This window comes from Giraffa tippelskirchi, chromosome 6 (genome assembly GCF_054371585.1).
Source record: "Giraffa tippelskirchi isolate mGirTip1 chromosome 6, T2T-mGirTip1v1.2.pri, whole genome shotgun sequence".
NCBI classification, from domain to species: domain Eukaryota; kingdom Metazoa; phylum Chordata; class Mammalia; order Artiodactyla; family Giraffidae; genus Giraffa; species Giraffa tippelskirchi.
Window position 1 is genome coordinate 89702413 of NC_137280.1, and position 51623 is coordinate 89754035.

General features: G+C 42.2%; 2 protein-coding genes and 1 long non-coding RNA gene across 4 annotated transcripts; 1 reads left to right on the forward strand and 2 right to left on the reverse strand.

The window, feature by feature from the left end:
- Positions 1–4690: 4690 nt before the first annotated feature.
- On the reverse strand, positions 4691–26937 carry LOC145511403 (uncharacterized). 2 transcript variants are annotated; one of them, XM_081504590.1, is made up of 5 exons: positions 26796–26937; positions 7825–7951; positions 7563–7623; positions 5796–7202; positions 4691–5625 (listed from the first exon to the last, which is right to left on the reverse strand). In XM_081504590.1, exons 1-5 carry the CDS (start codon positions 26796–26798, stop codon positions 5448–5450), a joined length of 1776 nt encoding a protein of 591 aa, XP_081360716.1. In that variant the 5' UTR covers positions 26799–26937; the 3' UTR covers positions 4691–5447. The 2 variants fall into 2 exon arrangements, with proteins under 2 accessions (XP_081360716.1, XP_081360717.1); XM_081504591.1 differs by lacking the exon at positions 4691–5625 and having other exon boundaries at positions 5636–7202.
- A 103-nt stretch (positions 26938–27040) lies between these two features.
- Positions 27041–36148, forward strand: LOC145511405 (uncharacterized). Its single transcript, XR_014057834.1, has 2 exons — positions 27041–27166; positions 35629–36148. It is a non-coding gene; the product is annotated as an uncharacterized LOC145511405 (long non-coding RNA).
- A 429-nt stretch (positions 36149–36577) lies between these two features.
- LOC145510839 (uncharacterized) lies at positions 36578–41214 on the reverse strand. The gene is given in 5 exon segments (XM_081503026.1): positions 36578–38829; positions 39456–40298; positions 40469–40571; positions 40635–40894; positions 41168–41214. Coding segments are annotated over 5 exon segments (1377 nt in total). The 3' UTR covers positions 36578–38705.
- Positions 41215–51623: the final 10409 nt, after the last annotated feature.

Here is a 51623-nt window from a genome sequence, read left to right on the forward strand (position 1 = left end):
AAGAGAGTCTGAGGTCCTCCACCGGGGAAGTAGTTCGCACAGACTGCGAAGCCACTGATGATACTATGACACTCGATTTCAACCACACTGAAAAATAGCCTCACCATGTGTAATAAAGCTTTTGGCTCCATTTTTATCTTTGTTGACAGCGTCGAGGCGTCCATCCATCCCTTTCCCCCTTCCATACATGTGGTGTTTTAGCTAAAGAATCCCATGGCCTCCCAAGCACTTGACTGGTGGGAAATTTGAACCCTGCAGCCCTGGCCTGGGAAAATGGACTCTTCTGCCACCAACCAGAAGTTGTGCGATGTGTTCAACAATACTCTCAAGTATACGTTTTACGTGAGAAGGAAGTTTTAGTTTCGTAGTATGTGCCTAGAGATTTTGAAATGTAAACGGCTATGATATCCCAAATGCAATTCAGTTACTATTGTCACCAATATAACAAGACACAATAAAAAGTTTTGGAAATGTACCATACACTTGAAAACTTTTGATATTCTTAATATACTGGTTCAAAACTTCTAATGAATTTATCTGAATAGTTTCATGAGGTAAAATACACATACATTTCCTGCAAGACCCTGATGTTGGGAAAGATTGAGAGCAAAAGGATAAGAGGGTGACAGAGGATGTGATGGTTGGATGGCATCACCGACGCAGTGGATGTGAGTTTGAGCCAACTCTGGGACATAGTGAAGGGCAGGAAAGCCAGGCGTGCTGCAATCCATGGGGTCACAAAGAATCAGACACCACTGAGGGACTAAATAACAATAACCACTAAAGGGATGTTGCCTACAAATATAACATATACATAAGGGCTCATCTTTGGGAACCCTGCCTTCACTTGTAAGGAGCATTAAACTAAAATACCTTTGTTCAGCTACAGAAAACATCCTGATCAGGACAAGTTAATCACTAAAGGGATGTTGCCTATAAAGCTTAAATTATACATAAATGGCTCATCCCTGGGAACCCTGGCTTGTGTAATGAGCGTTAGGCTAAAATATCTATTTTGCTCGTAGAAAACATCCTGATCAGGGTCACCTGTGAATGGCTGCAGGAAGGAAGAAATTAACATATCCCCTTCAGAGTCTGATCGGAACCAGGAAATGTTTGACTTCAACCCTTTTAATATAAAAGCAGGTTGAATTCTAAGTGAGAGAAGATAGTTCTTTGGGACACTAATCCGCCATCTTCTCAGTCATCTGGCTTTCTGAATAAAGTTGCTATTCCTTGCTCCAACAACTTGTCTCTTGATTTCTTGGCCTGTCATGCAGGGAGCAGTTTAAGCTTGGATTTGACGACAATGACTTTTCTCTGCTTCTTGGGAGCACTTCCAGCATCACTAGTGGCACTTCCTATGGATCCTGTGGTGTTAAGCAAGGTTAACAGTATTGCACTAAGCACGATGAAAAAGACTCAAGAATCACCAGAGAACACTTTATACTGCCACACGAAATTTACTGGAGAGACAAACTGCTCAAGTGATGATTAGCATCACATGATATTTGATGGAAACTCGCACCTCTTGAGCTCACCACAAGAATAGGAAGTGGCTACAAAGTTATTACAGTAAGACTTCCCTGGTGGTCCCTTGGTTAAGTGTCTGCCTGCCAATGCAGGAGTCATGAATTCGATCCTTGGTCCCACAGCTACTGAAGCCCGTGTTCTACAGCCTGTGCTCCGCTGCAAGAGAAGCCACCACAAAGAGAAACCTGTGCACTGCACTGAAGAGTAGCCTCCGCTCACCACAACTGGAGAAAGTTGGCAGGCACCAATGAAGACCCAGCACAGCCAAAAAAAATTTATTACAATACTAGAGTATATACTATAGTTAATTTTATGCAGTTATGATTTGATACTACATGTTTACACTTCTCTCAACTATGAGTGTGCCATGTATGGTCCATGTGTATATGAGATTTGATAAGTTTTAACTTTTTATAATAGATATATGTATATTCCATGATAGCAAATGACAAAATAGACTAGTATCTACATTTAATATATTCACAATATAGGTAGCTTTTCCTTAATTTTTTCAGTATTTCTGGGCTATGAGGTTTATCTGCAAGTTTCTTTCAAATTGTTGTAAATATCTAAAGTTTTTTCCAGTATATTCTTTGGAAAAAATCTGCATACAAGTGGACATGTGCAGTTCAAACCCATGTTGTTTGAGGGTGAATTATACTTTCTATAAGTCTACTGAGATGATTATGCCATTTTTGATTTCTACTGTATTAATACATTTTATTGCATAAGTTGAATTTGAGGTATTAACCTACCCTAGCATCCCTGAAGGGCTTCTTAGGTGGCTCAGTGGTAGAGAATCTGCCTGCCAATGCAGGAGACACAGGAAACACAGGTTTGATCCCTGGGTTGGGAAAGCCCCCTGGAGGAGGACATGGCAACCCACTCTAGTATTCTTGTCTGAAGAATTTCATGGACAGAAGAGCCTGGTGGGCAGCAGCATCCCCGAGGTAAATCCAACTTAATCGTGCTGTGGTTAAAGATGCTGGACTGTATTTTTTAGTATTGTTGATTTTTGCATGGTATCCATTTTCAAATGGAAAATTGGTTTCTTGATTTTTTTGGCAATATCTTTGTCTGGTTTTAGAATCAGAGTAATACTGGTCCTATAGAATGAGTCTGAAGTGTTGTGTTGATTCTACTTGGGGAGGGGTTTCTGAAAATCATTAAAACTTTGAATGTTTTATAGAGGAAAACAACAGAATGGGAAAGACTAGAGATCTCTTCAAGAAAATTAGAGATACCAAGGGAACTTTTCATGCAAAGATGGGCTCGATAAAGGACAGAAATGGTATGGACCTAACAGAAGCAGAAGATATTAAGAGGTGGCAGGAATACACAGAAGAACTGTACAAAAAAGATCTTCACGACCCAGATAATCACGATGGTGTGATCACTCACCTAGAGCTGGACATCCTGGAATGTGAAGTCAAGTGGGCCTTAGAAAGCATCACTACGAACAAAGCTAGTGGAGGTGATGGAATTCTAGTTGAGCTATTTCAAATTCTGAAAGATGATGCTGTGAAAGTGCTGCACTCAATATACCAGCAAATCTGGAAAACTCAGCAGTGGCCACAGGACTGGAAAAGGTCAGTTTTCACTCCAATCCCAAAGAAAGGCAATGCCAAAGAATCCTCAAACTACCGCACAATTGCACTCATCTCACACACTAGTAAAGTAATGCTCAAAATTCTCCAAGCCAGGCTTCAGCAATATGTGAACCGTGAACTTCCAGATGTTCAAGCTGGTTTTAGAAAAGGCAGAGGAACCAGAGATCAAATTGCCAACATCCGCTGGATCATCGAAAAAGCAAGAGAGTTCCAGAAAAACATCTATTTCTGTTTTATTGACTATGCCAAAGCCTTTGACTGTGTAGATCACAATAAACTGTGGAAAATGCTTTTTTTATTTTTATTTTAAATTAGTTTATTTTTTAACTTTACAACATTGTATTTGTTTTGCCATACATTGACATGAATCCACCATAGGTGTACATGTTTTCCCCTTCCAGAACCCCCCTCCCACCTCCCTCCCCATCCCATCCCTCTGGGTCATCCCGGTGCACCAGCCCCGAGTGCCCTGTATCATGCATCGAACAGGAAAATTCTTAAAGAGATGGTAATACCAGACCATCTGACCTGTCTCTTGAGAAACCTGTATGCAGGTCAGGAAGCAACAGTTAGAACTGGACATGGAACAGCAGACTGGTTCCAAGTAGGAAAAGGAGTACGTCAAGGCTGTATATTGTTACCCTGCTTATTTAACTTATATGCAGAGTACATTATGAGACACACTAGGCTGGAAGAAACACAAGCTGGAATCAAGATCGCCGGGAGAAATATCAGTATCCTCAGATATGCAGATGACACCACCCTTATGGCAGAAAGTGAAGAAGAACTAATGAGCCTCTTGATGAAAGTGAAAGAGGAGAGTGAAAAAGTTGGCTTAAAGCTCAACATTCAGAAAACTAAGATCATGGCATCTGGTCCCATCGCTTCATGGGAAATAGATGGGCAAACAGTGGAAAGAGTGTCAGACTTTATTTTTTTGGGCTCTAAAATCACTGCAGATGGTGATTGCAGCCATGAAATTAAAAGACGCTTACTCCTTGGAAGGAAAGTTATGACCAACCTAGATAGCATATTAAAAAGCAGAGACATTACTTTGCCAACAAAGGTTTGTCTAGTCAAGTCTATGGTTTTTCCAGTGGTCATGCATGGATGTGAGAATTGGACGGTGAAGAAAGCTGAGTGCTGAAGAACTGATGCTTTTGAACTGTGGTGTTGGAGAAGACTCTTGAGAGTCCCTTGGACTGCAAGAAGATCCAACCAGTCCATCCTAAAGGAGATCAGTCCTGGGTGTTCATTGGAAGGACTCATGTTGAAGCTGAAACTCCAATACTTTGGCCACCTCATGCGAAGAGTTGACTCATTGGAAAAGACCCTAATGCTGGGAAGGATTGGGGGCAGGAGGAGAAGGGGACGGCAGAGGATGAGATGGCTGGATGGCATCACCGACTCGATGGACATGGGTTTGGGTAGACTCTGGGAGTTGGTGATGGACAGGGAGGCCTGGCGTGCTGCGATTCATGGGGTCACAAAGAGTCGGACATGACTGAGCGACTGAACTGAATTGACTGATTCACATAGAAACTATATTCGTTTACACAAACATTTATTGAACAGTTTATTAGTATAGAAAATGTTAAAAGGCTCTTATACTCTTCACCCCAACAAAAGAGCTTGGTAAGAAAGATAAATATATATACTGGACTAGAGATATCCAAGAACTGCCAGAAGGCTGTTAGGAAAATCCAAATACCAAACTGTCATTTCTCAGTGGCCCCTTAACACAGAGCAAATTCAACATTATAAAACAATTTTAACCTAATTGCATTATTAGAAATTTACTTTGATTCACCTATGATCCAACTGGCTTCAAAAAGCAAAGAGAAAATATAAGTGATTTAAAGAAAAACCTCTACTTGTTAATTTTATGCACCACTGTGGAAACATGACTTGCAGAGTCATCTCCCTTCATATTCATTTCTGAGAGTAATTACTAGAAATCCACTGTCCAATAGTGCACTTTAAGAAAGAGGATTGATAAACATAATGTATTTCCAACTTTAATAACAACTTTTTCTGTTTTCTGAGAGATCATACATAGACTAATTTTCATCAAGCTTTCTCATATTACTTACATTTATATTTTTTTGCAATGTGAGTTTTCACATGTAAAGATGTGGGCTCATTGAAATCTTTCCGAAACTGTTTAACTCAGGAGTTTTTGTCCAGTGGGTCCTTTCATTCTTTTGGAATTGGAATGACTGAAAGTTTTCTGACATTTTTTTACATTATATAGTATCTCTCCAGTGTGCACTCTCTTCAAACAGTTTGTGACAAATGAAGGCTTTACCATACTCCCTCCACTCTGATCTTTTTCAAGTCATCAAAAATAAATAAAAACCTCTGGTAACATCTGAAGGCTTTTCCATATCCCTTACAGTCACAAGGTTTCTCTTCAGTATGAATTCTTTCATGCATTTCTAAGGAGGTATAATTTTTGCAGGACTTCCCACATTGTTTCAAGGTTTCTCTTCTATGGGGATCCTTTCATGTGTTTGAAAACTTTGAAAATATCTTAAGGTTTTCCCACCTTGTTTACACTGATACGCCTTCTCTCCAGTGTGGCTTCTTTAACATTTTCAAAGTGAAGTTGGTTGACAAAGTGAAGTTGGTTGACTTCTCTATATTCCTTATTCATAAAATTTCTTCTCAGTGTGAATTCGTTTGTGCTTTTGGAAGGAAGGGTAACGTTTGAAAGCTCTACCACACTGTGAACATTCATAGGGTTTCTCTCCACTGTGAGTTCTTCCATGTGACTGTAAGGAACTGTAATGACTGAAGGCTTTACCACATTGTTTACATTCATAGGGTTTCTCTCCAGTGTGCAGCCGCATGTGTGTTTTTAAGGCTTGCTGCTGGGAGAGGGTTTTCCCACATTCCTTGCATTCATAGGGCTTCTCTCCAGTGTGAGTTCTTCCATGTGACTGTAAGGAACTGTAATGACTGAAGGCTTTACCACATTGTTTACATTCATAGGGTTTCTCTCCAGTGTGCAGCCGCATGTGTGTTTTTAAGGTTTGCTGCTGGGAGAGGGTTTTCCCACATTCCTTGCATTCATAGGGCTTCTCTCCAGTATGAGTTCTTCTGTGTGACTGTAAGGAATTGTAGTAACTGAAAGCTTTACCACATTGTTCACATTCATAGGGTTTCTCTCCAGTGTGAATCCTTTGATGTATTCGAAAGGAACTAGGAGAAATGAAGGCTCTCCCACATTCCTGACATTTATAAGGTCCATCACCAGTGTGAGTGATCATGTGTGCACGAAGGCTTGAGAGACCTCTGAAGGTTCTCCCACACTCCTTACATTCATAAGGCTTTTCCCCAGTATGAATTCTTTCATGTTTCCGAAAAGAACTAGGACAACTGAAGGCTTTACCACACTGCTTACATTCATAGGGTTTCTCACCTGTGTGAGTCCTTTGATGTATTCTAAAACTATGATAATATCTAAGAAATCTTCCACATTGCTTACACTGATAAGGTTTCTTTTCACTGTGGGTTGTTTCATGTGATCGCAATGAAGAGGAACAATTAAAAGCTTTCCCACATTCCTTACATGTATATGAAGCATTTCCAGTGTGTGTTACCATGTGTCTTCGAAACCCTGTGCTCCACATGAAGGCCTCCCCACATTCCTTACATTCATAGGGTTTTTCTCCTGTGTGGATTCTTTCATGTGCTTGAAAGGATGCACGGGAAAGGAACGCTTTCCCACATTCCTCACATTTATATTTTTTCTCTCGATTGTGATTTTTCTCATGGGTCTCCAAAAATTGGAGATAGTCAAAGGCTTTACCACATTCCTTACATCTATATGGCTCTTCTTCATATTTCTGATACTCAGGTGGTTTACGTTCAGTGTGATAACTCATATGTCTCTTAAGGGATGAATGATGTGTAAACACTTTCCCACATACACTGCATTCATGTGGTTTCATTCTATTAGTTTTCTTGTTCAGATTGAGGTTTGGAATAATGCTGAAGTTTTCTCCATACTGACTACCCTCTTTACTTTCACAGAGTCTTTCTACTACATGACTTCTGTGGAAAAAAACAAAGAAGGAGTACATTATTAATGAGTTATTTATTAACAGTTTTATATTTAGTAGGACATTTGACGTATGTTTTTATCACTTATAGCAATAGTGTAGGTTTTATGATTTCAAGTTTAATATAAGAAATGCTCTTGCAATCATCAAAACAGTGACAATTCATATAGAGAATTTATTTAAAGTGTTTAACTATTTTGCAAATACTGAACATCTATGTCACATAAGTAATTCTGGTGAAAATTTTCCAAGAATAACTAAATTTGGAGCACTAGTTATTTCCTCCTTTTAAAATTGCATAACATAACAGAATACTCACGAGCTACTGTATTATATTGTGGGTATGACTTACCTTAATTTTCTCTCCTGCTTTTTGTACTGATCTTCAATGTCATGATCTTCCCATGTTTCTCCTAAATTGCAGATCAAGGAAAATGATTCCAAAATATTATTAGTTATAGAAAAATGACTAGATTCTATATCCATTGTTGGCTGTGACCTTGCCTAGTTTTATTTAGCAAAATCCTGCATTTCCACATTTAATATCTTGAACAATCAGCAAGAAACACTTGTTGTTACTAATTAACAAAGTAAAGGCAAGTTGTCATCCTCACCTATTGAGACCAGGTTCCTCAAGGTTTCCCGCATCACATCTCTATAGAGCTTCTTCTGTGAAGGATCCAGGAAAGCCCACTCTTCCAGGGTGAAGTTCACAGCCACATCCTCAAAGGTCACTGAGTCCTAAAGCATCCCAAATGTGTATATAGGAGGATGTGTGAGACTAACAGCCCTGGACATCTATACACCATTTATATGAAGACTCATGTTATGTATGAGTCTGTCACCTCCAAACATTTATTCTCTGACTTGATTATGAGAAACTTACTCTCTGTCCACACTTACTTCCTCATAAGTTTAACAGCATCATGAAAACATGCAAATTATTTACACAGTTTATTGTGATCTCATCAGATATTATTTCTGTCTCATCACAGGGCCCAAGCATGTTGGGAAATGACAGAAATACTACACACATGAAACAAGTATTATCATTTTAAGATCATGGATTCCTTGTGAGGGAAACTTTTCCCTCTCCCTTATTACCCACTATTTACAGCACTCCATGAGGCAGAGGGTGAAATTTGCATAAGATTTTACTAAGTAAAAACATAGTGAAGAACTAGAAGCTTTTACTTCTATCCCTATCACCAAACATTGAGTGTGCAGGACAAGTAGAAATCCAGCTTTTAATAAGATCTAACTGTCTATTTAGTCCTTAAGTTCCAGGTTTTTAGAAGTAGTACAGTGATGTAGCTGGTGGAATGAAAATATCCTGACTACCAGGATATATTGCTTTTAACTTGTGTAATATTTACCACAGGCTCAGTGGAAACAGTGAGAGACTTTATTTTTGGGGGCTCCAAAATCACTGCAGATGGTGACTGCAGTCATGAAATTAAAAGACGCTTACTCCTTGGAAGGAAGGTTATGACCAACCTAGACAGCATATTAAAAAGCAGAGACGTTACTCTGCCAACAAAGGTCCGTCTAGTCAAAGCTATGGTTTTTCCAGTGGTCATGTATGGATGTGGGAATTGGACTATAAAGAAAGCTGAGTGTTGAAGAATTGATGCTTTTGAACTGTGGTGTTGGAGAAGACTCTTGAGAGCCCCTTGGACTGCAAGGAGATCCAACCAATCCATCCTAAAGGAGATTTGTCCTGGGTGTTCATTGGAAGGTCTGATGTTGAAGCTGAAACTCCAATACTTTGGCCACCTGATGCGAAGAGCTGACTCATTTGAAAAGACCCCGATGCTGGGAAAGATTGAGGGCAGGAGGAGAAGGGGATGCCAGAGGATGAGATGGTTGGATGGTATCACCAATTCAATGGACATGAGTTTGGGTGGGCTCTGTGAGTTGGTGTTGGACAGGGAGGCCTGGCGTGCTGCAGCTCAGGGGGTCGCAAAGAGTCGGACATGACTGAGCGACTGAACTGAACAGCTCTCCCTTTCTCTCTCTGATTTTATGGACTCGAAAGTTATTTGGTGTTTAGAGCTCAGATACCAGGAAGAAGATGTCACAACTTAGACCACAAATTCCCTATACTCATGCATCTTGGGGCTGCTCAGAGGCACACAAAGTCACACAAAGTGGGATAATATGCCAGAAGTACTCTTTATGGCAGAACCAGAACACTGTGCCTTGTGCTTTGCTGACCTTGAGTAATAGGTTAAGAGCTGCAGACTGCAAGTGTGTTCATTGAAAATCACAATGGATTCATGGTAATTTGACCTTAAAATATAATGAAGGATTCAGCAGTGCTTTTCTCCAAACAACCCTAAAATCTGTTTTCAAACTGCAGGAAGAAGTGGTTTCAAAACCAGCCATTCTAGAGGCTGTTCTCCTGAGTTCTCTAATTCCCAAACACTCCTATCTGGTCTACAGAAGTATGATGGCTTGACCACTGACATATGAATTCCTTCGCTGATGACAGCACACAGTGCCAACAGTGTATGAAAGAGTTTACTTCCCATAATTGAGGTCTCCAGTGAAAGTAAGGCCTACTTCTCCAGCAGTCAGGAAATGCCTTAAGAGAAAGGAGCCTGGACTTTTTTTAAAAATTAGGGGGTGGGTTTGGGTTCACACACAAGAACAGGATCTTATGAGGGCTTAATGTCTTGTTACTGCCAATAGAAAGGAGCACCAAGGCACTCTTATCACTATGTAGAGGTGTGGGTCAAAGAGAAATGAGGGGAAGGGCCCTGCATACATTCCCTTCTCTCTGAGGAATCCAGATATTTTCTCTGGTGCACGTAAAGCAGAATCTTCCTGACACCAGTATGGATTTTAAACACTGGTGAGTCTGAAAGGACCTCAGGTTTTTTCTGCAGATTTTTTTCTAGCATTTGCCAGCCCCGTGCCTTGACTGATTTGAATACTCTTTCTCCCTGTGCCATTTCCCCTCCCACTTCCACTTCCTGCCTTCCACTGCCCTTGTATGAACAGAGTTTTGTAATTCTAGCTGTTGTATTTTGTGGACCTGTTATTTTTGTTTTTCTGTGAAGCACAAATATTAGATGTGGGAGGCATAGGAGACTCCACTGCTCCTGGTCACTCCCTTTATAGCCAGCCATCACTGTCTTGTTTCTTATAACTCAGGTTAGATTTTGGTCTCTTGCTCCACTGCAAAAAAAAAAACAAAAAAATACAGAAGAGATGGGACAGGAGGAAGGACCTCACAGCCAGATCTGCTGGGTTTGAGGAATGATTTTCTTTCTTCCCCATGAAGAGGAAAAATCTTTTTCCACTGGTACATTTAAAGCTCCCCCAACTATAGGGAGGTACCAATTTTGGACAAGTGCCACTGCAACACGGAATGCTCAGAGAACCTGAACTTTTAAACTCTGGAGGTCTAAACCTGACTGTTGGCCACTGCTGGGTCTGTCTGGTGTTTCAAAAGAATACTGGGTGCTACAAATAGGAACTGAAGGGGTAAACTTATTAAACCCATTAAACCTATGGTAAAAAAAAAAAGAGAAATGGGTGGGGGGAATGAGACTTTAAAGTTAAGAGCAGTCAACCATCAAAAACTGGAGTCAGAGAACTCTGGTTTTGGGTCTGGTATTTAAGGAAACTTGGGGGACTTTCGTGGTGGTCCAGTGGTTAGGAATTCACCTTGCAGTGCAGGGGACGCAGTTTGGATCACTGGTCAGTGTCTAAGATCCCACATGTCTTGAGGCAACTAAGCTTGTGTGCCACAACTACTGAGCCCAGGCGCCATAACCAGAGAGTCCAAGCACTGCAACAAAAGATACTGCACGACACAACAAAGATTCTGTGTGCCGTGACTAAGATCTGAGGTAACCTAAATAAATAAATAAACATTTTAAAGAACTTGGATGCCATTCCCAACTTTATAGAAAAAACTTGAAAACATTTGAAATCAATAACTCTTCTCAGATCCATCAGAGCATTGAAGTCACAGGAAAACCACTGTTTTCAAAATTGAGAAAGAGAACATAAAGATACAAGGCCTGGGGACTTCCTTGGTGGTCCAGTGGTTGGGAATCCACTTTGCAATGCACGGGTTCAAGAGCTGGATCCCTGGTCGGAAACTAGGATCCTACATGCTTCAGGGCAGCTAAGCCACGTACAGCAGCTGGAGGGCCCACTTGCCACAACTACTGAAGCCTGCCCACTATGTAGCCTGAGTGCCACAAGTAGCCTGTGTGCCACACCTGGAGAATTTGTGTGCTGAAGCAATGGATCCCAACTAAGACCCAATGGAGCCAAAACCAAACAAATATTTTAAAAGTCATTGATGGCAAACCACAAATGCAGGAAGTTCAGAAAACACTTTATAAAGAGTCCAGCTGCCAGTATAGGAGACACCAGTTCAATCCGTGATCTGGGAAGATCCCACATGCCTTGTAAAAGTTATGCCCGTGTACCACAACTATTGAACCTGTGCTCCAGAGCCCAAGAACTGCAACTACTGAGCCCACAAGCCACAACTACTAAAGTCTGGGCGCTCTGGAGTCTGTGCTCCGTGACAAGAGAAACCCCTGCTTGCTACAACTAGAGAAAGCCTGCACAGCAACAAAGACCCAGCACAGCCAAAAATAAACAAAAATAAAATTATAAAAAAAGGAAATGCTAAAAAAAAAAAAAGAAAATGCACACCCAAGTATTTCATATTGAAACTGAAGAAAGACTATATTGAAAAGATGTAGAAGAAACACCTTAGTTTACACAGATTTTTAAAAATTTACTTTAAGTATAGTTGATTTACAATGTTGTTAATTTCTGCTGTATAGCAAAGTGAATTGGTTATACATATACATTCCTTTGCATATTCCTTTCCATTATGGTTGATTGGAAAGTGAAAGTTGCTCAGTCGTGTCCGACTCTTTGCAACCCTATGGACTACACAGTGCATGGAATTCTCTAGGCCAGACTACTGGAGTGGGTAGTCTTCCCCTTCTCCAGGGGATCTTCCCATCCCAGGGACCAAACCCAGGTCTCCCACATTGCAGGCGGATTCTTTACCAGCTGAGCCACAATGACTGATTACAGGATACTGAATACAGTTCGTTGTGGTAGAGTAGGATCTTGCTGTTTGCCCATTCTATATATAATAGCTTGGATCTGCTAATCCCTAACTCCCCATTCATCCGTCTCCATTCTCTTCCCCTTGGCAATCACAAGTCTGTTCTCTGTATCCATGAGACTGTTTCTGTTTCATAGATAAGTTCACTTGTGTCATATTTTAGATTCCACATAAGTGGTATCATATGATATTTGCCTTTTTCTTTCTGACTTGCTGCTGCTGCTAAGTCGCTTCAGTCGTGTCTGACTCTGTGCGACCCCACAGACGGCAGCCCACCAGGCTCCGCCGTCCCTGGGATTTTCCAGGCAAGAACACTGGAGTGGGTTGCCATTTCCTTCTCCAATGCATGAAAGTGAAAAGTGAAAGTGAAATCGCTCAGTCGTGTCTGACTCGTAGCGACCCCATAGACTGCAGCCTACCAGGCTCCTCCGTCCATGGGATTTTCCAGGCAAGAGTACTGGAGTGGGGTGCCATTGCCTTCTCCGCTTTCTGACTTACTCAGTATGATAACCTCTAGGTCCATCCATGTTGCTGCAAATGGCATTATTTATTCTTTCTTTATGACTGAATATGCAAATGGCATTATTTATTCTTTCTTTATGACTGAATAGGATTGCATTATGTGTGTGTATACATTTGTGTATATACATATACACAAATGTGTATACATACACAATGTCCATTCACCTGTATATGGACATTTAAGTTGTTTCTATGTCTTGGCTACTGTGAATAGTATTGCTATGAACACAAGGGTGCATGTACCTTTTCTATTTATAGTTTTGTTTGGTTATGTGCTCAGGATTTGGATTGGTTGCTCATACAGCAACTCTATTGCTAGTTTTTTTGAGGAACCTCCATACTGTTTTTCATAGAGGCCACACCAATTTACATTCCTAGCAACAGCACAGGAGGGTTCCCAGTTCTCCACATCCTCTCTAGCACTTTTTATTTGTAGTCTCTTTAATGATGGTCATTCTGACTGGTATAAGGTGGTACCTAATTGCAGTTTTGATTTGCACAGAGAAAAAAGATTTGAATTAAATCAGATGTGTTTTCAGAAACCATGCAAGGAAGAAGAGAGTGGACTGAAATGCTATACAGACATACTTCATTTTATTGTGTTTCACTGTAGTTTGTGGAAACCCTACATTGCCAGATGATGGTTAACATTTTTTATCAATAAAGTTTTTAAATTGAGCTATATAAATTGCTTTTTAACCATAATGCTACTGCATACTTAATAAGCTATGATATAGTACAAACATAACTTTTATATGCACTGGAAAACCAAATAATAAGTGTGACTTACTTTATTGCAGTGGTCCTGAACAGAACCCCCAATTTGAGGTATCCTTGTATTTCAAGTTTTGAAAGAAAAAAATACTCCTCTAGTTTCCAAATCCCAAAAGTAATCCTTTGAAACTATTTAATAAAATGGTAAACAGCCAGTCAAGACAATGAAGAAGGAAAACAGAAATTACTAACATCAGAAATAAAAGAAAGGAGAAATAAGCATGAAAAAGGATTTGACACCAACCAACATCCATTTAGGAGAAGGCAATGGCACCCCACTCCAGTACTCTTGCCTGGAAAATCCCATGGACGGAGGAGCCCAGTAGGCTGCAGACCATGGGGTTGCTAACAGTCAGAAATGACTGAGCAACTTCACTTTCACTTTTTACTTTCATGCATTGGAGAAGGAAATGGTAACCCACTCTAGTATTCTTGCCTGTAGATCCCAGGGATGGGGGAGCCTGGTGGGCTGCCATCTATGGGGTCATACAGAGTTGCATACGACTTAAGCGATTTAGCAGCAGCAGCAACATCCATTTATGATAACAAACAATGCTCACTATTTGCTGAGCAAGTTTAACAAATGTTCCACAGTCAAATAAGAAATAAAAAACAATATAGTGCAAACTGTGGATGCAGAGGGGTTATGTATACTTTCTGATACATTTCTCTATACTTTCTGATCAATTTTCCTATAAACTTAAAACTGCCCTAAAAAACCTGAAGTGTACTAGAAAAAAAAAGATGAAGACAAACTCATTACCCCTGATGACTGACCCGTGACTGAAACAGGATACCTTTCATCCAACTGATTTGCATTTATTCAATAAGGCAGCATGGTGCTCCATGAGCCTAAGACCAGTAAGAGAGGTGAAACTTCCACTGAATGCCCTGTTGGACAGAACTGCACAGCATATTCTGAGAAGCGCCATGGTTACTATCAACATCTCTAGAACTCTAATGGGGATGAGCATTGTCCTGGTGAGACGGTGAATAGTGGACCTAGTACAAGTACAGAAAAGTTACCTTGTGGCTTCCCTGGTGGTCCAGTGGTTAAGAATTTGCCGAGCAATGTGTGGGACATGAGCTCAATTCCTGGTCATGGAACTAAGATCCCACATGCCTACTGAGCCCACACATTGCAAAGAAAGATCCCACCTGATGCAATGAAGATCCCACGTGCTGCAACTAACACGCGATACAGCCCAAAATAAATATATATATTTTTAAAAAGTATTACCTTGATTTATATTTTTGGGTTATCTGTTGAGTTCAGAGGTCTTAAAGTTCTTTTACTACAAAGGGAGCAACTCTTAGAAAATCGTCCAAGAATCTGTGAATACAAGCAGATAAGGCCAGTTTTGGGCCAGTATCAAGACAACTGCCTGATGTTTGGGTAGCTGTGTGACCCTGGGGTTTGGATTTTTTATCAGGGATATCACACATAAGGGATGAAGAGCAGCAACTGCCTTCTGAACTTGTCCTGCAGGAATGCATATTGCCTTCCTTACAGTCTTGAGAACTGTGCCTTCAATTAACCCCAGGTAAGACTCCATCTGGGAGAATGGGGACCTTTCCCAACACCGAAGCAACTTTTAAGGGAATGAATAGAAGAAGCCTCCTTCTGCAGGAGACTCAGGCGAGGACAGATGTGACACCATCATGTCACATGGAGGTGCTGGTAGGCATGCTGACCCGATGGGGTGTTGTTTCCAAGGTCACAGGCATAATGAACAGCTCAGCAGAGGATCATATGCTCAGTGCTTGCTGCTGCTGCTGCTGCTGCTGCTGCTAAGTTGCTTCAGTCGTGTCTGACTCTGTGCGACCCCATGGGCTGCAGCCCACCAGGCTCCTCTGTCCATGGGATTCTCCAGGCAAGAGTACTGGAGTGGGGTGCCATTTCCTTCTCCAATGCATGAAAGTGAAGTCGCTCAGTCGTGTCTGACTCTTCACGACCCTATGGACTGTAGCCTACCAGGCTCCTCCATCCATGGGATTCTCCAGGCAAGAGTACTGGAGTGGGGTGCCATTGCCTTCTCCTGCTCAGTGCTTATGTTCTTGAAAAACGCAAGTCTGTGTGCCTGATGCACAGTGAGGCCAAACAATACTAAAACACTGGAGTTTAGAACAGAGAAAAGTTTATTACAGAGCTATGCAAAGAGATGGGTGGCTCAAGAACCCCAAAGTTACTGAAAGCTCTCAGCAAAGACCTTTTGTAAGAAAGGTGAGGGAGAAGCCTGATTAGTTGTTGCAAACTTCTTGGTGTCAGATCCTTTGTTCCTGAAGTTAGGTCACGATCAGGCAATGTTCTTGTAAATCTCTAACAAATGAATGTTATTCTCTCTTCTGACAAGAAAGGGCAAGGTCCCAAGGCAAAGCTTTCACCCTCTGGGGTCCTGGTCCTGGCTAAGAGGAGGTAGATCTCAGTTGGTAGGCTTGGGGCAAGGTTCCCAGATGGCCCAAATGTCACCACTGAGGGAGCCAGGCACCGAACCCAATAGCCTTCAGGCTGCCCAAACAGGGGGAAGACCAGGTCCCACAGACTGTGACCCAGGCAGACTGCCACTGCTACTATTAGGTCACAGAGGCAAGGAGGTGGGAGAGGTTCACTGCTGCCTCAAGGCCTGGGCCGAGTCTAGCTTTAGTGAGTGGCTTTAGTGAGGGCTCTGGAGCCCCACCAAATAGATTCAAGGGATTAGATATGATAGACAGAGTGCCTGAAGAACTATGGACGGAGGTTCATAACACTGTACAAGAGGTGGTGATCAAAACCATTGCCAAAAAAAGAAATGCAAGAAGGCAAAATGGTTGTTGGAGGAGGCCTTACAAATAACTGAGAAAAAGAGAGAAGCAAAAGGCAAAGGAGAAAAAGAAAGATATATCCATCTGAAGGTAGATTCCCAAAGGATAGCAAAGAGAGATAAGAAAGCCTTCCTAAGTGAACAATGCAAAGAAACAGAGGAAAACAATAATGGGAAAGACTAGAGATCTCTTCAAGAAAATTAAGAGAACAAGGGAACATTTCATGCAAAGATGGGCACAATAAAGGACAGAAACGGTACAGACCTAACAGAAGCAGAAGATATTAGGAAGAGGTGGAAAGAATACACAGAAGAACTATACAAAAAAGATCTTAATGACTCGGATGACCACAATGGTGTGATCACTCACCTAGAGCCAGACATCTTGGAGTGTGAAGCCAAGTGGGCTTTAGAAAGCATCACTACGAACAAAGCTAGTGGAGGTGATGGAATTCCAGGTGAACTATTTCGAATCCTAAAAGGTGATGCTGTGTGGCACTTAATATGCCAGCAAATTTGGCAAACTCAGCAGTGGCCACAGGACTGGAAAAGGTCAGTTTTCATTCCAACCCCAAAGGGCAATGTCAAAGAATGTTCAAACTACTGCACAATTGCACTCATTTCACATGCTAGCAAAATAATACTCAAAATTCTCCTAGTTAGGCTTTAACAGTATGTGAACCAAGAACTTTCAGATGTTCAAGCTGGATTTAGAAAAGGCAGATGAACCAGCAATCAAATTGCCAACATCCATTGTATTATAGAAAAAGAATTCCAGAAAAACATCTGGTTCATTGACTATGCTAAAGCCTTAGTCTGTGTGGATCACAACAATCTGTGGAAAATTCTTAAGGAGATGCAAACACCAGACCACGTTACCTGCCTCCTGAGAAACCTATATGCAGGTCAAGAAGCAACAGTTAGAGCCAGACATGGAAAAATGGACTGGTTCAAAACTGGAAAAGGAATACGTCAAGGCTGTCTATTGTCACCCTGCTTATTTAACTTACATGCAGAGTACATCATGCCAGGGGAGATGAAGCACAAGCTGGAACCAAGATTGTCAGGAGAAATATCAATAACCTCAGATATGCAGATGACACCACCCTTATGGTAGAAAGCGAAGAGGAACTAAAGAGGCTCTTGATGAAGGTGAAAGAGAAGAGTGAAAAAACAGGCTTAAAACTCAACATTCAAAAGACTACAATCACAGAATCCGGTCCCATCACTTCATGGCAAATAGATGGGTGAACAATCAAAACAGTGACAGACTATTTTCTTGGGCTCCAAAATCAATGCAGATGGTGACTTCAGCCATGAAATTAAGACTCTTGCTCCTTGGAAGAAAAGCTGTGACAAATCTAAACAGTGTATTAAAACGCAGAGACATTACTTTGCCAACAGAGGTCCGTCTAGTCAAAGGTATGGTTTTTCCAATAGTCATGTATGGATGTGAGAGTTGGACCACAAAGACGGCTGAGCACTGAAGAACTGATGCTTTTGAACTGTGGTGTTGGAGAAGCCTCTTGAGAGTCCCCTGGACTGCAAGGAGATCCAACCAGTCCATCCTAAAGGAGATCAGTCCTGAATATTCACTGAAGGACTGATGCTGAAGCTGAAGCTCCAACACTTTGGCCACCTGATGCGAAGAACTGACTCATTAGAAAAGGCCCTGATGCTGGGAAAGATTGAAGGCAGGAGGAGAAGTGGATGACAGAGGATGAGATGGTTGGATGGTATCACTGACTCAATGGATAAGAGTTTGAGCAAGCTCCAGGAGCTGGTGATGGACAGGGAAGCCTGGCACGCTGCAGTCCATGGGGTCGCAAACAGCTGGACACGACTGAGTGACTGAACAACAACTGGAGCCCCACAGGACACAGCCTCCAGCCTGTTCCCTGGGCCACAGCTCACCTACTGGCCCAAGGCCCAGTGAGCTGAAGGGCTTCCAGAAGGCCAGGATCTGCCTCTTACCTCACTCTCCATCTGATGACCACACCACAGACCGATGGCTGAATTCCTTCCCTTTAAGTTAGTTGCTGAGTCACGTTCAACTCTTTGTGAATCCATGGACTGCAGCCCGCCAGGCTCCTCTGTCCATAGAATTCTTCAGGCAAAAATACTGGGTGAATAGCCATTCCCTTCTCCAGGGGATCTTCCTCAACCAGGGATCCAACCCACGTCTCCTGCATTGCAGGTAGATTCTTTACCATCTGAGTCACTAGGGAAGCCTGAATTCCTTCCCTAGTGGTCCCTTATTGACAGTTTGTTACTTGTGGGCAGGGCCCACTGCAGTACTGACCAATAACTGAGCAGGACCACTAATGGTTGCTCATCCACAATTGGTTGCTTGTGGACGGGGCCCACTGAGGCACCAATCAAATGCTGAGCAGAACTGTGGCTTAGTAAGAGGATGAGGAGTAATGACAAGCACAGCAATGGCTGTGTGCTAAGGGCTGTACTCACTGCATCCTATTACACTTGTGAAAGTCTCAGTTTTCAAGAGAGCCTAGTACATGGCGATAATTGTACTTCTAAGGCAGTTCTTTGCACCAGAAGCCTACAGACAGCTTAAGGCCATCATGGGTCACTCTAGGAGGCATAAGAGGAGGCCATTGTAGCCTCTATACTGAGGGAGACTCCAAGGGAACTAACAAGAGTGCCTGTTGTATGGTCATTTTAAACACAGTCCAGAGCCTTCTGTAGTAGTGGTGCTCTCAAAGTGAAAGTTGAAAGTTTAGTCGCTCCGTCATACCCGACTCTTTACGACCCCATGGATTGTAGACTACCTCCATCCATGGGATTTTCCAGGCAAGAGTACTGGAGTGGGTTGCCATTTCCTTCTCCAGAGGATCTTCTCGACCCAGGGATCGAACCTGGGTCTCCCACATTGTAGGCAGACACTTTACCATCTGAGCCACCAGGGAAGTGTCCCATGTTGTATGGTCAATGTTGTATGGTCATTTAAACATAGTCCAGAACCTTCTGTAGTAGGGGTGCTCTCAAGGTGGGGGCCAATTTCCAAGTAATAGTAAAAATGGGCTCAAGTAAAATTCCTAAATAAGGAATATGTTGTCTCCCCAACACCAAAAGAACCTAGTAGGCCTTGTGGGTGCTGAGAATGACTGCAAATATTTCTTCACATTGTAAAGGAGGGAGCAGTTGATTACTGAAAAACATACAGAAACTTAACTAAGGGCCTCACATTGTGTGGGTCAATGGCCCATGTACATTTTTTGCGAGATTCTTTTTTCCATATTTGTGTATTCTGAATGAAAGTGAAATGAATGTGCTCAGAGGAAGATGTCCTTTAGTGTGATGTCATACCTGTGTTCCTGAAGCAAAGTGCATGCAGTTCAAATCTTCCTGCAGAGACTGTGGGATGGCAAAACTGCTGAGGTTCTCTGAGGGTAACCAGATAAAGATGTCCCTTCAGAGGGGAAGGCCTCCGCAGCTGAGAGAATGTTGAAATAGATACTCAACAGAACAGACTTATCAAGTCTGTGAGAGCAAGATGTTTACTGAGTGGACGAAGTAAGTAATTTCCACAATGATAGGGGCTAGGAATGGGGCTAATTTGATGTAACCACAGCTCTAGGTTGCTGTAATCCACTATGAGGTATCATTCATTCTTCCCAGGTTTAAGGACAGATCAAATAAGGCTATTAAAGGAGAAAACTAGGGGCTATCACTTCTCCCTTAATAGGTTTCTTTATAATGTTTTTCAATATAATTCAATGTCGTGGTCCGTGTGTGGGTTGGAAAAGAATTTCCAGACATGAGGCAGAATGAGAAGAAAAAGTTTACTGGAGTAGGAGACGCTGTTAGAACAGCAGGCCAGCTCAAGGGAGAACCAATGTTGAACAGGGGTCCTTAGTATACTTTTATACCCAGGGTACAAGGAGTGGGATAGGGTCTTGCAGGTCATTTGCTGATTGGATGAGGTACGTATTCTGGGTGGGGTAAGAGTAAGGCAAATACTTTCTCCCTGTGAGGTAGGAGGGAAAACAGGTTATATTGCTCAGGAGGACCTGAAATCCGTTAATAGTTACAACATGGAGGAGGGAAGGACAAATAAGCAACTGGCTTTTCTGTTTCTTCATTCCAAGACCCTCCTTGGTTTTATCTGCTCTTCCGTCCTTGGGTTACCACATTCAAGGCCCTGTTTAAAACTTTAAATCAGGCCATATTAATGAATTTAACCGTTGGGTAATGTCTGTGGAATCTCATTTTGTCTTGCCAATTTGGAAGTAGAAGACAATTTAATTTTACTTACTGAATCATGGGTTCAGAGCCTCCCTGCTCACTATGGGATATTTTGGGACAATGAGTGATACAACCATGAGAAATTTAGGCAAGAAGAGAGTTCTGCTGCTGAAGGCAAAGTATACCTATTTGCTCATTTTATACTCTACTCAGTCATTCCCCTGAGATGATGAGGTAAACTGCTCAAATTTAGTGGGATCCCCAAGAATACCTGCAATTTGAAACCTAGTTTAATTACATGAAGCTTCATGAATTAGAATGCAGTATACAGGAGATGTTAATATTAATTCAAACTTGTATTACAGAGGACCAAAAGTCAGGCAGGCCTCTTTTTGCTATGTAAATTCTTCTAGCATATTTTGGATTTACAATTGAATGAAACTGTAGTCCTTTCTTTCAGTACCTTTTTTCTCTGGTTCTCTCTCTCTAGTCTTTCTTTGTTTTGTATTTTAGGTCACTGAATATACTCTGGGGGAGAGAGAGTCCTTTCTACCCTAGCACTGATAAGTTTTTTCCTCTAGAGAGCCTCACACCAGTGCCATCAGGGTCAGAGGCCTCCTTCATGACAACTGGTTACGTTATAGAAATTAAGTACCTCAGGCTTAAACTGGTTTAAATTAACCCCTTTTCTGTGCCACAGTGAGGCTATAGGTGTTGCCCACTTAACTCAGAGGGTCAGCATCTTTGTTGCAGTAGAAGCAGGCGCAGCAACAGCAGAGGTACTTAACGGTCCTGGTGAGCGCTCTGGTACTAGGAATGGACCCAGCCTGCCACCTACTGGCTGCCTTTACCGTCTCTTCTCTTTCTCTCCGAAATAATCTTTTCAGAGTGATCATCTGAAGGGTTCACCTCATTCACAGGGTATAATCAGCTAAGTAACCCCCGAAGATCCCTCCCCTCCAAGGTCTGGGTGAACCCAGCCTCAGTCACACCTGCACTAAAACACAGACAGGTTCCATCCAAGCCACGGACTAAGGATCACTAAGGACAGTCCCATCTTCAATCTCCTACTCCCACACAGTCAACTTCTGTATACAGAACCCAGGTATGGTGGGTCAATAATGCCACACAGGGCAGCACAGGGCACAAGCAACCGGCAGCTCACAGAGCAGGAGCCCCCAGGCTTTCTTATCAGCCTGTCCAGGTAAGAAGTACCGGGGAAATGGGAGCGGTGAGGCTTATCTTTCAGTACTAGTCAAACATTAAGTATGTGGAACCTAACTACCCATTATAAGAACAAAACCCAGGTAAGAAAAACATGCATCTGCACTGGCTTGTTTCCATATAAAGAAACATCAACAGGATGATCAAGAAGTAATCAGAACTGGATATTTGAGTATGGGTGGAGTAAGAGCACAAGAGTGGAGGAGGACATGCAGGGAGTTTCCCATTTTAGAAATATTTTTAACCTTCACATGCATTATTTAAAATCAGGAGAGAAACTGGTATACATCTTATTTTCCTATGCCTAATCATTATTTTAAAATAATTTTTGCTTTTTAAAATTAATTTTAACTTTTCTACATAGGAAACCACTCCAAGATTTAATCCTTTAAATGCTAACAGATATAAAACTGCACACCATAAAAGATTTACAAATCCCCTTCTAACTAAAAGGACAAGAACATTATAGTTTGTCCCTCCACTGTATTTCATGCTAGGGGTATTTTGAGGAATGAATGGAATAAGATAAAATATTAGGGGTTTGGAATTAAACCCAGAAATAGACTTAAAAGATGTATATAAGCTTTAAAGTGTTTTGTTCATTGTGGTCTTATCAGACCGGGACCAGGTGGACCGGAGTCGACGAAAAGAAAGAGAGAAAGAAGGATGCGGGGGACCCAGGTCTCTAGTGGAGCAAGGGTGTTTTATTAGCAGAAATGCAGGCTTATATATCTTTGGTGAAATGATTACACAGGATGAAGTGTCGTTAATTGCAACAAAAATGGATGGTCTAATACATACAAGGTCGCTGATGCTGAAAGAAATCACGGAAGGGGGTAACTGAAAGGAATCCAAGTAGATATCCTTTCCCATGATCTCAGTCCTCACGGAAGGGAGTTACTGAAAGGAATCCAAGTAGATACCCTTTTTCATGATCTCAGTCTTGAGAATTGCGTGCAGTTCTACTCGTTCCGGAATAGGAACTGATAAGGAACAGAGAATCCTTGAGAAATAGCACACAAAAGAAGAAAAGTGCAACATACTGGATTCCTTAAAGTTAAACGTCCCCTGACATTTCATATCAACAAAAATATAAATTCAATGGCTTTTCCCTCACGTTCATTAAAACAAGAATTCATTTGCTTTAGGATAGCATGGCCTTTTAAATGTCTAGGGACAGGAGGGCATTATGCTAAGTGAAATAAGTCAGACAGAGAAAGATAAATACTTTATGACATCACTTATATGTGGAATCTAAGAAATACAACAAACTCGTGAATATTACAAAAAAGAAGCAGACTCACAGATACAGAAAATAAACTAGTGGTTATGGGGTTGATGGGGGCAATGCAAGTGTAGGGAAGTGGGAGTCACGAACAATTTGGTTGTAAGACAGGGTACAGGGATATATTGTACATCATGGGGAATATAGCCAGTATTTTGTAGTAACTGTAAATGGGATATAACCTTTAAAAATTGTATAATTAAAAAAATATTTTAATGGAAAAAACATTCGAGCACTAAACACACTCATCTCATATTGAGGCTCTCTTTGCCTTAATGGAACAAAATTCTAGTTGGTTCCAGAATTTTCTTGCTTTACTCACATGGTATCTCTCAATTAACTTACACATTAAAAGCCCCAAAGCTAATGGAAACTAGAATCAAAGGACTGCAACGTTTAGCTAAGAAAGAAACATATATTTGAAATGACTGATTTTGAGTTCCCAGTATTTCTGTGAAAATTTAACAATTTTTGAAAAGTGCTTGGAAATTGAATTGGCTTATTAAACTTCCTTATGGTAGAAGTGTAGAGTTTTTCATGCACTGGAACTCTACCTGGCTTTGGATCAATCCCAGAACAAAGGAGGACCACCTCTCACACACACACACATACAACTTCCCTGATGCAGTAAACCTGGAGAACTTGCTGGAGGAAACTCACTTTAAAAGGAGAAATGGTAAAGTTCCTTTTAAACTTTTTATTTTCTATTGGGGGTATAAGCTGATTAACAATTTGTGATAGCTTCAGGTCAACAGTGAAGGGACTCAGCCATACATATACACGTATCCATCAGGAGAAATTATATAGTTTTAAAAACATATTAGGAACTTCCCTGGGAGTCCAATGGTTAAGACTCCACACTTCCAGTGTAGGGGGTACAGGTTTGATCCCTAGTCCAGGAACTAAGATCCCCCATGCCATGTGGTGTGTCCAAAAAAAATTAATTTAAAAAAGGACATATTAATTTTATAAAATAATTTATTCTGCTATAAATCACCATTAAAAAAAGTGTTTTAATTTTTTATTTTTTTTAAAATTAATTCATTTTAATTGGAAGCTAATTACTTTACAATATTGTAGTGGTTTTTCCCATGAATCAGCTATAGGTGTACATGTGTTCCCCATCCAGAATCCCCTCCCACCTCCATTCCCATCCCATCTCCCAGAGTCATCCCAGTGCACCAGCCCTGAGCACCCCATCTCATGCATTGAACCTGGACCAGTGATCCGCTTCACATATGATAATATACACGTTTAAATGCTACCCTCTCAAATCATCCCACCCTCGCCTTCTCCCACAGAGTCCAAAAGACTGTTCTTTATATCTGTGTCTCTTTTGCTGTCTTGCATATAGGGTCAAAAAAACCTGTTTTAATTTGGTACGCAACACTTTTGGATTAAAAATTGTCACGAAAGTAATTAAAAAAGAGAAAATACTGGAATCAAAACAGATAAATAGCCTTCTTGCTACATTTCAGAAGAAAAACCCACTTTCAGAAAGATGACCAAATTCCCAGACTTGGGGTCCAAGATATAGTTCCTAGAGCAGGTTAGTCACTAGAGAAGGAGGGTAGGGACAGTTGAGGAGCCACACGAACGAATTCTGGGCTCTACACGCCCTCCCGTGTCCCCAAAACATGGAAGCACAGACTCTACTAGGTTCTAGTCTCACAAGTGAGGAGACTCTATGTTTGATTCAGTTTAAGATTCTGACCCAAATTCATAAACCCTTTCCGCAACACAGAAGACATGATCATAACAGCCTCTTTCAATGTGCACAAATTACGCTGAGTGTACCTACACCGTGAACGCAAAACTGAAGTTCCGAGTTTTGCGTCCAGTGTCCAACTCTTTTGTGACCCCATGGACTGTAGACTTGCCAGGCTCCTCTGTCTATGGGGTTCTCCAGGCAAGAATACTGTAGTGAGTTGCCATTTCCTTCTCCGGGGGCTGATTGAAACCGCCCACCCTGGCCAGGCACCATAGTAACCATTTGCATGAGTTGTTTTACAACAGGAGGGACTGCTAAGGAACACGGAACTAATAAGCCACCAACCACCACGAACCGGAAGAGTTCCGGAATGGTCAAAAGGAGACACCGCGTGTCCGTCCACTTCCCAGAATCCCTCTCTCTAGCATCCATCTTGGCTGAACGATGCATGCACCACCAGGAAAGACTCTGAATTAGAATGATTGGCCAAAGACCACCCGGAAACTAATCCCATCACCATAAAACCCGAGACCGCGAGCCACGTGGCAGAGCTGTTCTCGGTTAGCTTACCCTACTGCTCTCCATCTGGGTGCCCTTTCCCAATAAAATCTCTTGCTTTGTCAGCACATGTGTCTCCTCGGACAATTCATTTCCGAGTGTTAGACAAGAGCCCAGTTTCAGGCCTTGGAAGGGGTCTCCCTTCCTGTAACAGTTCAACCAGAAAACCTGAAATATTTACTCCTTTCAGAAAAAAAAAGATGTCAGTCAGTGATTATTTCTACAGTGAGAAATCGGTTTGTAAATAATCACACCTGAACACTTCGTCTGGACGTCTAAGCAGACACCACACAACCAGAGAATTTCATCTGAAATCACCTAAAAGTAAATAGTCCTGAGAAACTTACTACACATGCTCCAGGGGAGAAAAAAACAGCAGAACAAAATTTTTTAAATGAAATGTAATCCTGGATTTTTTTTTTTTTCTAAAATTCACCTCTTTTGCCTCTTGGGAAATATTTTATACTATCTTTTAAGCTGTATTGATTAAATACATTTTACTCTGATTGAAAAATGGCGTTTAAATATGTGAATAAATCTTTTAAAGGTGCCAATCTTTAAATCTTTAAAGTAGGGCCAACCCTGACAGGACACATGACCCAGGAAAGTTTTAAAAGGAACCTCCACTTATTAGATGTCTGTGCCCAGAAAAGAGACTGGGAGGAGAGGCACCAAACTGTTCAACAAAGTAGTTCCAAGTGGTTATTTTTTGCTTTCTTCCAGTGGAAAACATATGCAGACAAAAAAATGGAAAGACCCATCCAAGGCTCTGGGAGGAAAATGATAAACAGTTAAAACACTGCGCCTGTTTGAAATGTACCACGGAGGACAAATAGTTGATAATGATGCTGTGAATCTGAGAAGGAATTTGGCCTTGGGGATGTAGGGTGAACTCTGAAAATTTAGGGAACTCACTGCCAGCCCTAGGAAGAGCTAAGCTTGAGCGGACAGGGGCGTAGACTTGAGACTCTTGGTACTCAAATAACTGGAAAACTGAAGAGAAAACGGGTACCCCCTGGGAAAAAGTCAGGGACTGGGGACCCCACAGACCAGAGCTCCTCCCACGCACGAACCACGGAGACTGAGTCACGAGGGTCCCCTGACAATCCTCCCCGGGGGTCACAACACATTCTGAGGCGGACACGGGGCTGCGGGGTCGGGGCCGAAGTCGGGGCGCGCAGTGACTGGACAGGACGCCCGCGGTCCTGGCTGCTGGCCCCGCCCCCCACGCGACCGTAAGGAGGAGACTGAGGTCCGAGCAACCCCTCTCGGGTCCGCAGGCTCCGAGGTTGACAGCGGGGAGGCCCGACACAACCACAGCTGGTTCGGATCCACTTCAACCAATGCCTCCTCCCCTCTCGCTCCAACTCTGCACCCGGGTAACTCACACTCACCATTTCTAGGTTTCCCAGGTCTCCCTGAGTCCTTCCTACGACTCCCACAGCAGGTCACAAGACAGACTCGGAGGCAGTGCCGCTAGCGTCTCTGAGAGGTGGGAAACTGGATCGCTAGCCGAGCCTGAGGGAATGAAAACGTACCGAAGCGGTGCGTCGCCCCACCTACCTGCCAAAGCGGCGGCCCTGATTGGACAGTTCTCAAAGCCGCACCTCCTAGTACTTGAGTGACAGCTGGACAGAAGGGCTTGTGTCTCTGGGGAACTATCTTCCGTGGATACCCCACAACAGGGGCCCAGACCTTCGCTGAGGGCAGTGGGTGGAGCAGAAAACTGACCTAGCCCTACGCGGTTACTTGGAAACAAGTTTTTGTAAGTCTGGGGCGGCCTATCTCCTATTCGCCCTTTGTGCACACGCGAGGGCAGGGAATTTCTCATTGAGTTTCCAAAAACAGAGCATGAGGGTGACATGGCTGTTCTCTTGCTCTGTGCATCCCCTGCTCTACCAGTACACCTACTTACAGGACTGCTCCTCCCTCTATATCTTAGAGCCCAGGAACTGAGTTGCCCCAGGCTACTGATTGTTCTCCTCTTTCGATCAGAATAGCTCCACTTGCATACTTCGTCAAAGGGGTGTTGAGGGGTGTGTGCCTCTGCTGGTTTCCTTGACAACTGATGAGCCAATTTGAGGTCAATTTTTCTCCATAGCTGGTTATTCCCACCCAATTTTCTGTATAACTTTTCCTGCCTGACATCTGACCCTTTTGCTTCAGATGTGTAAGATCCCCTATCCATTAAAGCATTGATGCCTCTGTCGCTGAATCCAGACTTTCTTTGGTCTTGGCAATTATTGAGCTTGCAAACCTGCAGGGTGCAGTCCAACACCCCAACACAGGGCCACACTGTAACAAAAGGGTCTTATTGTTGCAGGGAGGAGCCAGTTCTGTCTCCATGTTAGAACTTGTTTCTTTGACATGCTTTTTTTGCTTTTATTATTACAACCATACAGAATAGCCTAGTTATTATGTTTTAGAGACATAATTTGACCCTCCCCACCTGTGAATAATTGCAACAAAAAGAGTTTAACACACCCTTCCAAAGGCTGGCCCTTCCTGGAGATGTTTTACTGAAGACTGAAGACCCTTTTTTCTAGTCAAGGCTATGGTTTTTCCAGTGGTCATGTACGGATGTGAGAGTTGGACGGTGAAGAAAGCTGAGCGCCACAGAATTGATGCTTTTGAACTGTGGTGTTGGAGAAGACTTGAGAGTCCCTTGGACTGCAAGGAGATCCAATCGATCCATCCTAAAGGAGATCAGTCCTGGGTGTTCTTTGGAAGGACTGATGTTGAAGCTGAAACTCCAATACTTTGGCCACCTCATGCGAAGAGCTGACTCATTGGAAAAGACCCTAATGATGGGTGGGATTGGGGCCAGGACAAGAAGGGGACGACAGAGGATGAGATGGTTGGATGGCATCACTGACTTGATGGACATGGGTTTGGGTAGACTCTGGGAGTTGGTGATGGACAGGGAGGCCTGGCGTGCTGCAATTCATGGAGTCGCAAAGAGTCGGACACGACTGAGCAACTGAACTGAACTGAAGACCCTTTTTACTTTACTTCCTCATTACATCTCCCTCTTGTTCTGCCTTTTGACTTTAATTCCTCATTTCTTCTCTCTGTCTGACTCTATAAAGGAACCTGGCATCCAGACCCCAGACAAGATACTTTCAGACATTAGTCTGCCATCTTCTTGGTCAGCCAGTTTTCCCAATAAAGTCGTATTCCTTGCCTGAACACCTAGTCTCTCAGATGCATTGGCCTGTCATGTGGCAAGCAGAGCTAGCTTGGACTCTATATAACATTATGTCCTCTAGGGGTCAAGATGTTAAGTGTGAATGTAAGGTATTTTCTTGATCACCAAAGCAGAGAGCTTTAAGTAAAGTGAAATTTTACTTAAGCAAGAGGGAGAGCAGGTAGGCATGTGTGGAGCTGCTGTTCTGGGTTTCTTTTGAAGCTGGTTATGAGAGGCATATAAATGAAGGTGTTAAGTAGTTAGAATAGGAAAGAGGAGTCCAAAATGGCAGTGGCTAAAAGACAAGGAAGGGAAAAGCCCGCGAAAATGGAACAAAGGAAGGTCAAAGGAAGGTCCGAGGACAGGAGTGAGAACTTCAGGTAGAACAGCACTCCTGGCTAAGCCCAATTTGCATAGGGCAGGCCCAGGGGGAGGAAAAAAACATATAAAAAGAGGAGCCAAAGCGTTTTCTCTCTCTCTCCCCTACGAGCTGGAGCGTTCTTCTCTTCGTGTCTTTGGGTCGATGGTCGGCATGCCCTCATGCTTCGAGGATGGATTTTCCTGCTATTATTTAAATAAAAGAGCTGTAACACTGAGCTGTAACAATGATTATCTAAGAGCTATAACACGGTCTGTTCAAGACCCGAGAGCCGTGACCTGCCAAGGGCTCTAATGTCCGTCACTCCAAATCTTTGTTATGATGAGACAGAACCGAGGAGCATACACTCGCCTGACAAAGGGACGGACTATTTACTGGGGAAGGAGGAGTTTGGGGGTCATCTTCCCTGATTTTCATCCCAGCTCCACCTTCCGGAGGGGAAAAGGGATTTTCATCCTCATTTAGCTTAGATCAGAAGTGTCTGGGTGTTGCAGAAACTAGTACTCGAGAAACCAATTCAGGTTTATTATGCCAATGGGCCCAGAGGAGTTAACACTCTAAGCTTTGAGCCCTGAACAAAGGGGTTACAAAGTTCTTATAGACAGAGTATAGTGGGCAACACTAGCTGCTAATAGGCTGGTTTAAACTAACAGGTTTCGTGAGTGGGAACAGCAGTCAAGATGGGGAGGGGGATGCATGATTAAGCAGGTTTGCAGGGGCTGGGCAGTTGCAAAGAGCAGGACAAGGGTGAGATAAGCTCCAGTTCCTAGTATTCTAAGTCCCCACTTTCTGAGACTATGTGACCTATGTGATCCAGACTTTGCAAGGAGCAAGCTGAGTTACAGAGGCAGAACAAGCAGGAGGTTATGTAAAATTTTAACTTTTCCTCTTCATGGGGGCTTCCCTGGTGGCTCAGTGGTAAAAAATCCACCTGCCAATGTAGGGGACACGGGTTTAATTTGTGGTCCTGTTGCACGAAGGGGAACCCCTTCCAGGGCCTAACACTTGGAAATGAATTGTCCATGGAGAACTTCATGCTGACAAAGCAAGAGACTTTATTGGGAAGGGGCACCCGGGTGGAGAGCAGCAGGATAAGGGAACCCAGGAGGACTGCTCTGCCACTGGCTCAGTCTCAGGTTTTGTGGTGATGGAATTAGTTTCCAGGTTGTCTTTGGCCAATCACTCTGACTCAGGGTCCTTCCTGGCAGCGCACTCATTGCTTAGCCAAGATGGTTGCCAGCAAGAATAATTCTAGAAGGTGGAAGGACACATGGTGTCTCCTTTTGACCTTTCCCGAACTCTTATGATTGGTGGTGGCTTACTAGTTCCATATTCCTTTCCAGGACCTTCTGTCAAACATAACTCACGTAAATGGTTACTATAGTACCTGGCCAGGTTGGGTGGTTTCAGTCAGTGTGCTTCCCCTAAAACTCCAGGAAGACCCACATGCTATGGGACAACTAAGCCTAAGAGAAACTACTGCAGTGAGAAATCCACGCACTGCAACTAGAGTGGCCCCTGCTCGCTGCAGCAAGAGAAAGCACAGGCATGTGCACAGCAATGAAGACCCAGCGTAGCCAAAAAGAAGTAAATCTTTTTTAAAAACCTGTTTTATTTAGGGGGAGGGGACAGAATCACTGGACTATGTAAATTAGATGAGGTTCTTGGCTTTTATTCCTCACCTTTGGTCTGATCAAAAACCTGAAGGGTCAGTATGTTGTCTCACAACTCTTTCCCCAATCAGATAAGGTTCAGGCAAAAAATTAGTTTTCCTTGAGGAATGGCCTAAGTTGTGGAGAAGGGAATGCTCTCTGTGTATATCAGAATGTACCCCCCCACACACCATTTCTGGCATGGAGCGAGAGGCCATTGGTCCCAGTCTTCACAGTGAGAACCTGCTTGGGCTCCTGTAGGAAAAATTAATGAATGGGGGGGGGGGGCGGTCCAGAAGACTGGCTCCTCGTAGAGCTTTTAAATGTCAAGTTAATCTGTACTGTGTATCCAGCAAGTCTTCTATCATACTTTATGTGTTCCTAGAAGTTGCTGGCTCCCATGGCTTCTGCTTTCAGTAATTTGCTATAGTCAACTAACTCTTTTGTTTGGAGGGAATTGGTTTACCATATAACCTCAAATATCTTATGGAGGGAATTCCCTGGCGGTCCAGTGGTTAGGGTCCAATGGTTAGGCTTCACACTTCCACTGCTGGGGCCGCAGGTTCTTTCCCTATTTGGGGAACTAAGACTCTGTATGTGAACAGCATGGCAAAATAAATAAATAAAAAATATTAGAGCCACTAAGTGGTTATGGATGACATGCACTCACAGTCAAATTTAATACCGTTAGATCTCAGGCATAAGTATGTGGTCAGAAAGTCCAGTAGGTGTATTGCCCTTAGCAGTGAAATGAGCCTCTGCAGATTGACGTTAATATGTGAAGAGTTAGAGGGGCATTGATTTGTACTTGTATATCGCAGGCTTCCTCGATGGCTCAGTGGGTAAAGAATCTGCCTGCAATGCAGGAGACACAGGTTTTATCCCTAGGTTGGGAAGATCCCCTGGAGGAGGAAGATGGTAACCCATTCCAGTATTCTTGTCTGAAAAACCTCATAGACAGAGGAGCCTGGTGGGCTACAATCCATGGGATTGCAAAGAGTCGAACATGACTGAGCAAATTAAGCATAATTTAAGGCAAGTTAACCTTATAGAGTTCTTTATGCCTGAGGAGGAAACCTTGAATAAAGAGTTGTTATTGGTGGAATCAGACAGGTATACTGTGGGCAATAGCCAAAGGATCCGTAACAGTGGAATGATGCTTTTGAACTGTGGTGCTGGAGAAGACTCTTAAGAGTCCCTCGGACTGCAAAGAGATCAAACCAGTCAATTCTAAAAGAAATCAGCCCTGAATATTCATCGGAAGGACTGTTGCTGAAGCTCCAATACTTTGGCCACCTGATGTGAAGAGCCAACTCATTAGAAAAGACCCTGATGCTGGGAAAGGTTGAAGGCAGAAGAGGATGATAGAGGATGAGATGGCTGTATGGCATCACCGGCTCAATGGACATGAGTTTGAGCAAGCTCTGGGAGATGGTAAAGGACAGGGAAGCCTGGCATGCTGTAGTCCATGGGGTCACAAAGAGTTGGACATGACTGAGCAACTGAACTGACTGACAGATGTGTTTATTTAGCTGTGCTGAGTATTAGTTGTGGCATGTGGGATCTAGCTCTTTGACTAGGGATTAAACCTGGGTCCCCTGTATTGAAAGCACAGAGTCTTGCCACTGGACCACCAGGGAAGTCCTGAGTTTGATTCTTGGCAAGGAAATTCTCTGCTAGAATGACTGACTAGTTTGACTAATCCATCTGATTCCTGGGTCGTCTGTCATCCCAGAAGGCCTGTTTGCTCTAGAGACAAAATGCAGCATCTTTGCAGTGGACCCCATCAGGTGTAGTGGCAGCACACTGTATATAAGGTATGTGAACTCTCTGGTCAGCTGTGTGATCCCAAGTGACTCCCCAAATGGCCAATGTGTCTAGAAAAGAAATGACCTACTCTAGAACAGATGGCATCCATCATAGGACAGGTCAACACACTTCCTCCTCTAGGTGGGATATACCAGAAGTACCGTGTTTGGCTCTATTCTATAAATACCAATATACATTCAAAGAGAAGGCTTTTAGTTAGAAAGCTTGAGAGATCCTGCATTTATGACCCAATGTCAAACGGAAAGCTGACTTTAAGGGATCATCAACCCAGACACTGGGAAGTGGGAGGTCCTCCATTACAAATAAACTGTCAGTTGCCAGCAGTGGCATCAGTAACTGTGTTCACTAACAGCTGAGAATAGTTTCTGGCATAAGAATGCTTTGGATAGTACTTCTCTGCTGGCTTGGTGGTAAAGAATCTGTCTGCCTCCAATTCAGGCGATGGGTTTGATACCTGATCCAGGAAGATCCTATATGCTGCAGAGCAACTAAGCCCATGCGCCACAATTATTGAGCCTGTGTTCCAGACCCTGGAAACCACAACTACTGAGCCCAGAAGCCACAACTACTGAAGCCCGTGCATCGTAGAGCCCATGCTCTGAAACAAGAGAAGCCACTGCAATGAGAAGCTGGTGCAACACAATTACAGTAGGCCCCCGCTTGCTGCAACTAGAGAAAGCCTGCATGCAGCAGCAACGACCCAGCACAGCCAAAAATAATTTAAAAAAAAAAAAATTTTTTTTAAATAGCCACAAAAACGGAGTTTCCCCAGGGTGGAAAACAACAGGAAAAGAAAGAGCTGCTGTAACTGGGAGCACAAGGGGTCCCCCAGAGGGAGCCACAGCTCAACAGCTCTGCCTTAACCATGGCCTCCCCTCCCTCCCTCAGGTGGGCAGGAGTCCCTGTCCCCCACCTGTTTTCCCTGTAGGTCAGTGTCACCAAGAATCTGTAAGTTGCTTCAGGTGTGAGAACACGGCCCATTCAGGACTCCCTCCCTTCCCATTACCCTTCTAGTTTCCACACACTAGACCAGTCTGAGGAGCTCCCTGGGACTGGCAAGTGGAGGAACAGCTTGGTGCCCTGACCACCCAGTGTCTTGCTCTAGCATTGGGAAGCCACCCTTGTCCTTGTCCCAAGGTTATGAGACCTCGACCTTTGCTTTGATGTCACATGATTGGAATAGGGTTCCAAAGCCCATGTGATTACTTCCCCAACATTTCCTGGTGTCTGCAGGATCCTGGTTCTTGCAGGTAGGGGAAGAGGGCTCCAGGGCTGGCCAGGAATGTCTCCTGAAGGAAAGTGGGAGCTTCGGATTCTAAGGCCCTGGTCTAGGTCTCTCTCTCAAACCCCAACCATAAGGGTCAGGCCTTGGGCCAAATCTGCCAGGGTGGCGGTGGGGGTAGGGTTCTGCCAAGCTTTTCTGACTAAACAAGCAATAAAAGGTTCTAGGCTGACACTGTTTTGAGGATCCTTTCTGCCCTCCTTTGGGTCTCCTTGTCTCCAGGTGCAGGAAGAACCAGTGCCACCCGCCTTCCTCTCAGGCTTATTCACGTGTTCTGAGGGACTCATGAACAGAGCCCAGGATGGCCTGGTGGGAGGGTTTCCACTGCTTCTGCATGAAGCCTGGCTCCACAGGCCTCATTCTCACCAGAACCCTGCCCTGATGCCCTGCAGTTCCTCACTAGAAATGCTGCACCCCCCCACTCACCCCCTCCTCCCTTTCTTGGAGAGGCAAATAAGTCTAAGCAGGGTCCATCTGTGTGCATCAGAGCCAGCCTAAAGTCATTATGTGCTTTCCGGTCTCCAGCGTCAGTGTGTTAGGGGCAAGAGATAATTGCAAAACTTGCTCCTTAGAAGTATCAGGCCAGACTCAACTTTGGAGGAGGGCAAGATTGAGAGGGAGCCAGTTCACCACAGGATCTGTTTCAGGGTTTCCTACCAGCTCTTCCTGTTTGAGGCTAGTCTTTGGGAATCAGTAGGCCACCAGGTCTGATAACGCCAGTTCAGTCTAGTGTCTGCATGCTGGAAACTGCAGCCAAACCCCAGGGTAGTTGGCTGGAGGGTCCAAGGTGTCTTGGAGCTGGTAGGTGGGGCTGAAGCCTGAGGGGTCCTGGAGTTAATACCAGGTCACTGGTGGGTAGAGCCAGATCCTGGAGTCTTTCACTGCTATAAGCTGGGGGTCTCAGAGCTGGTGTCAGCCCACTGGTGAACAGGGCTTATTTCTGTCACCGATGGCTACAAGGCCTGTGTGTGTTAGTCACTCAGTTGTGTCCAACTTTGTGACCCCATGGACTGTAGCCCACCATGCTCCTCTGTCCATGGAATTCTCCAGGCAAAAACACTGAAATGGGTTGCCATTCCCTTCTCCAGGCTTGCCATTTCCTTCTCCAGGGTATTTTTCCAACACAGAAGATCAAACCCAGGCCTCCCACATTGCAAGTGAATTTCTTACTGTCTGAGTCACCGGGGAAGCCCCCAAAGGTCTGGGGTATCCCAAAGCTGATATTGCCCCACTGGTAATTGGGGTTGGGCCCCAACAACTGGCTGTGGGGCCACAGGGGCCCCAGGACAACTGGGGGCTCAAAATGTCTTCAGGCAGCTGGTCATATGGTGCGTGAGGCTGTGACCTTGCCTGGCTAGCTGCCTGGCCTGAGGCATCCCAATACTGTTGCCAACAGGCTGATGAGTAGCACAGGTTTCTCTCACTAATAAACTAGAAGGACCAGTACCAGTGTCCTTGTGGTAGAATGAGCTTCCCAAAATGGCTGTCATCAATGTCTGTGTCCCAAGAATAAGCATCACTCCTGTTTCTCCAGGAGTCTCCAAGATTAGCAGGTGGGTCAGACTTATGCCTCTTTCAAATTACCGCTTTTCCCCTGAGCATGTGAGATTTTATGTGCACCCTTAAGAATGAGTCTCTATTTCCTACAGCCCCCTTACTCTCCTGTAAGTAAGCCCTGCAGTCTTCAAAGCCAAATGTTTTAGGGCCTCATCTACCCAGTGCAGGACACCTAGGCTTGGGAGTGAGATGGGGGCGGAGTTTGGACCCCCTTGCTCCTTGGGACAACTTCTGCAATTGTAACTATCCTCCTGTTGTGGGTCATGGGTCTTGACTATAACTTTTATCTGCCCTTCCTACTGGTCTCACTGTGGGTCCTTCTTCCTATCTTTACCTGTAGATCTGAAGAAGGAATTCGTAGGGCCTGGACTCCATCTTAGGCCTGTTCATGCTGATCATGCTCGGCCACCTCTCCAATGGACTCTGAACTCTGTGCTTAGTGCCTACGGAAATCACAACAGAAGGATAAGACCCCCTCCGGACAGGGGAATCTTGAAGATCATATCCAGGTTACTCATCACCTAAGAGAAAATATACACTGATCCCCCTACCTCTGGACAGGTCATAAATGTTTCTGTATCTATCGGAATGTAACCTCCGGCTTATTGATTATTAACTGTTTGGAATGTAACCTCGGGCTTATTGATTATTGACTGTTTGAACACATAACACATGAATGATGGGGTTATTGTGATTGTATTTACCCTTCCTTTGTTTATGTAAGTCTCAAGGAATTTGGGGTGGTGGGTTCAGACACGTACACATGGGGTATAAAAGATTTTCACAAATGCTGGTCGGGGTCCTTGGCTAAGAGGAGACTCTGTCTTGGGCCCGCCGGTGTAATAAACTGCACTTCACTATCTGCATTGTCCTTCTGAGTGAGCTTGTTTCCCAGAACGCATGGCTACAACAGATCTTTTCTGCTAGTATTCAGGTCTTTCTCATCAATAGTTGCTTGGCAAATACATGTAATTTTGGTATCCCTATGGGAGAAGGTGAGCTCAGGGTCTTCCTACTCTACCATCTTGGACTCTTCAGTTTTGAGGATATTCTTGACAGGCAGAGCAAAAAATGAGGAAAGTAGGGTTGAAGCAAATGCCTGCAAAGGCCCTATGCTTCTTGTCTCTTTCCATACAGGTGGCTCCATATCTACCTAATACTATTTCACTTCTGCATTTCAAGTTACCTGTCTATTCAGCTTTGGTGAATTCTAACCTGGGACCATAAAAGCAGCAGAGTCTAGAAACTGTAGTTCACATTACTCACATTGACAAAACAGTTAAAAAGAGTCATCTCCAACTCTAGATTTTATTGTCATCATACAGGTCTCTCAATATTCCAGAGCCCAAATCCTAGCCAGAAGGAATGATAATTAACAAAGGACAAAAGATGAAAAGAATAATTCACATGAGACTACATGAAGAACTCTGTGAAAAGTTGTTGCTGAACCACGTAAAGGCACTGGGATTCTTGGCCTCCAGAGGAGAATTCAATCTAGGGCCAGAGACGAGGCTTGATCGCTCAGAGCTTTTGTGTAATAAGGTTTTATTAAAGTAAAAAGGAGATAGAGAAAGCTTCTGACATAGGCATCAGAAGGGGGCAGAAAGAGTATCCCCCTGCTAGTCTTCAGCTGGATGTTATATAGTCACTAGCAGTTTGTTAATGTAAGAAAGGAATGTCTTAAAACTCAGAATGGCACCAGGCCCCTCATCCATAAGATGTATTTTGGGATAACCTTGGTACCCCAAGATGAGTCATCCTGGGCCATGAAAGGATTGACTTGAATCTTGTAGAAAGGCAGATTACCATACAAATAGCTTCGTTTACATAGATTAGGGGAACAATGTCTGAGTATAACATACTAGTTTGTCAAGTCAGTTCTGAGCCATTAGGCTGAAATGACTTGAAGACAGAGTTTGGGGTAAATGCATAGTACATTAACATAGCTTAAGACAAACATTTCCATGAGAAAAATGCATTGGTTAACTCAAGGTTTGAGAAGAGTTAACTTCAGGTGGAACCAGGTGTCATTATGGCAACACAGTATTTTAAGAGAAACCGCCTTTTAAATTTGTATAGAGAAGGGAAAAAAATATATCACTAGTTTGTTTCCTCCTGCTGCTTAAGAGAGATAAAAATGCCTGACACCTGCAGCCCATTTCCTCCATTTGGAGACCCCTGGCCTTCCTGCCTGTTACCCTCTCATCTGCATACTTACAAATACATGCCCAACTCTTTATTGCATTTCTGTTAGGAAGGAAATGGAATAAAGCTCTTAAGCCAATGAAAAGTTTGAATATAATGTAAAAGGGATGTTGAGTACTTGCCACAAAAAACAAGTACCAAAATGTCACTTTTTTACACAAAAATTACAAAATTATTTAAAAATGAAACCTACCTGCATATTAGAAATACACTTCAAATCACCCATGGATCAAAGAGTCTTAACAGTAAAAATAAAAAAATTTAACTGATAAAAGGTTAAATTACTTATTAAACTTAGGAATGATAGCCTAAAGAGTATCTACAGAATTATCTTACCTCAATATTTACTTGCAAAAATAAGTAGAACTCCATACTTCAGAGAATAACTTTAAGAGTATGCCACTGGTAGGGAAAATATATGTTTAAAGTTTATAACATTTCCTCCATATTGTAAATTTGAGAACATTCTACATGAATTTGCAGCAGGCTTACCCATATTACTTACATTAACATGAGTTTTTTCCAGTGTAGTTTTCATAGGACTATAAAAATATTTGTTTCAAATGAATAGTTTTACTTTTCACTTCAGTTACATGGTATCTATCCAGTGTACATTCTTACATGGTTTTAAGAATGTAAGGCAAATGAAGGTTTTCATATATTGTTTACATTTAACAGAATTCTCTTTAGAGTGAGTTCTTTCCCAAGAATATGAGAGAAGAGTCCCCAGTTTCTCACATTTACATGATGTGCATCATCTTGCATCCTTAAAATGTCATGTGACAAAGGCATTCCAATATTCCATATGTTCAGTTTCTGTTATGAGTTCTTTCATGCATTTGAACATAACAGAAATTGCTGAAGGCTTTACCATATTTTTTTGCATTCAAAGGAGTTCTCTACAGTGTGAATTCCTTTCTGTATTCAGAAAGAACTGAGACAACTGAAAGTTCTCCTACATTTCTTACATTCATAGGCCTACTTTCCATTATGAGTGTTCTCATGGTTTTGAACAGAACTGGAACCATCGAAGGCTTTCCTATAATTTTTACATCATGCGGTTTCTTACCAGTGGGAGTTCTGATCTCATAATGAACTGAAAAAAACTGAGGGCTTTCCTACATTTCTTACATTATCCAGTGTGCTACACCACATGTCTTGAAAATCTGGTGATAGAACTAAAGGCCTTCCCACTTTCTTACATTCATAGGGTTACTCTCCAATATGAGTTCTTTCATGGTTTTGTAAAGAATGAACTCGACTGAAGGCTTTACTACAATTCTTACATTCATACCGTTTCTCTCCAGTGTGTGTTCTTTCATGGTTTTGTAATGAACTGGGACAACTGAAGGCTTTCCCACATTTCTTACACAAATAAGGTCTGACTCTAGTGTGCTTGAGAAGGCAATGGCAACCCACTCCAGTACTCTTGCCTGGAAAATCCCATGGACAGAGGAGCCTGGTAAGCTGCAGTCCAAGGGGTCGCGAAGAGTCGGACACGACTGAGCGACTTCACTTTCACTTTTCACTTTCATGCATTGGAGAAGGAAATGGCAACCCACTCCAGTGTTCTTGCCTGGAGAATCCCAGGGACAGCGGAGCCTGGTGGTCTGCCATCTCTGGGGTCGCACAGAGTTGGACACGACTGAAGCGACTTAGCAGCAGCAGCAGTAGCAGCTAGTGTGCTTTATCATGTGTAAATGAAGTTTTGAGGGAAAAATGAAGGCTTTGCAACATTCCTTACATTCATAGGGTTTCTCTCCACTATTAGTTCTTTCATGACTTCGAAGGGAACTGAAGTAAGTGATGGCTTTACCACATTGTTTACATTGACAGGATTTCTCCCCAGTATGACTCCTTTCATGTTTTTACAGGAAGCTGGGATAACTAAAGGCTTTACCACATTCCTTACATATATGAGGTTTCTCTTCAGTATGAGTTCTTTTATGTTTTCAAAGGGACCTAGGAGTACTGAAGGCTTTATAACATTCCTTACATTCAAACGGTTTTTCTACACTGTGAATCCTTTCATGACTTTGACAGTAACTGGAACAATCAAAGACTTTCCCACACTCCTTACATTTATAAGGTCCGTCTTCAGTGTGCTTCATTACATGTCTTTGAAATTTGGTGAGAGAACTGAAGGCTTTTCCACATTCCTTACATTCATAAGATTTCTCTCCACTATGACTTCTTTCATGTTCTTGACAGGAATTTGGACTACTGAAGGGTTTACCACATTTTTTACATCTATAGGGCTTTTCTCTACTTTCTCCTTTCCTTTGAAAGGATCTGGAACAACTGAAGGCTTTACCACATTGCTTACACTTACAGGGTTTCTCTCCACTATGACTGTTTTCATGTCTGCGAATGGAAGTAGGCCAGTTGAAAGTTTTCCCACATTGTTTACATTTATAAGGCTTCTCTCCTGTGTGAGTCCTTACATGTATTTGAAATGAACTGGGAGTAATGAACTCTTTCTCACATTCTTTACATTTATAAGGTCCATCTCCAGAGTGACTTAACATGTCTGCTCTAAGGCTTGAGAAAAAAATAAAGCCTTTTCCACACTCCTTATATTCGTAAGGTTTCTCTCCAGTATGATTTCTTTCATGTTTCCAAAGAGAACTGGAATAACTGAATGCTTTACTACATGTTTTACATTTATAGAATTTCTCTCCATTGTGATTTCTTTCATGGTTTTGCAATCCCACAGGAGAAATAAAAGCTTTACCACATTGCTTACATTCATAGGGTTTCTCTTTTGTGTGAGTCCTTTCACGCATTTGAAAAGTTTGATGATATCTAAAGGGTTTTCCACATTGTTTACATGGATAGGGTTTCTCTCCCCTATGGGTTTTTTCATGTATTTGTAGTGAAAATCTTAAAAAACTAAAGATTTTCCCATTTCCTTACATTTATAAGGAGCATCCCCAGCGTGCTTTATCATGTATCTTCAAAAGGTTGTAAACCACTTAAAGAGTTTCACACATTCCTTACATTTATAAGGAGTATCTCCTGTGTGGGTTATCATGTGTCTTTGAAAGGTTGTGAGCCACATAAAGGATCTCCAACATTCTTTACATAGGGCTTTTTTTCCTACATGAATCCTTTTATGGGTTTGAAAGGAAGTGTAAAAACGAAATGCTTTCCCACATTTCTTACATTTATAGTTTTCCTGTCCATTGTGTTTTCATTTGTGTTTTTCTAAACATTGAAGATAACTGAAGCCTTTACTACATTCCTTACATTTATATGGCTTCTCTTCATATTTCTGGTACTCATCTAGTTTGTGTCCATTATGATGGCTGATATGCCTATTAAGGAACAGATGATGCATAAAGACTTTTCCACATGCACTGAATTCAGATGGTTTCATTCTAGTAGTTTTCTTGTTCACACTGAGTTTTGGAATAAGGCTGTGGTTTCCTGCACACTGACTACCCTTTTACTTGCACAGAATCTCTCTATCACACGACTCCTGTAAAAAATGGGGATCACACTAGTAATGATTTCTTTACTAACAATTTAATATTTATTAGCAGGGTATTTGAACTACACTGTTATGATTTATAGCAAAAGTGTAGGTTATCTCCCTTGTCTGAATGGTTTTCAATTGAAAAAGGAACGCCCTGCAAGATTTCACTCTTGGAATTATCAAAAATGACATTCACTTGTTAAATACTGTTTTCAAGAGAACTATTTTCCAAATGCTGGACATCTATGTCCCATATTATAAAGGATTTGGAGAAAATTTTTTCCGAGAATAAATAAATGTGAAGCAGGCATTATGTGTTTAGGCCCCTTCTTTTTTTTTTTTTTTCTTTTTTATAAATTTATTTATTTTAGTTGGGGGCTAATTACTTTACAATATTGTAATAGTTTTTGCCATACATTGACATGAATCAGCCATGGGTTTACATGTGTTCCCCTTCCTGGACCCCCCACCCACCTCCCTCCCCATCCCATCCCACTGGGTCATCCCATTGCCCCGGCCCTGAGCCCTTGTCTCATGCATCGAACATGGAATGGTGTTCTGTTTCACATATGATAATATACATGTTTCAATGCTATTCTCCCAGAACGTCCCACCCTCACCTTCTCCCTCAGAGCCCACAAAATTGTTCTATGCATCTGTGTCTCTTATTCTGTCTCGCATATAGGGTTACCGTTACCGTCTTTCAAATTCCATATATATGCATTAGTATACTGTATTGTTGTTTTTCTTTCTGGCTTACTTCACTCTGTATAATGGGCTCCAGTTTCATCCATCTCAGTAGAATCGATTCAAATGTATTTTTTTTAATGGCTGAGTAATATTCCATTGTGTATATGTACCACAGCTTCCTTATCCATTCGTCTGCTGATGGACATCTAGGTTGCTTCCATGTCCTGGCTATTGTAAACAGTGCTGCGATGAACATTGGGGTACACGCGTCTCTTTCAATTCTGGTTTCCTCGGTGTATATGCCCAGCAGTGGGATTGCTGGGTCATATGGCAGTTCTATTCCCAGTTTTTTAAGGAATCTCCACACTGTTCTCCATAGTGGCTGTACTAGTTTGCATTCCCACCAACAGTGTAAGAGGGTTCCCTTTTCTCCACACCCTCTCCAGCATTTATTGCTTGTAGACTTTTGGATAGTAGCCATTCTGACTGGTGTGAAATGATACCTCATTGTGGTTTTGATTTGCATTTCTCTAATAATGAGTGATGTTGAGCATCTTTTCATGTGTTTGTTAGCCATCTGTATGTCTTCTTTGGAGAAATGTCTGTTTAGTTCTTTGGCCCATTTTTTGATTGGGTCGTTTATTTTTCTGGAATTCAGCTGCAGAAGTTGCTTGTATATTTTTGAGATTAACTGTTTGTCTGTTGCTTCGTTTGCTATTATTTTCTCCCATTCTGAAGGCTGTCTTTTCACCTTGCTTATAGTTTCCTTTGTTGTGCAAAAGCTTTTAATTTTAATTAGGTCCCATTTGTTTATTTTTGCTTTTATTTCCAATATTCTGGGAGGTGGGTCATGGAGGATCCTGCTGTGATTTATGTCGGAGAGTGTTTTGCCTATGTTTTCCTCTAGGAGTTTTATAGTTTCTGGTCTTACGTTTAGATCTTTAATCCATTTTGAGTTTATTTTTGTGTACGGTGTTAGGAAGTGTTCTAGTTTCATTCTTTTACAAGTGGTTGACCAGTTTTCCCAGCACCACTTGTTAAAGAGATTGTCTTTTCTCCATTGTATATTCTTGCCTCCTTTGTCGAAGATAAGGTGTCCATATGTGCGTGGGTTTATCTCTGGGCTTTCTATTTTGTTCCATTGATCTATATTTCTATCTTTGTGCCAGTACCATACTGTCTTGATGACTGTGGCTTTGTAGTAGAGCCTGAAGTCAGGCAGGTTGATTCCTCCAGTTCCATTCTTCTTCCTCAAGATTGCTTTGGCTATTTGAGGTTTCTTATATTTCCATACAAATTGTGAGATGATTTGTTCTAGTTCTGTGAAAAATACCATTGGTAGCTTGATAGGGATTGCATTGAATCTATAGATTGCTTTGGGTAGTATACTCATTTTCACTATATTAATTCTTCCAATCCATGAACACGGTACATTTCTCCATCTGTTTGTGTCCTCTTTGATTTCTTTCATCAGTGTTTTATAGTTTTCTATATATAAGTCTTTTGTTTCTTTAGGTAGATATATTCCTAAGTATTTTATTCTTTTTGTTGCAATGGTGAATGGTATTGTTTCCTTAATTTCTCTTTCTGTTTTCTCATTATTGGAGTATAGGAATGCAAGGGATTTCTGTGTGTTAATTTTATATCCTGCAACTTTACTATATTCATTGATTAACTCTAGTAATTTTCTAGTAGAGTCTTTAGGGTTTTCTATGTAGAGGATCATGTCATCTGCAAACAGTGAGAGTTTTACTTCTTCTTTTCCTATCTGTATTCCTTTTATTTCTTTTTCAGCTCTGATTGCTGTGTAGGCCCCTTCTTTTAAAATTTTATCACAAACGAGGAGCCACATATGAGACATGATTTTCTGTTATGGGTGTGACTTACCTTAGTTTTCTCCCCTGGTTTTTGTACTGATCCTCAATGTCATGATTCTTCCCTTTTCCCCCTAAATTGCAAATGAAGAAAAATGATTCCAAAATATTAGAAATTATACAGAAATCGTTAAGATTCTACATCCATTGTTGGCTGTAAACAGGTCTAGTTTATTTACCAACATCCTTCCTTTCACATAAGACATCATGGAAGAACATCAATGAATAAGAAACAATTGTTCTCTAATTGACAAAGTAAAGGAAAGCTGTCATCCTCACCTATTGAGGCCAGGTTTCTGAAGGTTTCTCACATCACATCTCTATAGAGTTTCTTCTGTGAAGGATTCAGTAAAGCCCACTCCTCTGGGTTGAAATTCATAGTCACATCTTCAGTAGCCACCAAGTCCTAAAACACCCCAAATATGTGTATAGCAGGATGTGTGACACTGATGGGACTAGACATCTATACACCATTTATATGAATAGGTTACATATGATTCTGTCATCTCCAAACATTTAGTTTATGACTTGATCATCAGGAACTTACTCTGTCTATACGTCCTCACAAATTTAGCAGCATAATGAACATGGAAATATTTACTCTGATCACATTACATCTTATTTCCCACTAATAACAGAGTCCAGAATATGTGGAGAAGTAAGAGACATGCTATATAAAGGAAACAAATGTTACCATTTTAAGACCATCAATACCTTGTCAGGAAAAATTTCCATATTCTTCTTTTTACCCACCATTTATAGCACTTATGAGGCAGAGGGTCAAATCTGCACAAGGTTTTATGAATAAGAACATAGTGCTGAACTGGAAGCTTTTTTCTTCTATTCCCAGCACCAAACAAAAGAGTCCAACAAACCTGTAAAACTTTTAATAGGATCCAGCTAGCCTATTTGGCCTTAAAGTATTCTAAGCCTTTAGAAGTAGTCATATGTGGATGATGGAAAGCAAATATTCTTGTGGGGAAATATGCCTTTCACTTCTACAATATTTACTACAGACTCATTTTTTTCCTCTCATCTGATGCACTAGAAAGTTAAGGCTTTCCAGGTGGCTCAGTGGTAAAGAATCTGCCTGCCAATGCAGGAGACACAAGTTTGATCCCTGGTCCAGGAAGATCCCACATGCTGCCCAGAGCAACTGAGCCTGTGCACCACAACTCCTGAGCCTGTGCTCAAGAGCCTGGGAGCTGCAACTACTGAGACCATGTGTCACAACTACTGAAGCCCGTGTGCCCTAGAGTCCATGCTCCACAATAGAAGCCACTGCAATGAGAAGCCCATGTACTGCAGATAGAGAATAGCCCCCGGACACTGCAACTAGAGAAAAGCCCATGCAGCAACGAAGACCCAGCACAGCCAAAATGAATAAATAAATAAAATCTATCTATAGAAAGTTAATTGGGACTTACAGTTCAGACACTAGGAAGATAGTCTGCAAACCAAACCACAAAAGCCACGTGCCTCATGTGCCTCGGGGTTGCTGAGAGGCACACACAGGCACACTGAGTGAGATAATATGCTAACAGAGCTCTTTATGGCAGATTTAGAACATAAGTGCCCAGTGCCTATTCAACCCTGAGGAACAGATTGAGAGTTGTAAACTGCAAGTGTGTTCATTAAAAATCATAAGAGTTTGATGGTAAATCTGCCCTAAGTATTTATAAAACACATAAAGGATTCAGAAGTACTTTCCTCCTAAAGAATATAAAATCACCATTTTCAAACTGCAGGAGGACCAGCCACTCTAAAGGCTGCCCTGCCACAAGCTCCCACAAGGTATAAAGAAACAGGATAGCTTGAACCCTGGGTCTAAGAATCCCTTAGATGATGACAGCACACGCTGCCAATAGTGCATAAAAGGTATTATTATCTAAATAACTGAGGTATATGAGAAGAGTAAGGCAGACATCTCCAGCACTTTCATGAAATGGCTTCACAAAGCAAGGGAAAGTATCTGGACTTTTTAAAAACTGAAGTTAGGGGCTAGGTTAGGATGAGGGTTCACATACAAGAACAAGATCTTAAGAAGATAGAATCTCTTGCCACTAACAATGGAAGGAAGACTAAGGCTTTCTGATCACTGTATAGATGTGGGTAAAAGCAAAAAGAGGATAGGTAAGGATTTTTAAAGCAGTCAGCAATCAATCATCGAAAATTGAAGACAGAGACTTAACAGGTTCGAAGCTGGCATTTAAGGCACTTATAAGCCATCATTCCTGGCCTCAAAGGAAAAAACTTAGATCAGCGAATTGAGTTCACAGGCAAAATACTCTCTACAAAACTGGAAAGAAATAAAGACGGCATTTAAAAATAAACACCAAATATTCTGTTCTTAAGAAGGCCTATACTGAAAACCATCCATTTCACCAGAGGCTAACAAAAAGCCCAAACACCAAACCAAAACCCAAACAAGACAGGAAACAAAATCCATAAACTGTAGAGCAATGACAGAAGGTTTAAAATACACAAAATGGGAATATCTAAAAGAAAAGGTACACAAAAAGGAACAGAAAAAATAAGTAATAATCATTGAGATTTTCCTAAAATTAATGATTAATGGCATGCTGTAGATCCAAAAAGCTTAGAGAACACTAACCATCAAAAATGCACACTAAGTCTATCATATTCTAACTTGGGAAATATCAAAGAGAAAGAGAATATATTGAAAAAAACCCAGATGGGAAAACCTACCTTACTTTTATAGAAGAAAAAAAAAAAGATTGGACTTAGATCATACTTCTCTTAAGAAACCAAGCAGGAAGAGAGTAGAGTGAAATTTTTAAATTTTTGAAAGGAAAAAAACACTCTCTTACTTTTCAAAACCAAAAGCTGGTCCTTAGAAAATATTAATTATAATAAAATTGATTGACATCTGGTCAAGGTAACAGAAAAGGCAAAACAGAAATAATAACAGAAATGAAAGGAAGGGGAAATGAACATAAAAAGATTTAATACAATTCAACATCCATTTATGATAACAAACTAATAATAGAGGGAAGTCTTTGTTCTTGAGAAAAACATCAACAAGACACCTGCAGCTAACATCATACTTAGATATAACACCAAAAACAAACAAACCATGGAAGGAAAAACCGGTAAGTGTCCCTTCATTAAAAGGAAAACTCCCGTGGTGGAGAAAGTGTTAAGAGAATGAAAAGTCACAGACTAGGAGAGTGTCTCTGTAATATACATATCTGATAAATGACTAGTAATCTCAAATACACAAAGGATTCTTAAAACACAACAGTGAAGAGATAAACAACTCAATTAAAAATGGGAAAAACATCTGAATAGACATCACACCAAACAAGATATACAGGTGGGAAATAAGCAATATGAAAACATGCTGAACATGTCTTTGGGGAATTATTAATATAAATAAAACAACAATAATATGTCACTACACACTTATTAAATGACTAAATTCAAAGCACCAAACATTAGTAAAGATGAGAAGCTGCTGGTAATCCTCATTGCTCGGTGGTGAGAATGAAATTTGGTATGCCTACATTGGAAGATAAGAATTTCCCATGAATCCTTAACATACTCATACGTATAGGAAGATCCAGCAATCCTGCTCCTTGGTAGAGACATAGGTTAGCTGAAACCTTCAGTACACACAAAAGCCTAACACGAATGTTTGCAGGTGCTTTGCTCGATGATAAGAGTTAGAGTTAAGCGTGATGTCCTTCCAAGAGTCGAACGGATAAACAATCAGTGTCATTACTACTATAAGAAGATGAAATATTGCTCAGCGAAAAAATGAAATGAGGTATCAAATCATAAAAATACATGAAGGAACCTCAAAAGTACATCGGTAAGTGAAAGAAGCCAATCTGACAAGGCAACATAAGATTCCAAGTAGATGTTATTTTGGAAAAGAAGGATTTGGGGTTTGGAGGAAGAGATGAATGAAAAGGGGAAGCATAAGGGATTTTGAGGGTAGAGAAATGATGGATACGTGTCATTAAACATTTACCAAAACCTATAGATCCTATAACCCAAAAAGACATCGATAACGAAAACTGTGGACTTTAATACATTAATACTGGTTTAGTAATTGTTATAATGTAATGCAGCAATACAAAATTTAAAAAAAAATAGTGCAAATAGAGGGGTTATGTAGGAACTACTAAGGAAAAAAAATTACAGAACCACATTATTCAACAGATAAAGGAACCCAAAGGAAAGAAAAGAAAATATTTGAATCAGCTGAGATAAGCAGACTGCTCCCCTACAGTTGAAAAGGAAAACCCACATTCAGAAAGTTAAATACGTTCTTAAAATCTGGTCTACAAACTTCCCTGGTGGTCTAGTGGTTAAGATTCTGCCTGCCAATGTAGGGGGCATGAGTTTGATACCTGGTCCTGGAAGATTCCACATGCTTCAAGACAACTAAGCCCATGCGCCACAACTACTGAAGCTGCAACTAGAGAACAGCCCCCATGTGCTGCAACTAGAGAAAGCTCAAACACAGCTACGAAGACCTGGCAGAGTCAAAATAAATACATAAAGTAATTTAAAAAATTGTGGTCCAGATACTCCCAACTGCAATAGAGCCCTAAAAGTGAGTCAGTCTCTGGGGAAGAAGGGTATGGACCCCAAAAAGGCCACCCCCACTTCCATTCTCACAACTGAGGAATTTCTCAGCAGGTTTCAACCCATAAGAACTCCCAAATTCCCAAACCCTTTGTCAAGGAAACAGAACACCAACCTCCACGGACTTTCCTGTGTGCATATTACACTGAATGCACCGCCTTTATAAATGCAACACTTAGGCAAACCATGATTACAACTTCAGAAAGAGAATCACGAAATCTCCTCCATCTCCCTGTCCAGTCACTAAGTCGTGTCCGACTCTTTGCAACCCCATGGACTGTAGCATGCCAGGCTTCCCTGTCCTTCACTATCTCCCAGAGTTTGCTCAAACTTATGTCCTTGAGTCAGTGATGCTATCTAACTATCTCATTCTCTGCCCCTGCTCTTCTCCTTTTGCCTTCAATCTTGCCCAGCATCAGGGTCTTTTCCAATAAATCAGTTCCTAGGAGGAACTAATGGGCCTTCACTTCTAACTCTCTTTACAGGCTCACAGTGGGGCTTAGTTTGGCTCATCCACCACAGGCCATACTCCCCACTGGAGTCACTTGGCACCACTGTTACTACATTTTAATTATACAAACACACTGAACAATCCAGCAAATTCAATCAAACAGTGTTTACATGAAGAGTAGGAAGGAAAACTGAAATGCACTTGTATAATCAGAAAATCCCCAAAATATATTTCTTTCAGCAAAGAAGATGTTAGTTAATTATTATTTCCATGATAAGACTTGTTTTGTAATTAACCCTATTCGAACACTTCTGGTCTGCAAGTCTAAACTCTGGAATTTCTTTGGAAATCATCCAAAAGTAATGAACAGCCCTCTGAAACTTAACTACAGCCAGGTTAAGGGATGAAACCAGGATCTTAAATGAAATGCAATGGCGAAATTCTTTTTTTCCCCTGAAATTAACCTTTTTCTTGCCTTTTTGTAAATGTTTTACACTGTCTTTCAAGCCTATTGATTACATAAAAAATGTATTTACCCTTACTGAAAAATGGACACTTAAAGCAATAAATCTTCTCAAGTCAACAAAAGCAGGGAGGGTCAAGGCAACGACAGATCACCCAGGAAAGCTTCAAAAAAGGTATCTCCAACCAAAGGATTTTCCATACGATGACGGTGCCCAGGGAAGATCCTGAGAGTAGAGGCTCAAAGATTTCACGCAACATAGTTCCAGGTGGTCATTCTCGGTTTTCTTCCCACGTAATATATATACACAAACAAAAAAACGAGGTTTTAATAAATACCCATCTGGGAACTTCCCTGGCAGTCCAGGGGCTAAGACTCTACTCCAGAAGCAGGAGTCCCAGGGTTTGATCCCAATAACAGAACTAGATGCCACACACCACAAAAAGACCTGGTGCAGCCGAAGAATTAAATGAGTAAATATTTTTAAAATAAGTAATAAAATCTATTATTATTATTAAAAAATAGCCATCTGTGGCTCTACTGACAAAAGGATACATTAAAATACTGAGGAAATATTAAATGCACCACAGCAGGCAAACAGTAGAAAATGCTGTGAATCAGAGAGATCAGAAGCTGGTCTTTGGAAATTCGAAGTGAAGTGAAAGTCACTCAGTCGTGTCCGACTCTTTGCAACCCATAGAATTCTCTAGGCCAGAATACTGGCATGGGTAGCCTTTCCCTTCTCCAGGCGATCTTCACAATCCAGGGATTGAACCCACGTATTCCGCATTGCAGGCGGATTCTTTACCAGCTGAGCCACACTGGAAACCCTTGGGAATGTGAAAGGGATTTGGAAATTTAGGGATGTATTGGCAGCTTAACATTCAGAAAACAAAGATCATGGCACCGGTCCCATCATTTCATGGAAAATAGATGGGGAAACAGTGGATGACTATTTTTCTGGGCTCCAAAATCACTGCAGATGGTAACTTCAGCCATGAAATTAAAAGACACTTACTCCTTGGAAGGAAAGCTATGACCAAACTAGACAGCATATTGAAAAGCAGAGACATTACTTTGTCAACAAAAGTCCGTCTAGTCAAGGCTATGGTTTTTCCAGTGGTCATGTATGGATGCGACAGTTCGACTATAAAGAAAGCTGAGTGCTGAAGGATTGATGCTTTTGAACTGTGGTGTTGGAGAAGGCTCTTGAGAATCTCTTGGACTGCAAGGAGATCCAACTAGTCCATCCTAAAGGAAATCAGTCCTGAATATTCATTGGTAGGACTGATGCTGAAGCTGCAACTTCAATACTTTGGCCACCTAATGCGAAGAGCTGACTCATTTGAAAAGACCCTGATGCTGGGAAAGATTGAGGGCAGGAGGAGAAGGGGATGACAGAGGATGAGATGGTTGGATGGGATCACCGACTCAATGGACATGGGTTTGGGTGGACTCCGGGAGTTGGTGATGGATAGGGAGGCCTGGCATGCTGCTGTTCATGGGGTCGCAAAGAGTCGGACAAGACTGAGCGACTGAACTGAACTGAACTGATTGGCAGCCCTAGAAAGTGCTACGCTGGTGAAACTGGGTTGTGGATTTGAGACCCTACTCCCTAAAATATGAAAAACTCAAGAGAAATCTTGTCCCGTTGGGGAGGTATTGGGGACCCCACACAGCACAGCTCCTCCCTCGCATAAAGCCCAGACACCGAACCTAAAAAACTTCCTCATGGTCATCGCACATTCTGGTTGAGACGCAGGTCTGTGGGCGAAGAGCTGCCCAGAGAGGCGGTGAGGTTGGGGCCGAGGTGACCACGTGAGAGGACAGACAGGACGCCTGGGTTCCCAATTGCCGCTCCCCGCCCCCCATGCTGCGAGCCAGACAGGACAGGTCCGAGAGATGCCCCGGGGGGACTCGGGCCAGCAGATTTCGAAGTTGACTGCGGGGAAGTCCGGTCCCCACCATGGCCAGGCCAGTTCCAACCAGTCCCTCCTCTCCGTCTTTGCATTCGGAGACTCACACTCATCATTTCTAGGGTTTCTTTGTTCTCCCTAACCCCTTCCTATGACTCCCACGACCAGTGCATTTCACGGAACAACATGGCCCGCGGCCGATGAGAATGACTATTAAGCACCCTCATGTTTCCGGAGCAAAGCCAGAGCGATTGGCTACGTCTCCCCCGTTGTGGTCCATTGCCCCATCTACTGTCCCCAGTTACCTCCCTGATTGGACAACTTCCAAGGCCGTGTCCCCTCGTGCCTGAGTGACAGCGGGACGGGAGGACGCTTGGCTTGTGCAAATGAGCTTCGGCCTTTGCCAGTAACTTGTCCCCTTGAATGTTTGAATTTAAATAGAACTTTTTCCTGTTTTAAGGCAGACTGTAGTCTCCCCTCAGCTTGGTCTGAACGCGAGGTCACAGGTGTGCATAGGGAATTCCTGATTCAGTTTCAAGATGAAGCAAGTATAGACAAGAGGGTGCCCAGACCAGCATAGACTGGAACCAGAGGGCTTTGTGTCAGCTCTGTGTGCAACTGGGACCCTTGTTTAGAAACGT

Coding starts and splice junctions, on each gene's coding strand:
- LOC145511403 (XM_081504590.1), bottom strand. Junction 7,624..7,824: donor GAGGAACCTGGTCTCAATAG/GTGAGGATGACA, acceptor TCTGCAATTTAG/GAGAAACATGGGAAGATCAT. Junction 7,203..7,562: donor AAGCAGGAGAGAAAATTAAG/GTAAGTCATACC, acceptor TTTTTTCCACAG/AAGTCATGTAGTAGAAAGAC.